Genomic DNA, 70,528 nt, shown 5'->3' with positions numbered 1-70,528 from the left:
CGGTAGAATGAATGTGGGGATGTAAAGACTTAGGAGCCGTTTGATAATTGCTGATTGAGAAAGTGCTGACTGGAAAAGATCTGTATGGGTAAGAAATGCTGACTGAGTAAGAAACTATATTGTTTGATTGTACATCTGACTGAATGTGCTGACTGATAAAAAAATGACCATTTTACCCTGCTGACAGTGATGGAGGAAATTGCTGAAAAATAAATCCAAAAATTATTAAAAAAAAAGTAATTACCAGCATACAAGATATACAGAAACTTAAATAAAAAAACTATAAAACATTTTCTAGTTTATTTATCCATTCACAAACACCTTTTATTTTTTGGTGTTTTTAATAATGAACAATTTTTATATAATATAAATTAGTATTATGGTAGGTTATGTCAACATGAAGAGCTTCAGGGACCAACTTTGCCATTTTCAGAAACATGGATCTGTTTCTTCTCTTCAGCGACACAACAATAATGGAGGATGCGTTGTTTTCTGTTGTTGAACCTGCAATTAAAAGTTACAGGGAAAGTTATTTTATCCTTAACCTAAAATACTCTCATCGATCATTTTAAAGAAAACAACATTCAAAATGGTTGAAACTAGGAGTGAAAGAAAGGGAGAGAAAGAACGGTAAGACAAGGGCAAATTAAGAGAAGATTCACAGTCAGCGATCGATTCTCAGCTTTCTCGCCCAGACTTCTCTTACCGAGTCAGCCAGCCTAATTTGGTTTAACAAACAACCTCAGCTGACCGAGTCAGCCAAATACGTCTGACCCGACTCGGTCAGACGTATATCAAACAGCCCCTTAATATTTACTCAAAAACATAAAAGGGTATAATTGTTTTTTTTACTTTCTTTTCTTTCCTTTAATGAACTCGGGAGCACCTAAAATGAATATTCTCTTTTCCTTTCTTTCGAACTCGGGAGCACTGAATACTTTATTATTATTTCCGTTCCCTCCCTTTTCTTTTCTCTCCTTGTTCTTCCATTCTTTTCTTTTCTTTCCTTTAATGAACTCGGGAGCAGGGTGTAGTCTTTCGGTTCGAAAGAGAGCTCACAGTTTTGTTCGACATATCATTTGTATTTCTAAAGGGCTAACATTTTTACTTTCTATAGAGGACTCACCACCGATCTCGGCCTCAAATCTTCATTTGTAATTCAGGCAAACATTTCTTGTCTATTTAGTATTCCCTAATGCTTCTTGTTTATTCGCACCCTGCTTATGTTACAAATTACGATAGGGCATTGTATAATTAATATATTAGTATGTCCTTTTTGTTTTATTAATTGTTCTGTTTTATCTCAGATACTGCAAACTTTTGTATCAGGAGATGCATAAAAGCAAAACAGTAGATGCGTAAGTATGTCTGTTTAACTTATAAGCACATGCTAAAATTAAATCAAGTTGGTCAATAGGTTCACCATTGCTACCTTTATTTCGTCTACCACATGTTCGATGAAATGTTTAAAAGAAAATTATCTTGATGTAACATCAAAATCCATTGCTTTGTTTCGTTTACTACATGTTTTTGATGAATAGCTTCCGAGAAAATTATTGTATAATCTAACATCAAATCAGTGGCATTCATTATTTCAAACTACAATGGGCTGTTTAGCATTTTCACAAGTATGGTTATTAACTTGAAACAAAGCGCAAGTATGCATCTTCAAAAAGTTTGTCATTTTAGAATTAGTTAAATACGAGGGGTTACTTGGTAATATATGAAAGTATATGTTGCTACTGTGGTTAATATATATAAGTACATTGCTATTATGGTAATGGTAAAAGGAGTAAACAACAATGAATACCATTATATTTGCTTCTTTAGTAAATAAAATTACACACTAGAATGCTTTAACCCATCGAATGAGTTTGCATATATTTTTTTGCTTCAAATTGCAAAGTGAAAGGAAAATAACACAAATACTATAATCCAATGGCGCAAAACAAATGTTGATCTATCACACACTGTAATTGTCCAAGTGATCTTAGCATCGAGGAAGATCGGAAGGAGGAGGCAGTAAAGTTTCAGATTCTCCAATTCCATTTTCAACAATGAAAGCCATGGCAAAACCCCATGCAAGATGAGTATCTATGTGACAATGCATAAACCAAACTCCTGTTACATAATCCCAGTGTGTGTTAGTCATAAACTTATCATCATCAAGAACAGAAAACAGAAAGACAAAGATTTATAAACTGATGGGTGTTTAAATTAAATTAAAGTTTACCTGGATTATCCGCAACAAATCTAATAGCAGCCCACCCCCCAACGGGGACATCGATTGTATTCCTTTGAGGTGGATCAACAAGATTGAAATTAGCAGTATCACTTACAGGATTAAAATTACCAAAACCCTGACCAACAATGTAGAAGTGGTATCCATGGAGATGAACAGGATGATCTTCCGTTGAGAAAATTGAAGTATCTTGCAGCACAATCTGCACATTAGACCCGAATTTGAGATTGTAAAGTCTTGTCCCCTTAACTGGTTGCCACAGCCCACGAGGGACATTGCCAGTGTAATCAAACTGCAAAGGCGGAACACGCGGAAAATTTGTCGTGTAGATATTCGGAATGTTTTGCGTGTAAGCTTGAAGTAAAGACACGCGATTCGGAAGCACAAAGGATACATTGTTCATGCTAGCACCAAAGCGTGTGTTATTAGGCCCTTGGCATCTCGGTCCAGGGGTGCAGTTAAAGAACCCTAACCCCACTGCCATGAACAGATTTTCATCTATTTTAGTAGGAACATTTACTTTATAACCAGGACTCTTTATTTGGTTGGAGAAAGCAGTGACAGTGTTGGTATCATTGTAAGCCGGAAGTTGAGGTAAAATCGGCTGTGAATTAGCAGATTTGTACTCCAAGATGGCAGTGGCTGTTGTATTATCAAACGGAGCGTTTCTAGCACTTGCGTAAGCTCGTGCAGCCATGTAGTAGCGCCCAGGCTGCTGATCTGCGGTCAAAAGGACATCTGTGGTTTGACCAGGGCCAACCATGATTACATTCGTTGTAAACTGTTTGGTGTAAACAGCATCAGTGGCAACCACGGTTAGTTTGTGGTTAGCGACGCTAAAGAAGAGTTGTTGATTGAGTGCAGCATTGATGACCCTTAGAAGAACTGTGTCGCCTTTGTTTACAGTAAGTTTCGTAGTGCTTTGGCTTGAGCATCGGAAAAGATCACCAGGTTGTCCGTTAATGGTGAGAGCATCAGAAACATTGGGAGCTGCACCTGTGAATAAGGCTTGTCGGAGGACACTGATGACCTTTCTATCCCACCATTCGCCTGTTTAATCATCAAAGATAAAATAGTGTAATTAATTAAGTGTTCTTAATTACTTACAAAGTTTCAAAAACTGATTATATAAAATAATTAATGTACCTAGAACAACAGGAAATTCGATTTTGGGGGTTGGGAAGGGGTAGGAAGAACCAGATTTTGGACGAATAACAAGTGCACCATAGACTGTGGCTCGTAGCCATCTGCTATGAGCATGCCACCACAATGTTCCCTCTTGGTCGGTTATGGTGAACCTGTATGTGTAGCTTCCTCCTGGTCGGATTGGACATTGGGTCACAAATTCAGGCCCATCAGCCCATGGGTTTCTAAGTTGGCGTATTCCATGCCTGAAATGGAAAACGAATGGAACCATTAATTAGCCATTGTAATTGCTAAAAGAAAACATCCAGAATGATACATGAAAGTGTAATTAAGTACCAATGGATTGTGACATTGTAAGGGGCAGCATTTGTGACTTTGACAAGAAGAGTATCACCATTTCTTACTTGTAGGGTCGGTCCTGGAAACTGACCGTTGACCGTTACTGCTCTATGGTTTCTGCATAGCCTCCTTACTGCTACCTCTTGAACCTGTAACACCCAAATTATAATTAATACTCAATCAACCACCTCAAAGATAACTAACCCCAATAGATAACTGAAAACTTAAATATAGAGTATATATTTATAGCACATTAATATATAGGACGTACTTTAAACTCATGGTGGTGTGTTTCTGCATATGTGGTAAAAGCAAGGGAAAGCAGTAAGAGAGCCCGAAGGATGGACTTGGATATCATCGTGAGAGAGGTGAAGGTTTGTTGTGTGTTTATATGGTGATCATAGGGGTGGGTATATATATATATATAGGAAGGAATTTGGGTTAGGTTATGAGTCAATAGTGAAGTTGGAACCGAGGAAACATAAACCAACTACAAAGATGATTTTGGTGTAACAACTTGGTTTATTTTTATTTTTTTTCAATCACTTTTGGAGAGTTGCTTTTGTAGTGATGTGAAACAGGTACATTTCTTCTCTTCTCAGTGGTTGAAATTTGTTTACGATAAAACATCATATAATAACTTATGAGTGTGCATGGAAAATTAAACGGTAGAATCAGAAAATCATTGAATTACGGGATGTTATTGACGCTGAAAAAATAATAACTAGATTTGCTGACTCATACATCGAATTATAGAACCTATATATATTAAAAGGCTATGACTTTCAATCGAGTGGAGATACATGAGGTTCCCCAAGCAGGCTAAATCATTGGTCCAAAATCCTTCCAAACTCAAATGTAAAGTTTCTCGAATTTAAGTTATTTCGGTTTTTTATTATATTCTATGTCTAATTGTGTAAATCGAGAGAAATCTAGAACAGTGCAAAAAGAGGAAATCAGTTGACTTTTTTAATCATACTTGAAACAAAGGATGGGTCTTGCACGTTTCTCATCAATTTGTTAAATTAGCTTTATATTCAGGTAAAATATATGCCGTTTTAGTGTTGAGAGAGATTGGTTTGGGCCTAAAGTCGAAGAATAACCTTCATTATTAAACTTGGTTCAACTAACAAAAGAGTTTTGGTGGTACCTACTAACTGTATGTCTCAATTTGTTTTATTACTTTGGCATTGTTAATTACTTATTTACTTGTTCAATGTTATAGCTTTTTGGATTAGATACAAAAAGTAACAATTGTTCATTATAACTTCATACTTTCAATTTTTTTAAATTACTAAGTTTTTTTTCTTATTAAGACGTTATAATTTGAAACTTTTTACCTAATTAATATATATACTATTGTACTTATAATTATATTTTCCCTTATTATATTTTGAAAAATCTATCAAACTATAGCAATATAATTTGATGTATTTTAATGACATTTCTACAATTATGACCATATCTTATGTTCCAAAGGATCTTTTTTTGAATGCTAGAAGATTTTATTAAATAAAAACCGACAAAAAGCTTGTTAACGAATTGCAATGAAGAAATATCTGAAGTTGATTTTGTAACCAACTTATCCAAATTACTTTCTGACTTAGCCTAGGTAACCAAAATAGCAAGTATGTGACTATGTTATCATATAAGACATTCTTTCATGGATTTTTAGATTGAAAAATTCAAGCGTAATGAAACGTCCACAACACCCAAAGTTGTCCACATGTTAAACTTGTCTCTCGGCCATGTCACCCAAGAAATTCGACCTTTCACCGTATGAAAAGAAGGAAAATCAACATTCCACCGACTTCTCATATGCATCCGAATAGATTGAGTATATTACAACTAGTCAATAGATGATTTGTTGTCTCAACATAAGAGTCACAAAGGGATCAAAGAATCAATTGGATATCAACACTTTTTATTCATCAATTCACATACAATTATGTTTTTCCTCCAACTCATGCTATTGGAAACCTTTGATTTTCTCCCTAATTTACTCTCAGTCGTATATAGCATTTCCATACTTATATTCCTTAATTGTTGTTCCTTCCCTATTCGACCCGTTCTCAATTGTATATGTACACTTGCATCATTATAATGAAATTGAGCTTTTTGGTATCAATTTTTATATGGTATCAAAGCATTCGATCTATAAACCAAAGAAAACCCTAATCGACCTCTATGGCCGGCGACGATACAATCAAAACCCAGAATCATAATGGGAAGGAGGTCATCGATCATAACTCACCTCTCTACCTACACGCTTCCGACTACCCAAAATCAATGCACGTGAATGAAGTACTTATTGACAAGAACTACAATGATTAGAAACAAGAGATGATGAATTTCTTGTTTCCCAAGAACAAAACCGGTTTCATTGGTGGGTCGATTAAAAAACCAGATACAGAATATGAGAAATACCTACCATGGATGCATTGTAATGAAATGATCAAAAGTTGGTTGACCACGGAAATGGAGAAGGAGATTTGCAACAATGTGAAATATGTAAAGACGGCTACAGAAATTTGGCAAGATTTGAAGGAGCGCTTCGGAAAGGAGAGCGCTCCCAAGGCATACGAATTAAAACAGGCGATGAACAGCACTCGACAAGATGACACCACAATATCAGCCTACTATACCAGACTCTGCGTCTTGTGGGACGAGATGGAGACATTTCTTCCCACTCCTCGGTGTTCTTGTAATGGTTGTTCATGTGATCTCACAAAGAAGCTAACATAACTGAAAATAATAATAATAATAATAATAATAATAATAATAATAATAATAATAATAATAACTTATGAGTTTCTTATGGGGCTTGATGGCCAATTTAGTGTTATCAAGACACAAATATCGGCCATGAAACCTACACCAAAGCTGAGCATCGTCTACCATCTTGTGGCGGAGGATGAGCAGCAACGAATGATTACCGCTTCCAAGAAATCAGTCCGTGAAGTGGCTGCCTTCCAAGCCAGCTTTCAAGGGAGACAAGAGCAAGCACGTAACCAGATGGGGAAGTAGAAAGATACAAAACGAGACTCGTGGATAAGGGTTTTACACAAATAGAGGGAGTGGACTATCACGACACATTCGCATTGATCGCAAAATTGGTAACATTAAGTGTAACACTCAGTTTCCAAAACGGATCGGTTTAAAGCATCAAGGAGTCAAAGGCATGATTTTTGGGTAAAATCGGGTGTCACGACATGACCATAGAGAGGTCACGACGTGAAGAGTGAATGAATGAAAATATGTGGATTCAACTGAGCTCACAACGTGAGACATAAGGGCTTACCATGTAAGAACTATTGCAGCCCAAGCCCATGATATTTTAGGATTTTCCTTCGTATTTAAGCCCATCTAAGTCATTTTTCGGGTTCATTACCAGCGTCCTTCGTCCTCAAACACAGAAAAACCCTAACCCTAGCCTCTCCTTGTGATTCTTGAGCTTTTGGTGGTGTTTTGGTGGATTAAAGAAGAAGGGATCGCCTTTGGAGCATAGATCCAGCTTAGAAGCTTCATTTACATCTAACAACATCTCTGGACCTTTGTGAGTAACCAAGATTCAAGCTTTATGATTCCTTGTTGATAGATCTAAGGTTTTATGCATGATTATCCATGGGTAGATGAGTTAGAGTGTTCGGACTCCATAAAGTTAGCAACTTTATGGGTCCTTAGAGTCCTTTGGTGATTATATGTGGTGGATATGAAGTTTAGGTGATGGTTGAGCTCATGCTTGAGGTTTTGACCTTCTTTTCTAAGGGGTTTTTAGCATTCTAACACTCCTAAGGTGTACATGCAACCCTAAATACCTTGGATCTATGTTTTCTCTATTATACATGCAAATATCAATTTTCCAAGGTATTGTTCTAACTAGCATAATATGAAGTACGTATAATATAAATTCTAGTAGAATTACATACCTCTTTGTTGTAGCTTGATTCAATGGAGCTTAAGAGCCTAGTGCCTCAAGTGTGACACCTCAAATGGTTCACACAACATCACCAACATCTTCGAATAACTCGAGAGAAAAAGGTTCCTATGCTCAAATCGGCTAGCCCTCATGTGTACACACACTAGTGCCAATTTCTTGAGCCATGGGGCCCTTGTATATGGTGGTTATTAGGGTTACACCATGTAACTCATGTCTTTCCATATTCTTCATGCTCGATGGGTTAAAACCTCCATGGGTTACTCCATGGGTTTAGCCCAACATGAAGAACTATGGATCATAAGCCCACATATATAAGAATGAATACAAACACTTCACACAATTGGTCTTAGTTGGTCTCTATTTATCCAAAACATCATAACTTACCAATTTCAAATGTACAAGAGTAGAAACACAATTTACTCTTACATTTGACAAGTGTTAATAAACCTTCTTTAAGATGTGTCACTCAAGTTACAATCTTGGAGTATGACTCTAAGACTTGTTTTGGAACGAAGTATGACTCATCTTCTTGATTTAACCATTTTAACAATTCATGACTCCTCTTCTTAGCCATAAGAATGCACTAAGATGTCCTTAGAGAACCAATTGTGATATTGTTTTAGAATTATACTTAAACTTGTAAGTATTACCATATTTACTAAACTTTAGTAAATCATGACGAATAGTCTTATCAATCTTTTTATGGTGGACTTGACCAGTGCACAAGAATGTGTACTCGATCCCTTAGTCCTTCACTTGACTCACATATACATGTGAATAAGGAATTAGTCTTAATTTTTCCAAAGCTGAAAGTTCTCATTCATCATACTATACAACTTGCATGATTCCAAGTTTCGATCCAATTGAGAACTTGGGTGATGAGAATCTTTCCTTATTTGGTAAATTTAGACACTACCACAAATGAAAGAATCAAATTCATATTTCCATTATTGCTAGAAATATATAAACATCAATTTTCCATAAATGCCATTACAAGGAGATAAAATAAAATAAAACAAAAAATTTATTTATTTATAAGATGCGGAAAAAACTTTTTCCTACAATGCAACTTAAATGAATATTATGCTATTACATATTTTCTAGCAATTTATCATAACTCCTAAGTAGCAGCTCAAGAATCCGATCTTCGAACCATGCGATTGAAATTCATCTTCACGATCAGATTCAACATACTCTTTCTTTAAGTTTCTTTCCCTTTGCTTAATCCTGCCATACATCAAAATGTATTAAGAATCTCCAAATGAGAACTTAATTGAGTTAGATAGCGGACTTACCTGAAGCAGAGGTCAATCTTTTTTACTAGACCTTCTCTCAGATCTTTCAGGTAGTTAGGGCAGCTTTGCAACCAATGCCCCCTTCCTTTGGCAATAGAACCATATGGACCCTTTGGGAATGGTACACGAGACTATCTCAGACTTAGCCTTTCTCTTTACCATTTGGTCAACCAAGTTGACTATGGCCGATCCCTTTCCATTGGGAAGAGAAAGCTTTTTTGGATATCCAATGTTACCATTGTCAATGTCCATGGTAGTTTGGGAAGTTGATCTTCTAATCAAATTTGCTTTACCAGTGCTCCAAATCATAGCTGATTCAGCAGCACCAAGAAAATAGATAAGATCATTAAGGGTCATGTCATAGTCTGTTACATAGTAGTCCTTAAGGAACCCACTATGTGACTTAGGAAGTGATTAGACAACATCCAACTTCCTCAAGACTTTGACACCTAATTCTCCCAACTTGTCAATATGTGACTTTATCTTTAAGATGTGAACACACACAAACTTTACTTGCCAATAGGGCTTGAGTGACCTTGAACTATTCAAGAACTTATGGGTTAGGGAGAATAATTGGAGGAGGTGGAGGGAGTGAAGAATGATTTCTGGTACATCATCTTCATTAGGAAAGTTTGTTCCAAGAGTTTTGGGAAGATCATAATTGTCTGAGCCAGACATCTTTTAGGAGATGTTCAAGATAGTTGATTTAAAGTCCTTAATATAACACCTAATATGAAATATTAAGGCTAGGACCCAACACAATATTTTATAACTTGGAAGAGGGATGCCGTAATCCAAGCTATAGAATATTTAAAGGTAGGCGAATGGCGATTCACCAATTTCCACCATGAAAAAATGAAATAATTTATTAGGTTTTAATTGGATTTGAAACTCCTAGATCTTTTGAGATTCATTGAACTTTTCAATGGCATGTTTCAATCTCGATTGTGCCCTCTCAAGTTTTGTGACTAGGATGCCGAAACAAGGTGTGAATAACCATGCAAATATACTTGGTACCCTTAATATTTACCCCTCAATTGATGTGTCGGTTAACCACACGCGCTCCACCAATACTATGATAAACATTAAGTTACCCTTTGCCTACCTTGTTAAATCAAGCTAGTATGTCGATTAACCACATGCGTTCCACTAACTGACTTAAGGAAAGTGCAAAGTGTAATTTCATGGGTTAGCGCCAAATTCACATTTTCCTAAAGTAACTAAGATTGGGAATTTATAAAAGTTTTAGTTACTTTATATTTATCATTAATACTTTTAATGAAGGGAGAATTTTAGTCCTTGTCCTACCCGTTCGGCTAACGACCCTCCAACAGTCAAGGAAGCGGTGGTTGAGAGTGGACACCCATTAAACTACCATTTTATAGACAGTAACCTTATACCCCCTTTATAGACCGGCTTCGTGAATGAGGCCTACTAACGGTAAGACTGACTTGCTCTTATACATACATATATATATATATATATATATATATATATATATATATATATATATATATATATTATTAACTTATAATACTATAAAGTATAAGGGTTGAATTTTAACTTTTAAAATTCTAAGGGCTTAACTTGGAATTAAAGTATTCATGAGGAGAAACTTTACAAATTCCAAAACTTGAAGGCAAGTTTTGAACTATTCAAAAACTTTTCAATTCCATAACTTATGTGTTTAAAGTAGTTTTAATGAAAAACTCTTCAAGTTCCATAACTTGAGGACAAGTTATGGAAGACTTTAAAACATTTAAAAATGAGACTCTCCATTTTCATAACTTGTGGAAATCTTATGATTTTTTTTTAAGAATCATAAATGTGACTTTTCATATGACTTGAGGACAAGTTACAAAAACACATTTTATGAATAACTTTTAGATTAATTTGGATTGAAAACATATTATCACATAACTTTTCTATTAATCTAAATCAACTCACAAGAACAAGATAATTCAAATCAAACACTTTTCATGTAATTATCCTAACCATTAAACTAATACAAAACATGAATCTATTGACAATTATCTATGAAATTGGATTAGCATGAACATTACCACATCAAAAACAGATTTACAAGTTCAAAAACAGCTTAGGGTAATGTTCCTAGTCCAATTCCAGCCAAAAACCTCAAAAATATGTTGTCTGGGGGTCCAACTCGTCGAGTGCAAGAACCAACTTGACGAGTTGGATGATTTTATGCATGGACTCGGTGAGTCCATCGGTGGACTCGGCGATTCCACTGTCCAGAACAGCAAAAAATCGAATTTCAGCAATTTGCATCAAGTATAAATGAAAAGAAGCCTAGGCTCTGATACCACTAAAGGGTTTTTAGCATTCTAACACTCCTAAGGTGTACATACAACCCTAAATACCTTGGGTCTATGTTTTCTCTATTATACATGCAAATATCAATTTTCCAATGTATTGTTCTAACTAGCATAATATGAAGTACATATAATATAAATTCTAGTAGAATTACATACCTTTTTGTTGTAGCTTGATTCAATGGAGCTTAAGAACCTAGTGCCTCAAGTGTGACACCTCAAATGGTTCACACAACATCACCAACATCTTGGAATAACTTGAGAGAAAAAGGTTCCTATGCTCAAATCGGCTAGCCCATGTGTACACACACTAGTGCCAATTTCTTGGATCCATGGGGTCCTTATATATGGTGACTATTAGGGTTACACCATGTAACTCATGTCTTTCCAGATTCTTCATGCTCCATGGGTTAAAACCTCCATGGAGTATCCATGGGTTTATTCCAACATGAAGAACTATGGATCATAAGCCCACATATATAAGAATGAATGATTTACACAATCAATACCAATATATTTAATTAGTCTCCTTTTGATCACAAAATTAATTTTAAATTAATTTTTGATCAATACTAATTAAATAATATGATTTCATATTAATATATTAGAACTTATAATATATTAACAAATCATAAATATCATTTTCTCACAAAAGTCTATCCAAATTGTTTCGATGCCATGCAACCCAAATGGACCATACTAATCGGGTCAAGTTCATACCAATTATAGTTATGGACTTAGACACTAATCCAACATTTTCTTCATAAATGCCCTAATTTGAGCTCAAGTCTTGCATTGGACTTGCAAGACCTTAAAGCATCGGTTTTGGTTATCATTTAGTAGAGGGATGTCCTAGGGGTTATATATATATATATATATATATATATATATATATATATATATATATATATCCTTTTGTGTTAGGATGCATCAGTTGTGGTATACTTATTAGAGTACCACTAGGCTAGTTATCGTCTAGTGGAATGCCCTAGGGGTTATATTTAGCCAATTAGGATAGCCTGAGAACTCTTGATTTAGGTTTTCTTGCATGTTCCTTGTTTGGTTGTGGCTCTAGAGTAATCAAAGATGAACTAGTCACTGTTTTGTGTTACAAAGTTCAAAAACTGATTAAAAATGATGTACATAGAATAATAGGAATCCCAATTTTAGGTGTTGGGAAGGGGTAAGAAGAACCCAACATAGGTCGAATAACAAGTGCACCATATAATGTAGCTCGTAGCCATCTGCTATGAGCATGCCACCATAATGTTCCCTATCGGTTAATTATAGTGAACATGTATGTATAGCTTCCTCCTGGCTGGATCAGACATTGGGTCACAAATTTAGGTCCATCTGCCCAAAGGTTTCTCAGTTCACGTATTCCATGCCTAAAAAGGAAAACGAATTGAACCATTAATTAGCCATTGCAATTTCTAAAAGAAGAAATCTCGAATAATGTTAAATGTGTAAGTACAAATGGATTATCTTTTTGAAAAAATGAATAATATAATGTGTTTTCAAGAATGAGTTTTGAATGTTTAATTTGATTTTAAAACGAAAAAAAATTGGTTTCAAATTTGGGACGTTACAACACTCTCCTCAAATTAATGGTGTGGTAGACTTCATTAACTTCACAGGTGATTAGGGTAATTGCCCCCAAAAAGCGGAAAATACTCATTAGTATCTTTTACTTTGGAATACAAGAAATAATAAGGTATTCAACAAAATTGTTTCTTCCACCAAGATTGCAGATAAAATTATCTCACTCTCATATATTTGGTGTAAACACAAAGGCAGGGACAGTTAAATTAATCGATCTTGGATAGATTAAAGTTATTGTCCATTTTGATTTTCTAAATTTGGCATTTGTAAAATGTAATATGTTTCTTGTATGTACTTGTTCCTTATTTAATAATAATAATAATAATAATAATAATAATAATAATAGTGCAAGTTATAAAAATAGAATGTTAAATGAAAGTATATGCTAAAATCAAAAATAAATAAATAAATAAATAAAAATAGACCCGCAATACCTTTTGGCTTATTTATGAATTATTATTGGGTACAACGAATTAAGGGAAATGACACAAATACCCTATAAAGTTTTCTTATAATCTGCATAAAAGAATACATTAGCTTTTCCATTTCCGTTTTAAGCTATCGAAACATCCACAATATTAAAAAAATAAAAAATAAAAAAAAAAAACATTGCAAGTGTAAGAAGGGAAGAAATCCAAACCTCTTCAACAGTGATAATAGTCTTGCTATGCCACCAAAACCAATAAATCACTAGATTTTGATACTTTTATCCTTCTAAGATATCTCTGTCTTTCAATGCAATATTGCAAAACTCATTTAAGAGAACAAAGACCAATACTTCTTACTATTTAAATTCCAAATTATTTGACAAAGGTATATACCAAACAAAAACATTAAAATGAAATGCATTATGTGAAGCAAACATATGATAATTAATAAAGTTGAATTTATTAAGATTTAAACATCCCTTAAAGTATTGGTTATAATAAAATTAGTTAAGAAATAAAGTAGTTTATTTCATTGGAATAAAAATATCAGTATACACCATGTTTCACTGCTTATGAAATGAAACCACTTTCTATTTGTTAATATATATTATTATAGTTTTTACCTTTTAATATTAAGTTAATAATATATTTCTATTACAATATTATTTAAAAATATCAACACACAATTATCAAATATATACAGATCAATATGCTTATGATCAAATTCTTTTACATATAAATCAGGAGTAATTCGGTAAATTGCGTTCTTTACTTTATTATTTCAAGATTCTCATATGCATTGCTATTAACTGTCAAAAACTTTATATTTTATGAAAATCACAAAACAACTTAACAACATATTTTTTTCCTTAGTGAGATGTGTAAGAAAGGCATTTACCAGTGATACCTCTTCATAAGCACAACCTAATAAAGTTTGATAGAGTTTTGAAAACATCATTGTAACGGCCGTAGATCAGGGCTAGTCAATTTAGGGACGATAAGCGTCAAAAATGACTTTTTTATAGAATATTATTTAGAATGAATAATCTTAACTAAGTTGTATTATATGTTACAAAGATTTCGTACATATAAAGAACGCCGAAATCCGAGTTATAACGAAGAAGTTACGACCTGTTGAAGTTTCGCGACAGAACCAGCACGACACAGCGCGACGTAAAAAAAGTGAATTTACGTTAGAGCGATATTTATCCTTAGCAATCTAAATAAAAGTCGTAGAATACGTTAAACCGTGAGCGTGCATAAAAAGAACGTCCAAATCTGACTTCGTATGAGGAAGTTATGATTTTTCTAAGTTTCGACTTAGCAGTATGCAGCCCGAATACCCGATTTGAGACCGAGCGGTTTTTAGCCGAAACAATCTAAACGAGAATCGAAGATCTCGTTAACTGTAGTAAAAAAATAAAAAGATAGGCGAAAACGGACGTCGGATGAAGAAGTAATGATTTTATAACGGAGTTTTCTTGTCCCGGCCTACTAAAAATAAATAATAAAAATAAAGTCAAAATTAGCCAACGGAGTCTAAACGAAAGTTGTAGAGCGTAGTCTCACCTACGCGGGGATATAAAGAACGTCAAAAACGGAGTTCGTATGAGGAAGATATGAATTTTTGAAGTTTATTAAATATTTTCGGTATTTAATTTAAATAAATATTATTTGATATTATCCAGGGGGAGTCAGCGACCCTATCCCCATTACGCCCAGCGTAATTTAGAATTACGCCCAACGTAATTCTGGTTTACAGCCCCCTATAAAAGGGTGTCGAGGGCAGCCGAGTTCTTTGCTCATTTCTTCCCTTTCTCTCGCGTTTTTACCTCGTTTTGCGTGCAACTTATACCCCGAAGCCTCGGTATCATTCCCGAGCCCCAAAGCAAGTCCCGAGGCCCCGAAGATCCCGAGAAGTACGATTCCCGATCCGAAGCTCTGCCCGCGAGAAGCCGATTTTTGTGAAGATCTTCCAGATCTACCGAAGAATACTACTTCTGCAAGTCGTAGTGCTGTCGGATCATCTTCTGATCAAGTGAGTGTGTGGTTACTTTCTTCTAACGCATAAATACGAAGTATTTTATACGAAATACGTGTTATGTGTATATTTTGTTGTTATATGTGTAAATGTATATTCACTTTCTTCTACCGCATAGATATGAAGTATTTGCTATGAAGTACGTGCTAGGTGTTTATACAATGTTTATTTACTTGAGATAGATGTTGAAATAATGTTTTATACATGATTTAAAAGATTTAAATTGTATATGTGTTTGCATCTACAAATATGTTGGGTAGAACATGGGTAGATGAAATAGTTGATGTGAGACGAAATAATAAGTATTTTTGAACTCAATGTGTTCATTATGTATTTTTGAACTCTATGTGTTCACTTGGTGTTTGAACTCAATGTGTTCATTAGGTATTTCCGAACTCTATGTGTTCACTTGGTATTTTTGGACTCAATGTGTTCATTAAGTATTTTTGAACTAGATGTGTTCACTTAGTGTTGTTGAACTGAGTGTGTTCACTAAGTGTTTTAGAACTAAGTATTCACCAGATGTTTTGAATTAATTGTTCACTAGGAGTGTTAGAACTAGGTGTTTGTTAAGTATGTTGAACTAAGTGTTTACCAATCGTAATTTGTGGTCCTTGGCAGTGGTGGACTTTGTGTCAATTCCTTAGGTCAATCCTTAGGAATAAATGGATAAATGATAGTTGATTTTTAGGGTAAATCCTTAAGAAATAAAGGAGATAATGGGAATGAGTATTTGGGTTGATTGTTTGATAATTGAATATAATAAATGTATTATTGTGGGTTGAAAACCCTACATGCTCACCAGGCTCCCAAGCCTGACCTACTCAGTTTTCTTTGCATTACAGGTAATGGCACAAGAGTATAAATTGGTGGACTTGACGAGAGATTTTGGATTATAGATCAGTAGTTATAAATGACTGTTGTAAGGTCTATTTTATATTGTTTATGCTTTTGGTCTGTATCGGAACATGACATCCCGATGTTTTATTATTTAATGAAAATACATTCTCTTTGAGAAACGTTTTGATAAATTTTATCATATTTTGTTTTGGAAACAAATTCCGCAAATCTTTTAATCAAAAGGATTTACTCTGATTTTATAAAACAAAGCATAAACAAATCGGTCTTTTCTGGCCGTGAAATTGGGGATGTCACAATCATCGATGGGGAAAAAAACAAAAACAAAGTTTTTTTTTTCAATTTCTTGTACACATTAAGTTTGTTATTTGTTGATTGTATTTTTGGAACATTTTTTCAATTTCAAACACTTTCAAAGCATGAATGGTCATTTTACCTCTCTACCAATAATTTCAATTGATAGTACAGTTAAAAGCCATGGTAGTGCCCAAAAATAGCAGCCTCTGGAGGTCTTATACATAACAATAGCAACCATAAGTTGCAAGCATGAATAATTAAACAATTTGTACTATATATAAAAAGATAGAAGATCTATTGTTAATTTATTTCTTGAAACTGGAAGATAAAAAAAACATACCTTATCAGCCACCAGATCAAAAAATGCATGAAAGGCAGTATCTAAGTTCATTTACAATAAAAAACAAAACAAAGATTCATTGGTTTGTGAAATGAAAAGATTTAAAACTGCAACAATCAATATATATTTCTCAACGATTTCAGTCGAATTAACACGCAACAACTAGACACATCTTTTAAAGTTGTAGCTGGGAATTCTGTGTTAAGAAGGTATTTCATTCGATTTTCCTTCATGATTTTGAAATTTCATTAGCCTTTACAACTACAATGCGTTTAATGTATTGCACAAATGTGAATTTCTACAAATACCTACATGAAAAAGAACTCACAAAATCCAACAAATTCTAAAAATTCAACTTCATTTTGGTTTTGGTTATAGTTTATCTTTCAGTTCAATTGATAGAGATACCTTGCCCAAGCCCCACCAACATGTAGTCGACCCAGATGATGAGTATTCTTCAATTTAGAAAAATCAAAATTAGTAAAAAGTTAAGTTTCCCTAAAAACTCATAGTTAAACAAAATTACTAAGGATTCTTATGTTTCCAATTGAGCAACAAAGATTAAGTCATTCCTAACAACTAACTTGCAATACCACATATTACCATGGGAGAAAGAATCAATTGTTGGAATTTTCTTGTTCCTGTAGCTAATCTAACCATGAAATAATCATAATACAAGGTCAAATCAACCATCTTTGTATCAAAGAACACATAAATGGATATTCTTCACAACCAATTTATGACGATTTATATTACACATTTTGAAATGCTTCAAATGAGGTATCAAGGAGTGTAGTTATGAAATTAACTCGATTAGTTCCTACTTTCGGATCACACACAAAAGCAGACGAATTTTACCTTATGGTGGTGCGGTATAACGCTACCATTTGTTAGTTCTGATGGTAGTGGTCAGACGACGTGAGAGAGTGAGAGAGAGTTACTTGAGAATTGAGAGCAAAAGATCGAGGGTAATATGACGAATCAAATGCCCTATAAGGATTTGGGGAAGAAGGCGCCGTCAACAATCATGCTCTGTATTGCATTCACCAGGGCCGGTCCATTGGTTTTCTATGCCCCGGGCGAGATGAAAATCATAATGCCCCCATGCTTGTACCATACAATACACCAAATACATACATAGCTAACATGTATAAAACAGAAGTTCAATATATATTTGTATTCAAATATTTGTAAAAATACAACCAAAAACAATATGTACACGCAATCGTTAAAATAGACAACAAAAAAGCAACTAAAGCTAAAAAACTCGTAGTAGAGGTCAATCAAAATTTGTTTAGAAAAAGACAATGAACTTTATGGGGCTAACATCTAAAGACATGTACTTTGCACCAAATGTGCAACAACAACAGAATTTTGAAGCTACTTCAACACTTACGAGACCATAAACAAAGGCTATAAAAACATCCAAATCATACTTAACTTCAAACTTTCATTGAAGCGATCAAAAAACATACCAACTTGGGCAAAAAAATAAACCCCATATCATATTTGAGAGATATCAAGGCCATTTAGAATCTACCATGAGCATATCAAACAACCCCTAACTATTCCTCTTAAAAAGCAAATAATAATCAAAATAATAAATAATAAAAATAAAACAGCTTTTAGGAGAACATTTTTTTAAAGTACAAAGCTAAATTAAATAACAAAAAAGCCAATTGTGGCTGGAAAATAATATGGGTAAAATTAAAGTAATAACTACTACAAGTTACATCACCAAAAATTATTAAATTAATAATGAAAATAGCAACATTCAGCTTTTGAAAATAAGCTAGCCACATAATGTACTTTCGAGATTGATCCAGCCATACCATTGCACTTTCCTGTACTACCAAACAATAACAATGCACTTTTAATTACTAGCTAGCAATAGCATTGCACTTTCCTGAAGCAAACCACAAAAATCATATACAAAGCTAAAAATTTCGAGCCAAAGAGAGGAGGAATAATAGCTCAAACAGAGGTGAAATCAGATACCAAAATCCAATAGGTCTTTAAAAGACTTTGATTTTTTTTGTAATAAAAAAGAGAAGAAATCAAGCAGATTTTTGAAACAAACCTAAATAAGTAGATTTCGAACTCAAAGAGAGAAGAAATCGAGTCTAGTAAAACATGAACAACCACAAAAAACAATCTGATTTCCGAAACAAATAACAAAAACCCTAAACATAAATCACATCAGAAATTAGAATGAGAAGTCGGAATAAGAGAAATTCAACCCACCCAAATTAGAATCGTTGTATCAGAATCACAATATCTCGGACCTAGAAGGCTTGAACCGAGATCTTTTAACCAGATTAGAAATATCAGAAATCACAAACTAGAACTTGAAAACTATAGAAATTGGAGTATTTAGAAACCAAATATCAGAGAAATTGACTGAAAGCGAAAAATACAGATGCCACATCTTACTTTTATTTATCAGAGACGCAACTTCTAGGCATCCAATCGACAACATGTTTCCAAGTGTCGGAAGACGTTTCGATTTTCTATGGGAAATTGAAGACGATTAGTGGTTGTTTGGCGCTAAGTTTTCATTTCCCTGCTCCTCCTCACGTATTATTCTATCAGATAACAAAGACATGGGCTAATTTTTTTGGGCCATAGACTTATTTTATGCCCCTAAAAATGTGCTGCCCTGGGCCACAGCCCAAGTCGCCCAGGTATTGGGCCGGGCCTGGCATTCACCCCTATCTGACACCATCGCTCCTCGTATCTTTTTCTTTTTTGAAGAAAAAGAAACAGACGCTACAACTTGAACATATGCGTTTTCCCTAATCAGTTTTGAATGCTCATGGTTTTCTTCTCCATCCGACTGTTATGTAGAAGAGAGTAGCAATTCAAAGATGTCGATGATAGAATGAAGGTGAGAAGTAAAGTAGAAAGGGAATTAGGGGTGAAGGAGAAACAGTTGGTGGAGCGGTGGATGAAATTTGATTGGAGAGCGAGGCGGTGTGACAGGGGAGGTGATTGAAAACGGTAAAAAAAAAATTACCATAAGCAATGTTCATAAAAACATTGTGCTTTAATAATAATAATAATAATAATAATAATAATAATAATAATAACAACAACATTAGAAAGTTAAATGAAAGTATATGCTAAAATCGAAAATAAATAAATAAAACCACCAATACCTTTTGGATTATTTATGAATTATGATTGGGTATTGAAGAATTGCATAGAAAATTCGTTCGTCACAGCTTTAATTCCACGCTTTTTCCAAACAGATTCCTTGTCTGATTACCCTCATCCAAGCTTCTTTTAAATCCTTTCTAGGCATACATTTTCCGATCAAACGTTTGATCTTTCAAGTATACCTTCAATGGCATCATGTTCAACTTCATCCGTTGACAAGAGCTATAAATATGACGTCTTTTTGAGTTTCAGAGGCGAAGACACTCGAGCGAATTTCGTTGATCATCTTTATACTGCTCTTCAGCAAAAAAACATTCATACTTACAAAGACAACGAGAGAATTAAGAAAGGGAAAAAAATCAGTGATGAGCTCATCGGATCCATTGAAGAATCAAAATTCTACATCGTTGTTTTCTCCAAAAATTATGCCTCTTCATCTTGGTGCTTGGATGAACTTGTAAAAATAATGGATTGTCACAATACAACCGAGCATACTGCCTACCCCGTCTTCTATGATGTCGAACCAACCGAAGTCCGCAAACAAAGCGGGGCAGTTGGAGAAGCCTTCTCTAAACATACTAACCACGAGAAGTCTGACAAATGGAGAGAGGCTTTGCAAGAAGCAGCGGATCTAGCTGGATGGGAGTTGAAAAACACTACTGATGGGTAGGGTAATTTCTTGATCTAAGCATTTAATATTCTTTCATTTGACCCGCGTGAACATTGGGACTGAAACACTTATTTTTCTTCATCGATTTTGGCCAAATTTTTGTTGTTGTCTACTTCTAATGACAAACTCCGACCGACGTCCAATTGCTGGAAAATTCGACTCAACAGTCACCACCGCCTACGGCAGTGGTTGCAAATTCTGTAGCATCATTCTCCCAAAATTTTGGCCAAAATCACGACTACATTATTCAAAAAAAAAGTTATTAGTTTGATTTCTCATATGCACGGTTACATCATCATAATATATCTGCAATATCGTTCCACTCTGTTTCTTGTTTACTCTTGGATGTAAGAGATGTACAGAGTATCTAATTTGTGTTGTCAAATTCTGAAATAAACTTGAGTACGTCTTGCCAACATATGACTATATATGTTACTATTTTATATATGAAATAGATATGTTATAGATTGGGAAACTAATTGTTCATGTGCTATTGTAAGCAACCTAATTGAATTTTGGTTAATATAGGCATGAAGCCAAATTCATCCAAAAAATTGTTGAAGAAATTTCACTAGAGTTACGTTCGATCAGTTTCGGTTTTGATGAAAAGTTAGTAGGCATGGAGACCCGTGTAAAGGATGCTGTGTCATTTTTAGAAATGGGTAGTGATGATGTTCGCATGATCGGGATCAAGGGGATGGGAGGTGGTGGGAAGACAACTTTGGCGAGAGCTGTTTTCGATCAAATATCCTTTCGGTTTGAAGGTAAATGCTTCGTTGAGAATGTCAGGGAAGTTTCAAATGCCTCTTTGTTTGGTTTGAAGTCGTTGCAAAACCAACTTCTTTCGGATGTTTTAAATGATAAAGGCATTAGTGTAAGTGGCGTGTATGAGGGGAAAAGCATGATAAAGAAGATGATGCGTGGTAGAAAGGTTCTTCTTGTTCTAGATGATGTGGATCACACAGACCAGCTTGAGGCCTTAGCTGGTGAGCCTAATTGGTTTAAGGCGGGAAGTAGAATCATCATTACAACAAGAGATGAGCAAGTGCTTGTAGCACACCGAGTGAAGCTGATTCTTGCTGTTAATCTGTTATCATTTGAGGAAGCAGTTTGCCTGTTTAGTAGATATGCATTTGGGAAAGAGATGCCAATTCGAGGGTACGAAGAGAAATCAGTACAAGTTATAAGTTATGCTGCTGGTCTTCCCTTAACAATCAAAGTTTTGGGATCCTTTCTTTGTGGTAAAAGTGAGCTTGAATGGATAGATGCCATAGACAGACTAAAAACAATTCCATTAATGGAAACTCTGAAAAAACTGGAACTAAGCTATATCGGTTTGGAGGAGGATTACAAAGAAATATTCCTGGATATTGCATGCATATTGAAAGGTGAGCGTAAACACTTTGTAATCGAAGCACTTGAAAGTTGTGGATTTCATGCTAGAAATGGTTTAAGAGTTCTTGAGCAAAAATCTCTCATAACTATTCATCATAATTCTAGTTACAACAACAAGTATGTGTTCATGCATGACCATCTTGTAGAAATGGGCAGGAATATTGTCCGTCGTTTGCATCCGTATAAGCCTAATGAACATAGCAGATTGTGGATTGACATGGAAATTGAAGATATATTGGCTAATGACTTGGTAAGGATCAAATCAATCCTTAAGTAGGAGAAAACTAACACATTTACAAATCTCATTGTGGCTACTCTTGCATTACAGGGTACCGAAGCAACAAGATATATACAATTCAGCACACGGGAACTCAATCCGGAAGTTATCATGAAAGGCCTTAGAAAGATGAAGGAACTTAGATATCTTGACATGTCTCTCAAAGATTCTTTCTGGAATTGGAAATGTGATGAACTCAGCCCATACTTTCCTAATGCTTTAAGAATCCTGTTGTGGAGCTATTACCCTTTTAGGTCATTACCCGAAACATTTCAAGCAAATAATCTTGTTTCACTTGAGATGGAATACAGCCGAATTGTACAACTTTGTGAGGGTAGAGAAAGAAAGGTATAATTATTGTTGATTGATTGTTTTGCATAATTCATTCTAATGCTATACATTATCACACCAATATTTATCTTCCTTTTATGCTTATACCAGGTTCTTAACAAGCTCAGATTCCTTGACCTGAGTTATTCAAAGCTAAGGACCCTTGACCTTGGGATTGCTCCAAATCTTGAGACTTTGTCTCTTTCAGGATGTGTTGATTTGGTAGAATTTCATATTCCCAGCATTTGTTTAAAACTCAGATCCCTCGACCTTTGTGATGTAAAGTTAAGGATCCTTAACCTTCAGTCAGCTCCAAATCTCGAGCTGTTAGATCTTCGGAACTCTTTGGATCTGGTACAACTTCACATGCCAGGTAGATGTGTCAAGCTTAGATCAATTATAATCACTAACTCAAAGTTGAGGACCCTTGACATTGGGTTGACTCCAAATCTCGAGAAATTAGATCTTGATAATTCTTATGATTTGGGAGAACTTCACATGGCCGATGTATTTCAAAAGCTTGTAAAACTGTACATCAGTCGTTCAAAGTTGAGGACCCTTGATCTTAGGCTGGCTCCGAATCTCAAGAATTTAGATCTTAGTGAATCTAATGATTTGGTAGAACTTCACGCTCCCACCGGATGTCTAAAAGAGATTGTCTGCTTAGAACTAAGTGCTTGTCTAAGGTTTAGATCTTTTTATGTTGAACCACTTGAGGAGGTTGATTCTTTAGCTGAGTTACATCTGGTTGCAGAGTCCCTTGAAAGATGCCCATTTCACCCTGACAATAGTTTGCCAAAGTTCCAGTTTACATGTTTTTATAAAGACGGTGGTCTACCCTCAAGGAATACAAATATTGAGAAACTTATTTCTCAAGGTCTGTGTGCTTGCACAAACCTTGAGACATTTTCAGAAAGCATTTGTGAGTTATGGGGATTAAGAAAGCTTAAACTCAAAGGCTATCCGGAGGTGCCCAAGGACCTTGACCAGTTAGAATATCTAGAGGTACTAATTTTGTCATCTACAAAGATCAAACATCTTCCGGATAGCATTTGTTACTTAACATATCTACAATCTCTCAAACTTGAATCCTGTTGGCTTCTTGAGGAGTTACCTGAGGATCTTGGCCAGTTAGAAAATTTAAAGAAGCTCACTTTGTCATCCACAATGATTAAACATCTTCCGGATAGCATTTGTATGTTAAAACATCTGGAATCTCTCCAACTTATATCTTGTTGGCTGTTTGAGAATTTACCCGAGGATATTGGCCGATTAGAATGCTTGGAGAATCTAACTTTGTCATCTGCAAAGATTAAACATCTTCCGGATAGCATTTGTATGTTGAAACATCTAAAATCTCTGCAACTTAAATTCTGTTGGCTTCTTGAGAAGTTACCCGAAGATATTGGCCGATTAGAATCATTAGAGAAGCTAACTTTGTCATGTACAAAGATTAAAGATCTTCCGGATAGCATTTCTATGATAAAACATCTGGAATGTCTCCAACTTAATCATTCAGAAGTTGTTACATGCTGATCTTGGTTGATCAGGTAAAGTGATGAACATTCTAATTATCAATGCTTTTGAGAAGCTCCGAGGACATGGAAAAGCCAGAACTATTGTAAAAGGTACTTTCTCCTTGAGATTATCTTACTTTCATTTGAGATTTGAAACTGGTATGACAGTATTATTTACTTGTTCAGACAAAAATCAATAATTAAATTAAAAAGAATATAAGTACTATACATACAAGAAGAATGTTTAATTCCACATAGGCCGGGGCTTATTCGTGGTTTGAGTTAATTTTGGAGTTAAAATCAGACATGACTTGCATATCCCAAATATGACAAGTCATTTTTCATGCATATCCCAAAATCCTTTATTAGCACATGTGGATTTACTGCAAATTGAGTATATAAGTAAAAATGAAAAGAACTAATACATAGCAAATACTCCTATAATATGACTTAGCGATTTATTCAAATCAGCTAAAGACCAAGTCTTTATAGCCATTAAAGACTGACTAACAATTCCCTCCCTAAACTGCACAGCAGTTTACTTTGGCATTTCAACTAAGAAAAGTTTAGGCCTTGGGGAAGTGGAAGACATGTAAGCATAAAATCCTAAGTGTTTTATGTCAACATTTGGGCATTTTTTTGGTCTGTATCAAATGCTAATTCCTGTAACCATATACTATATGTTTGCTATGATTTTTTCAGGTGTGTGAGAGGCACTAAATGTTAAATATGAATGGAATGGAACTTCATCACCAGATTGTTGCCATTATTACAAAGGGCATTTGGGTAATTACAGCTTGGACCGCTGGGGGTGTGTTAAAAAAATATTATATATAGTTTTTTCTATTTAGTTTAATGTATACTAGGGCCTTGATGTAATATGTTGTCTCTGATCAAAAACAAATGTAATAAAAACATTTTCAAAATATTGTGCAAGTTAAATTTCATTGTGGTTTGATCAAAGACAAGAATGCAAATCAATGCAGCTTTAATTAATTGGTGTACAAGAAGACATCAACTTCTGTATATCAACTGATGATGAATCATTAATTCTATCGTTTCCTTTGAGCAAAAGAACTTACACATAAGAATGCATAGAATAAGCAGGTATGATGATGAAAGTGAAACCTATGAACACTGCTATGTATTTTTCTCCAGTAATCAGCAAAGTGGAAAAGAAGAAAACTCAAAAGCCACAGCGGCCAACAAAGACATATTGTGATGATCTTAACATTTAGGCAGATCGGAAGGAGGAGGCAGCAACGTCTCTGATTCCCCAACTCCGTTTTCAACTATGAAAGCCATTGCAAAACCCCAAGCCAAATGAGTATCTATGTGACAGTGCATCAGCCAAACTCCTGTAAATATCCCAGTATTAGCTCCATATATATATATATATATATATATATATATATATATATATATATATATATATATATATATATATATATATATATATATATATATATATGTTTTTAATTAATTCTAAAAATCATAATTAATGATTCAGAAGAGAAATATATATCGTGTTTAATTTTCCAACTAAAGATTCATATATTCATGTGGGTTTCATTTACCTGGGTTATCAGCTACGAATCTGATGACAGCCCATCCTCCAACTGGTACGTCAATTGTATTCCTTTGTGGCGGATCAACAAGATTGAAGTTAGCAGTATCTCTGGAAGGATTAAAATTACCAAAACCCTGACCAACGATGTAGAAATGGTATCCATGGAGATGAACAGGATGATCTTCCGTTGAGAAAATCGAAGTATCTTGCAGCACGATCTGCACATTAGCCCCGAATTTGAGCTTGTAAAGCCTCGTCCCCTTAACCGGTTGCCACAGCCCACGAGGGACATTACCAGTGTAATCAAACTGCAAAGGTGGAACACGCGGAAAGTCTGGTGTGTAGATGTTTGGAATCTTCTGCGTGTAAGCTTGGAGTAAAGACACCCGATTCGGAAGCACAAACGATACGTTATTCATGCTAGCACCAAACCTTGTGTTATTAGGCCCTTGGCATCTAGGTCCAGGAGTACAGTTAAAGAACCCGAACCCCATCGTGAAGAACAAGTTTTCATCTATCTTAGTTGGAACCATTACTTTTCCAGGACTTTTTATTTGGTTAGAGAAAGCAGTGACTGTGTTTGTATCATTGTAAGCCGGAAGTTGAGGTAAAATGGGCTGTGAATTAGCAGATTTGTACTCCAAGATGGCAGTGGCTGTTGTATTATCAAACGGAGCGTTTCTAGCACTTGCGTAAGCTCGCGAAGCCATGTAGTAGCGCCCAGGCTGCTGATCTGCGGTCAAAAGGACATCCGTGGTTTGACCAGGGCCAACCATGATTACATTCGTTGTAAACTGTTTGGTGTAAACAGCATCAGTGGCAACCACGGTTAGTTTGTGGTTAGCGACGCTGAAGAAGAGTTGTTGATTGAGTGCAGCATTGATGACCCTCAGAAGAACTGTGTCGCCTTTGTTTACTGTAAGTTTCGTAGTGCTTTGGCTTGAGCATCGGAAAAGATCACCAGGTTGTCCGTTAATGGTGAGAGCATCAGAAACATTGGGAGCTGCACCTGTGAATAAGGCTTGTCGGAGGACACTGATGACCTTTCTATCCCACCATTCACCTGTTTCATCGTCAACAATGAAGTACAAAACAGTTTGTTGAATCAGAAAAATGTGTAAATCGCAAAGCCAAAAGGACATGAATTTACGTACTGAGAACAACAGGAAACTCGATTGTGGGCTTTGGGAAGGGGTAGGAAGAACCAGATTTTGGACGAATAACAAGTGCACCATAGACTGTGGCTCGTAGCCATCTGCTATGAGCATGCCACCACAATGTTCCCTCTTGATCGGTTATGGTGAACCTGTATGTGTAGCTTCCTCCGGGTCGGATTGGACATTGGGTCACAAATTCAGGCCCATCGGCCCATGGGTTTCTCAGTTGACGCAATCCATGCCTGAAAACAACGAACCATTTGATTAGGGTCTCAAAAGCAAAATAAATAATTAATGATGAAGAATGATTAACATGTAAATGATAAAAGTATAAATACTTACCAATGGATGGTGACATTGTAAGGAGCAGCATTGGTGACTTTGATAGCAAGACTGTCTCCATTTTGTACGTCTATTGTGGGGCCGGGGAATTGTCCGTTGACTGTAACTATTCTATGGTTTCTGCATAGCCTTGTTGCTGCTTGTTCTTGAACCTGTACGTGAAAATCAAAGTAATTTGAAATTAACATGAATATTAGTTACAAAAAAATGTATATGAGGACGATGGATGGTGCACTATATAATAGAAGGGCGTACTTTGAACTCATAGTTATGTGTTTCTGAGAATATTGTAGTAAAAGCAAGAGAAAGCAGAAGGCTCAGAAGGAGGCTGGATCGAGATATGGACATCATGGGGATCTTGTGTTGAGGTTTTGAGCTTGTTTCTGAACACTTCTGAGTGAAGAAGTGTGAAGGTTAATCTGTGTGTGTTAGATGACGATGAGGGGTGGGTTTATATACAGAGTGTCTGATGGGGTCGGGTTGATTTTGGGTCAATTGTGAAGTTGGAATCAAAGGAAACTTAGATGATTTTGGTGCAACCACTTAGCACTAGGCTTATTTTTTTAACATGAAGCAGGACACTATTTTTTGTATAGTAGTGATGCAGACATGGCAAATGGCTATCCTGATCCGGGTTAAACTCGTTGAACCACACCAAGTTGACCATCAACATCTTTTGTTTCATTTTTTCCAAAGTTTCACTTTTTGGGTTTCATAATTTCATCTGGAAATAGATTTTGGTATTTTGACAATTTTCGGTGTTTCTCTTTTTTTGTTGGTTTTCTAGTTGCACAAAGTAATAAAAGCAGCAATCGAATACATAGAATTGTTTAAATCAAAGCAAAGAAGAGATTTGCTGAATTTCACAATGTATAATAGCAAAAAGCATCGATAAACATTGACTAAATCGGAATGCAATGGAGTTTCCATCCTGCATGTGCTTTCGGTTACCAACAAGTAACATGACTGAATAGTTAAAGCTCGTCCTAAAAATAACTTAAAAGATGTGAAGTTCTACTTCAATTTTTCTTTATTGTTTAATACAAGTTATAAGAAAGAGGATAAAAGTTTCCAACTTTCACGTTTTGGTCTATAAAAAAATGGTTTAAACTTTGGGCAGGTCATAGGCGTCCATGGGGTTGGACCCCAGTGACTCTCATTTTTTAGTTATAATTGAGTTATGGTTAGGGTTTGGTGCATTTCCTCATATGGTTGGTTGACTTGCTTCAACTTCTCAACAAAAAAGAAAATCTGCCTCCCCCTTACTATTATTATTAATAAATTTGATTTGATGTTAGGTTCAATAAAATTATAATAATTCCATTAGCATCGTTTGTATCTGATGTCACAAAATCAGAAAGTTTTATTTGACACCTGATTACATTCAGCAACATAACATTTTGTATCATTAAAATTTAAAAGAAATAAATAAAAACATTTTAACGACAGTATGAGCTTCCTACAACAGCCTTTTGGGTTGATATAGTGTTTATGGTACACTTACTGAAAAACATTTGGGGTCCTTTTTTGGCAAAGACAAGAAATTAAATTAAAAATATTCATTAATATAACCAAAAGAAGGTTTTGGTGTAACCACTAACTATTGATACTTTCTAGACATTTATGAGATTAATGATTGAAAATTTTATGCATAATTTGACACCTCCAAACTATATTTTCCCCAACAATTAAAACAAAAAACACAAACACAATTTATATATAAAAAAGTCCAATCTCCAAAAGCAAAACGCCATCAATTTACAAAATATGAAATGTGTATGTACAAATAACCTCATGGACCCACTCACCAAATCTTTTTATATTTGAAGTTTCAGTCCCTGCAAAACCTTTATCATCTTCCTTGCCACAATACTTTCACCAACCTCCAAATCATCAACCGAACGAAACCAATTTTTCAAGAATCCTAACTTTTCCGGGGCCGGGCCCACCATCAACACAACTAATAGACGAAGGGTAAATGTTATTGACATAGACGAAAGTAAAATGTCAATGTCCCCATCAACTGACTTATTGATTTGTTCTTTTAACCATTTAGAAACTTCATCAATCGTGTTATTTAGTGATACAATTGAATTTTCTTCTTCTTTTTACTGGATGGAAGAGCTGATCAGACACATGACTGGATGATGAGACCGTGCCACGTCAGCGGCTCCGTCACTAAATGGACAAGAATGGAAAGGTCGGTTCCCGGGAAAGATACTAACGGTTTTGAGGTTTTTATCTTTGAAGAAACAGATTGTTGTTGTAATGAACATAAATTCATCGGAATTGTGATTCCGTTGGAGTTCAGATTCCAGGCGTTTAAACACACAGCAAAGTTCATCCAGTCAATCAGATTTGGAGAAAAAACATCCAAATGTTTTTGACCGGATGCAACACTGGTAACAAGCTCCACTGCATTGTGGAATGGGAGTTGTAGAAACTTTGCATAGGATTCAAGTAAGGATTTGAGCTCTGAGGAGGCTTTGGGATCAAAACCATTAATGTCGGAATTGGAATTGACTTTTACTCATGATAGATATATCAAACGTGGAAGTAGTGATCTTTTCTCGATTGTTCTTGTCACTTTTGATTCTGTTTGTTCTTCATATCCAATGACTTGTACCTAAAAAGGATAAAATCAAGTGACTAGTACACCAAAACTAGTCATTGCATATATATATATATGTAGTGTTTTTGGCATTTTATGTTAGTTTTGACTTTTGAAAACAAATTTAAAGTGATCAAGTTTGATGGTTTGGAAAGTGAATAGTACGCATATAACTGATGTACATAATTAATAACAGGATTTTTCATTTTTGACATTATTTTCTAGATATCCGAATGAAAACAAACTAACAGTGGTTCCTTTGAGCAAGAACAAGAGTTAGAAGTACTCTTCAGTCTTGATAATTCAACATGGGAAGAACACAAAATGAAAAACAAAATTAAAGATGAATGCATACCAAGATCCAACATAATATAATAGTCACCTGCTTCATTTGTGTTTTGTTGACTTCAAGAAACATCACCTTGTGGAGGCAACCGTTTTCGTTTCTTCTTCTCATAGCTGATCCCTCTTGCTTTTGATTGCGACTCACGAACCTCTCGAAGGTAAAGCCTCACGGCTCCAGCCCCAAAAGGGTTCGTCTTATATGAACCACCGTCCTCCTCATAAGCCGCCCTAAGACGGCCAATCAAAGAATCCACACTACCCCAAGCTTGTCGCACTGGACAAGGACAAGGGTCTGTCGTTGTCGGATGCCCATAAAACGGACATGTCAAGTTATGAACCTTAGTCTTTCCAAACTGGTCAAGGTAAGAAAGGAATCCAAGCACATTTGCACTACTGCATTGTGAAACAGAGAGTGGTGGATGCTGGTTTTTCAGGTACTCGCAGAAGATGTTCCAGTCCCGGCGTTTCTGGTTCTCGTAGCGGCTAGGGGTGATGGTCACTGCTGGAGACGAGGTGGAGGAGCCAGATGCAACAGTGGAGACGTTACCGGAATCTTGGGGACTGTTGCTAGAGCTTTCTGAGCAAGGATCCATTCAGGTTAGGGTTTTTTAGTTCCTGATCCTTAGGGTTTTGGTAAATTTTGATACTTTCGGGAAGACTGATGTATGCCTCTTTCTCTTTCTTCTTTTTCGGTATCTTTTAAATGATAACACACAGTCGGAAGGCGGAAATCAGAAGAATGAAAAAAACAACAAACCTAAAAAAAAAAAAAAAAAAAAAAGAGCAGAATACAACGTCGATTTCAGGTTTGGAGCATAAAATACAACACAGCACCCTAAAATTGATTGCTTGGATTCAACCTGCAAGAAAGTGAATAACTTACGGCGAGGGATCGAGGGAATTTGGGGAAGTTATAGAGAAAGCTTCTGGAAAACAGAAAGAAAAATTGGGTTTTCTTTGTTTAAGAGTTATTGATCTAATTGGAAGCCGTGGGAGGTGGGGGGACTATTGGACGGCTGTGGAAACAAGAGGGGGGACTATTGTAGCCAATTTTGTTAAGTTGATAAAATATAGAACATATTATTCAAATCGTCCATATATTTTATAAAAATTTATGTTTGGTCCCTAACATTTTCTTTTGTTTTCTGAGTTCTTGTATTTTTCCGTCCTTGACATATATGAAAAGATTATAATACATTTATGAACTTATTTTTTAATTATTTTATTGTTTTATATTTGTTTATAATTTAAAGAAAAGAGATCAAATATAAGCCATCTTCTCTCTCCTGAGTATCTTTCATATCTCTGTATCCTATCATAATCTAAATACCAAATCACAAAATTTCAATAGCTATATTGTGTTATGTGTTTTCTATGTGATTTCCTGTTGTGATCAGCAAGGCAATACTTTGAACAAATTTGAGTAGGTGTGAAAGGTAGTAGAGGTCTATACTACTGGAAGCACGGGACTCGTACTTGGATCAGAGAAAGTCACAAGGTTACTAAGTCTCTAAGTAGTTGAGCTATTTGGTTAATTGGTTCATTTCATCGTTATCTTTGTTTCGGTAATGACTACGAAGATAAATATCATTCAGACCTTTGTAGGTCATATCAAATCGAGTCCGACTAATCTATGAAGTAAGTTCGACGTAGTGTCCGACCTTAGTTAAAGATCTATGAAGGAAAGGATCAACGCAATCTACAAGTTGCAAATCATCACTAGAGCTTAGCAACCGGTAGCTAGAGATTGCTACATGCTAAAATATCACATTAAAAAATGAAGGAAGGTACCTTTCGTGTTAGCGTCTAACTCAAAGAGACTTGAGTCTAACTGTTGCATCATACGATGAAAGTTCATTAAAAAATGGTGCAGCGGTATGTTATGGTAATCGAAGTAAAGACCTTAATTTAGGAGGAAAAGTAGGTGCAGCACCATTAACAGTCAATAAGTCTAAGAGTTAGAAACTCAATAGAAATGACATAAGAGTTACGATTACCACCTATGATGGAAAGGTAACATGTGGAGTCATTACACAAGCTTTGTTTTGTTGATGATTCTAGGATGCCATCATCCTAAAGGGGATATAATTGTAACGCCCGCAAGATATGGCTATATGATTAAAGAATAATAGGATAATTAATAGTCTCAGCGATAATTAGACATTATCAAATAAGGATTATTTAAGGAAAATAATCTAAACTAAATTCGTAATGATCGTTAAATCTTGAGCATGCATACAGCGAACGTCCCAAACCTGACTTCATCATAAGAAGTTATGATTTTTCAAAGTTTCGACGCAACAATATACGGCTCAGAAACCGAAGTATAGATCGGTTGATTATTAGGAAAAACAATCTAAATGAGAGTTGAAGATCTCGTCCATATGGTTTCGTCGATATAAAGACGGTCAAGAACGGATATCATATGACAAAGTTATTAACTTTTAAAGGACTTTAACAGTCTAAACCTGCTAAACATATAGTTTTAAAAATAAAGTCAAAATTAATCGATGGAGTCTAAACAAATGTAACACTCGATTCCAGATATGAGATTATTACAATTGTGTATGATTTCTTTTTGGCCACGACATGGTGGTGGCTATTGGAGAAAACCCTAGAGTTTAGGGGTTGAGCCCTTATTTAAACTCCTTAACCTCTCATAGCCTCCCTCCCATCAGCCTCCATCTCTCCAAATCATCCCTTGCAAACCCTAGATCACTTGTGTGAGTTTTTAGCCTTAAAGTGTGTGTGTTTGGTGCTTATAAAGAAAGAAGGTGATGGAATATCATATTAGGAGACCAAAGAAACATAGATCCAAGAGTTTATCTTCCTCAATCTTCTCAAGAAGGTATAAAGTCTTCATCTTGATGAGTTAGTTGATAGATGTTTGGATTTTGTCCACTTTTATCTATGCCTTGTTGCTTTGGATGGTTAAACTTCATAAAGTTTGCAACTTTATGAATTTTCAGGCTATTTGGAGCATTTGACTCTTTGGATATGAATTAAAATTGAGTTTTGAGGCCATGCATAGAATCTTGTCCTTTTTGCCCTATTTTGGCCTAATAAGAGTTCAAGACATGCATTGGGCATGCATGTCTGAAAAGCATTGATTTTTATGATGTGTTTGCTGTTGGAAACTCTTTTGGAGCTTTTAGACAAGTAACCTTATGGATTGAGTGATTATTGCATAACATGTAGTGTTTTGGACCTTAGAGTTTAGATCTATACATTTTGGAGGGTTCTATTGGATAAAGTTGGAAACTTTATCCATCTAGACCCTATTATGGACCATATTTGAGTTGGAGACCCTTTAGAATCGAAGAAAATGGTTGAATGCGTTAAGCTGCTGCAAAAACATGTTACCACGACGTGGCAAGGCCACCACAACGTGGTGGCGGGGCTGATCACGACTATTTTGTCGTTTTCGACACCCGACGTGGTAAAGGGCTACCATGGTGTGACGGTCAGCTAAGTTGACTCTTCTTGACTTTTTGACCCTTTGACCCAGTTTCACCTAAGGAGGGTATTTTGGGATTTTGATTGAGATTCGCCTTGGAATAGGTGTTGGTTAGAGTTGAGATTCATAGTCGATACCTCATCAGCTTTTGTCCAGTTTGTGAGGTGAGTTTTCCTTACTGTACTTACGGTTCGAAGGCACCAAGGCCGACTCATTGGTTTGATTTCTGCCATTCATTGATATGTTGAGTATGGAATAGATATGCATGATTACGTTAGTTTTCGATATGATAGTCTGGTAGATATGTAGGACTACCTGTGCTTTTGTTTGCATGATTATATGTATATGTTATTATCCGTTATATGTCAACATATTGCGTTGGGTAGAGGTCGTACTGCTTCGTGCGGTAGCTAACAAACCCTGGAGCATTCCAGATATGAGTTGAGGGTCGGGTAGGGCATGCCAGACTTATACTGAGGGCTCAGGAGAATTCTAGATATGAGCTGAGGATCGAGCAGTATGCCAGACTCGTATTAAGGACTTAACGATATTTCGGTCCTGTGATGGATTTCTTCAGGGAGCAAGCCTGACATAAGTTATGGGCTCGAGGGCAAGCCAGACTTATGTTGTGGGCTCAGGGGTAATCCAATATTTTAGTTGTGGACCCAGTACATGTTGTTATCGTATAGTTATCTGCTTATGTGTTGGTACTTTGGGGGAAACGACTAAGCTTTGGCTTACGGTTTTTAGTTGTGGTTTTAGGTACTTCGAATGATCGTAGGAGGCGAAGGTGTGATTGTACACTTCCTCTTGTTTATGACTTATGATTTTGGGAGACTCAGATGTTTTGAAAACTATGATTTGTAAACAATTTATGAATTGGGTTGATTTTAAAGTTTAAATTTCTTGTGATTTTTATGGGTATTACAACAAAAGTTGTAGATCTCGTCGAGAGCTTTCTGGGGATATAAAGAACGTCGAAAACGGAGTTCGTATGAAGAATATACGATTTTTTGAAAATTTGGAAATTCACAAGTGCACGCAAGAGGCGCGGCGCGTTTACCTTCTAGATAGTGGGGCGTGGACCACCATATTTGTGACACGTGGCAAAAATCTGGAGGATCGACGTAGCTGGAGTGCGCGGCGCGCAAGGTCGAGATTCAACCCTATAAATAGATGTTGTTGCTCATTCTCTCCCAATATCATTCCAATATTCTCTCTCTCTCTCTCTCTCTCTCTCTCTCTCTCTCTCGATTTTTTGTTGTTTTGGTCTGAAATTCATTCGATTCTAAAAGTTTTAGCCAAGCTATGAGGTCTTTAAAAGCCCGATATCTAGTAGCTAGTAGACCGGAGTTCTGCCAGTGCAAATTCCAGACTTTTGTCTAGAAAATCTATGTAAGTTAAATTACATTCAACCTTATCTTAGTGTAATTTATATTTATAGTCATAAGTCGTTATTATAAACCTATAAATAAGATTTATCAATAATTTCATGTCATTATACTGATTGATCTACTTACGGAATATCAAGGCTGGAGTTAATGCGGTTTTTAAAGTGGGATTTGCAAACAGTATACTCTGTATGCCAAACGGACCCTACATCCGATCTGATCCTACCTAATTGTCCCTTATCAGCTATAGATCAGCACACAATGCGATTACTACAAAAATCTAGACTATAATTATTATAATCGCCAAGATCATGAATCTAGACCAAGACTTAGCATACAATGCAATTACTACAAAAATCTAGACTATAATTATTATAATCGCCAAGATCATGAATATAGACCAAGACTTAGCATTATGTACATCTATGTCTTTTGGAAACTATTTGAGCTTCCTATGTTAAGAGGATGGTAGTTTCTTTTAGTTTAAAAGAATGAAGAAACAACCTTCTTGTTTATGGTACCCTGACTAAAAAAACAGTTGGGGTTCTTTTTTGGCAAAGACAAAGAGAATTTAAATTAAAAATGTTCATTAATCAAAACCAAAAGAGGGTTTTGGTGTAACCATTAATTATTGCTATTTTTCTATTGAAAACTTTGTACATGATTTTGACACCTCCAAAACTATCTTTTCCAAACAATTAAAACAAAAAACAAAAACACCATTTATATAACAAAAAATCCAATCTCCAAAAGCAAAACGCCATCAATTTACAAAAAATAAAATGTGTTTCCAAAATTTATGCTCATACAAAAAGCTGTAAAAAAAAACACTAAAAAACCAAAACAGCTCAACAAATGAAACACTAAGTGTACAAATAACCTCATGGACTCACTCACCAAACTTATTATATTTGAAGTTTTAGTCCCTGCAAAACCTTTATTTTTGAATCACAAACATTAAGGAAGTCGGTCAAAGCAGTTCCCTGAGCCGTCACCATCTTCCTCGCCACATCAGCCGCCTTCCACGGCTTAATCGCATGACAAATCCTTTCACCAACCTCCAAATCATCGACCGAAGAAACCAATTTTTCAAGAATCCTAACAACTTTTCCGGGCCCGGGCCCACCATCAACACAATTAATAGACGAAAGTAAAATGTCAATGTCCCCATCAACTGACTTATTGATTTGTTCTTTTAACCATTTAGAAACTTCATCAATCGTGTTATTTAGTGATACAATTGAATTTTTTATTGAACTCGAGAGTTGGGTGTTTGACTGATCGGAGGTCCCACCGCCACCACCTTTCTTCTTCTTTTTACCGGATGGAAGAGCTGACCGGACACATGACTGGATGATGAGACCGTGCCACGTCAGCGGCTCCATCACTAACTGGACAAGAATGGAAAGATCGGTTCCCGGGAAAGATACTAACGGTTTTGCGGTTTTTATCTTTGAAGAAACGGATTGTTGTAGTAATGAACACAAAAGTTCCCAATTCATCGGAATTGTGATTCCGTTGGAATTCAGATTCCAGGCGTTTAAACACACAGCGAAGTTCATCCAGTCAATCAGATTTGGTGAAAAAACCTCCAAAGGTTTTTGACCGGATGCAACACTCGTAACAAGCTCCACTGCATCATGGAATGGGAGCTGTAGAAATTTTGCATAAGATTCCAGCAAGGATTTGAGCTCTGAGGAGGCTTTGGAATCAAAACCATTAATGTCGGAATTGGAATTGACTTTTACTGATGATGAAGCACATTGTATTGATAGATGGATCATACGTGGAAGTAGTGACCTTTTCTCGATTGTTCTTGTCACCTTTGATTCCATTTCTTTAACATCATTCCGCTGCAAAAGAGGATCAAGGAATTGGAATTTGAAATATTTAATGATTCCAAAACAGAGGTAAAGATCGAATATTATATAAAAAATAAAAAATGAATAATATGTGAGTATACATACCAAGGTTTCTCTAGGATAATTTGACATGCTTTCATAAGGTCCTGTAAGGAGAGAATGAAATGATAAAAAAAAAAAAAGTAATAAACATGATTAGTGGTTACAAATGTGATGCATACCAGAAAAAAATAGGCTCACCTGAAAGGTAATTTTTGTCGTAAGATGGGGTCCACCAAGGACGTAATTGTAAATCTTCATTGAAGGTCAATTTCTTGGACTGGATCTCATTTGAAACATCAAGAAAGTCGCTTCCAAAATTCAAGCTTTCAAGTACAGACTAATAAATAAAAAAAGGAAGAAAAAAATTGACATTTTAACATTGCCACATGAAATATAGATAGACCATGAAAAGTGGGGGTAATTAGGTAAATACCTCTGCTTCTTCAATACTATTTGCATTCCGTTTCAAATTCAGGATTGATCCTTCAATCTTTGCTGTTAAGTACTGACTTGAACGTTGCAATCTCTCTTTAAATTGAACGAATTCAATTACCTATAAAAGATTTTAATCCATAAATAATACGAAGAGATAATATTGAGGGAATATAAAACATATAACATACTTTTGAGTAATTTCGATGCCGATATGCAAGAAAAGTAAGATCTGCAGATTCCTTGAAGTGTTCATCCATGAACCTTGAGTAACCCTTTAAAAGATCACTAGTATCTACCAATAATGGAGATGTCAACATTTGGGGTAAAATGTGATGCGACACTGTTTCCAAAAGGATGTTCTTCACATCCAATGACTTGTACCTAAAAAGGATAAAATCGTCAATTCAAATGTGTATTGAAACACACATATGATTCTAAACTATATTACCGTTCATATGCTAATGGAAGAGCATTCCAATAAGAGTACAGGTGTAGCAACAAAATCTTGTATTGCCAAACATATCTGCCAAAAAAGCATGGATATGTAATAAGAGAAAGAAGAACTGGAAGGGCAAAAGTGGAAGAAAAGAAAAGTAGAAGAAACAAGAACCTGCGGACAGTCAACCCAAGCTCCAACACCATAATAGCTTCCAATAAGTAGCCAATATGTTTTGTACGCCAAAATAACTACAACAAGAAAGCAAGACATTAAAGTTTCAATATAAATAAATAAATAAATTATTATTATATTTCATTAAGCAGTATATTTTATACCTGAACCAGTACATTGCATGTCATAGATAGAAACTCTTCACCAAACATACTCTCTTGTACATCCAAGTCCTTTGAAAGAGGAAGATTCTGACAATACATTTCTGTCATTTGTACTGCAAACCCCACAAGATCTGTGTGGAAAAGGGTAGGAATGTAAATTACTAAACTTTATGAAAGATAAGAAAAAAAATACAAAATTTACAAGAGATTTTACCTCCTTCAGGAAGTGGGAACATGTCACCAATCAGTTCTCTTATTTTGAAAAGTGTTATATGTTGTCCAAGAACATTTTTTGATGACGTGGCGGAAGAAGCAATGCGTTTAGCCAACTTTTCTAGTAACTGGTTTTTTTTATCACCGGGTAGAACTTGAAGGAAGACTGCCACGTCAGCTGAGAAGCAAGCTAAATGTCCAAATCTGTTGAAAGAGAAAAGCTTTAGAAAAATACTGTTTTGCCCTCAAAGACTATATAGTATAACAATACCTGGAGAAGAATAGAATAATGTCCTCCATGAGTTTGTCATAACTACCCTTTCCAAATATTATTTTCCTCCTCTCAATTTCAAGATTTGCCAAGTCCGGGTTTCTTATAGAATCGCTACCTGCTTCTGCTTTTAGCTTTTCTACAAATTCAGAGGCCCTCGATATACGAGAATCAAACTGCACATAATTTTTGAAAGACATAAACTTCAAGGGCTTAAAGGTAAATAGATGTAAGGAAGGAAGGACATAGTCATACCACGTCATCTGACAGGTTGCAGTCGATCGATGTTGACACGTGGATTGAATTTGAAGGGGTAGTATTAGTCCCACTGGGGAAAATACAGTCATCTTCCAGCAAGCAACCAAGATAATGAAGAAAACATTCCCAATCATCAGGGCTTCAAATAAATAAATAAATAAAATTAGTGATAAATAATGAGTCACTGAAAGTGGATGGAAGATGAAGACATACCACAACGTCAAGACTTTTTGGAAAATATCTGCAGCTCCACCATAATCACCTGCCCGAGCAAGAAGCCTCCCCTGTCAACTTGTAAGTTAAAGAGCACAAGTATATAAGATATGCAAACAAACTAAAATACAAATACACAACACTCATAAGAATTTGGAAAATTTCACCATAATCAGGATTTTTGGTTAGTGGCTATCTTTTCAGTTCCAGGGATATGTGTGCAAAGATTAGGTGCGATTTTTGGAGTCTTTGTGGTGCCAAGGTCAAATTGTGAAAGAAACTAACATCTCTATGTCAGATTAGCATTCCAAAATCAAGGTAAGATCTTCTTTTCATCTTCTTGCTGGTTAAATGCAATTAGGGTTTGTGAATTTGGGGTTTTTGAGTCAATGAGCTGGATGATGAGGAAAACCCAAATACATGTTGACATAATTGTTTATTAACCTAGAGAAATTAAGAAAATGCTAAAATCAAGCATTTATTTCCACATATTGAGTATAATTTCGTTTTGAATATCTAAATTAGGAGACTGTAGGTGAATTTGCTTGGGTTAAAGTAATAAAAATATTAAACCCACTAGAGAATAATATTTGACTGTTGAATCTTGAGTAGTTGAGTAGATGATGTTAATATAAACCATCATTTATAGGAAGTAAATGGTATTGGTGCACTAAATTGCTAGTGATGAGCAATTTAGGGTTGAAATTGGGACTTTACCATAAATATGATAAAGAGAAGTCTGAATGGAATAGAGAAAATCGATTTGTGAAATTAAATACTTGTGACCATTCCACATGTAAATGGTCCTTCAAACTTGTTTGAGTTTTTTATAATATCAAAGGGGTCATGGGATATGGAAGTACATTTTTTGGTAACATTTGTGTTGTTTCTAAAAAGAAATTTTTTTGGTGTACTTCATTTGAGATTAGAATGTTACACTTTGCTATAGGAATGAATAGAGAAAAATAAGTACATTTAAATTTTTCTAATCGATTATTCAGGTGAAATTCAACTATCAAAGTATAAGATCATGGTGTTGCAGAATAAATAAAACCATATAGAAACATAGGCCTCATTTTCTATCATTCTGTTTGATGTCTCTCCTTGTTTATGTTTTCAAAAAAGTGTGAAACCATTTATGTCTACAGATTACCTAAATGAGTTATCACTTACCAGAATATTGTTAATGTTGATATAAATAGTAAACTTGAATTTGAAGTTTTAATTGTTTGTGTAACTAGTTTAGGAATGAAAACATGGGACCAGTTGACCTTAATGTCATTGATGTTTAAATCCCAATACAATACAGTTCTTATCCTTCTTTAGTTTTCATCTTGCTATTTAAAAATATGTAATATTTTCAAAAGTGTTTAGATAGTGTAAATTGTTCACTTGAGTTCAATTAACAAATCCAAGTGAATCAATGAAATAAAAAGGTAGCATAAAAAGATAAAGAAGCAGATAGTACCTGTATCCGTAGTTTATCAACTTCAATCATTATAAGTGATCCTAAGTTCCCTGAAAGAACTTCTGTAGCATCCCCATATTTGGCTTGCTGTTCCAATAGAGAAATATATACACTAAGAGCTGCAACCAATACCATTCATTCAGATGATAGAACATTGTGCATGAATAAAACCTGTCCTTTTATATAATTATTAATCAAAAAAAGGAATCAAACCGCACCTTCAGGCTCATGCAAGCTATGAGAAGCAATGTGTTTTTTAAGCAAACCTTCTGCTAATTGCAAAAGTTTCTCTCCTCCATTCCCACAAAAAACCTGTAACTGAATGCTACAGACTGCCCACAGCAAGAACCTCTCTTCACCAGCAATTTTATACATTTTAATGGCTATCTACAAAATAAAACAAAAACATGTCACATAAATGTCACAAGAAACAAATCAAACAATAAATTTGACAAAATATTTCTGGATATCATCAACCTGTTGCTGCTTAACAAAAGAATATTCACGAACATAGCAATTGAAGAGTCCCATCATCAGTTCCAAATTGTTCGGAAACTTTCCGCATGCATACTCATAACAACTAGTAGCCATGTCCACTGATGATGTAAATAGAATATAAGTTTGTAAGTAGAGAAAGATTATAAGAAATTGCATCAATGGAGGGGGCATATTAGAAATACTAACGATGATCTAGCCGTTGAAAAACAATCTGCAATGTGCTTAGTGTGAGGTCATCAATCAAGATCAAATCGTTCTTATATAAAAGCTCTTTAGCATTGATGCAGACAGATAGTGCTTCCTCCAATTTACCCATTCTTTCCAATATGAGAGCCTTAAGTGCCTGCATTGCATTAAAACAAGAAATAGAACAATGAATCACAGTTCTTCTTCGAAAATCAGACCAATGAAGAACACAAATGTATTCGGATGACTATGCTAAGGTATAGAAAATAACACTTCAGAAAAGGACATGAGTTTCAGATCTTTTCTCAATTTCTCTTGCAAGACTCCCCTCATTTTCTTGGTTGAATTAAAAAAGAAGAGTTCTTAAATTTGTGTAGTGGATATCCAAAAAGTTCATCTGAAATTTATATGTATCCAGGGTGGAGTGTGGGGAAAATAAACCCTTAAAGATGGCTAGTTTATACACCTAATTCTTAATCGGTTATATAAGACTGCTGCCCTGCCTTATAAGAGCCAATAGAAGAAGAAATTATGATGATTTATCATGGAGAATCCGCCAATGGAAAGCAGTGAACTATCATGAAGCTGCATTCATTAAACGGAATGTCTGAACTCGTCGTTCTAATAAGAAAAACAATTCCTAAGTCCTGGCGAGAACAACCAAATTGTTGACGGTTTGAGTGCAAGATCAGTCAATTAAATCAGACCAATTCTTTTCTTACAGAAATACTGTAAGGTATTGACGAACTCATCCTTATTGAAACCCACACGAAAAGAAGGGAATCAGACAGCAGACTTACGAGAGCGTAGGAAGAGTTGGGATATTTGGAGAGCAAAGTCGTAGATAGCTTGAGTGCATTTTTAAACTGTCGAGAGTCGATTGCGTCCCAAACAGGCCGGACACGCCGTTCCGGTATGCCGCCGGCCATCCCGAATTTCGACGCCATTATAGAGTTCTTAGGGTTTTTGGCAACGGCGAGAAAACGCGACTGTAAAGGGTAGGGAAGGTAGAAGACGTTTTTTTCTTAAACGAGAGATAACGGAGTTGAAAACGGGAATACACACAAACAGGGAGTTAGGGTTGTTTGGACGTGTACATCATCACAGTAACCAGAATCCAAATCTATAAGAGTTAGGTTTAACTTGGGGTAGGTTTAAGCGGTGTTTATTATTTTGGTTTATTTTTTGAACTTATTTTTTATAACTTATTTTTCAACTTTTAACATTATTACGACTTACATTAAGAAAATAAGCAGAATTCAAAAAATGAGCTTATAAAAAATATGCTTGGAGAATAGAGATGGCAAAAATTGACACGACACGAAACCCGACACGAACCCGACACGAAATAAACGGGTTTGGGTAAAATATTTCAATCCGTTTAAATAAACGGGTTGACACGACACGACACGAAAATTAAATGGGTAAGGTTAGGGTTGAGAATTTCAACTCGAATATGACTCGAAAATGACCTGTTTATTTATATGCAAGTTTTTTGAATTATTTAAATAAACTAGAAAGATACAAAACCAAAAGCATAAGCAAAAGAAAAGCTTCGAATTGAATTGTTTTGTAATGTTTAAATAACTTAGCCGTCTAGATCAAGATTTCATTTCAGTTTTTCCATTCTCTCCCAAACTACCCAGTCTCTTTCACCACTCTCACATCCTCATGACCTTGTCATCCGCCTCCCCAACTCTCACTCTTTTAATTTTGTCATCTAAACTTACTATGACTTCATCTATTTTGCCTCAAAACAATTAGTTTTTCATTTCCGCCTACCAAACTCCTACTCTTTCAACATGCTCAACCTTTTAACCTCACATGACACGACATATTTCAAGGTATAGCCCTAACCCGAAACCCGACACGAACTCGACACGAAAATAAACGGGTTGACACGACACGACACGTTAATTAAAAGGGTCGGGTTAGGGTCAGACACTTTCAACCCGTTTAGTGTTTCGACACGACACGAACCCGACACGACACGACACGATTGCCACCTCTATTGGAGAATAAGCAATAAATAAACTTAGCCAAACACCCCCTTAAATTTACAACGAAAAACTTGGATTATTACCCGCGATAACACATAAAAATATATAAATTCATTATTTTTTCAAGTTTTAGATCTTATTATTTATCGAAAATAAATTCTAAAAATATATAAATTCATAACTTTTTATCTTCTTTCCATTGATATCAAATTTGATAATTTCTTTTTTACTTTTTTTATCTCTTCAAATTAACTATAAATCATTAATTGTGTATAAATTCACTGTATGAATTTACACATATTCACAATATGAATCTGCACAGATTCACAATGTAAATCTGAAACAGATAATTAAAATATGGATTTATTTTGAAAAGGATTTGTGGCGGAGGGGCAGTTAGGTAACTGCTGGAATTAAAATGGAAGGAATTATTAGGAGCAGGGATGTAATGGGTAATTATGGGAGCTATTTTGAAATTAATTCTGGAAGGAGGGACCATAGTTGTTATTATGGGAATGAGTTTGGATGGTGTCGGTATATAACTCCTGAAACCCTAACCCTAGCGGCGATTATCACCCGCCACCCTCTCCTTCTTCGTCACCGGTCGCCGCCAGGTTCATTCTGTCAGTCAGCCGTGGTTGCCAAAGTGGATGTCGTCCCTAGTCGGAGACTTTGCCACCGACGAGACCTGTCAACCCTACAGCGCCGTCGTTGCTCCAATCGCCGGTGAGGATCGCAAACGACTCTCTGTCGATGTTGCTACTGCTTTACTCGGTGGGTTTCGCACCACCATTCTTTTCTCTTTCCTTTCGTTCTGCCATCGATGGTCACCACCATTACAACCTTCTGCCACCGTTGATGTCGCTGCCACCATGTGCCACCGCCAACCACCACAAGGTGGTTGTGTGTGTGTGTGTTATTATGAGATATTGCATTGTATGATGTAATCGGTAAAGGAATAATGGAAAGAAAACCGAAAAGCCAACCACCGTAGGGTAGTGGCTATCGCCTCCTGACGCCACCAGCCGTCGTGTTGGGTGGCAGTGTACTTTAGCTTGTGATTAGTTTGCTTTTGTGATGTCTGGACTTAATCGGACTAGGAATATTTTACAGACAAGTGCTACATAGAGCACAGATGTTAAAGGCTATTCCTTAACCAAAAGACAGAGATGTACTAGACATCATCTAACGGTGACGAGAATTTCTAGGGCGAATCCTCGTATCTGCCAGTTGGCGAACCACTTCTTGAAGGTGTCGTTCGTGAGCTCTTTGGCGAACTCGAAGTTCTGCGATTTCGGTGGTTAATTGCTGTCGCAGTGCGTCATTGGTTCTCCTCGTCCCTTCGAGTGCTTCTTCTAGATGTTGAATACGGACAGTATTAACGCCTGAGTTGGCATCAACTTCCATGACTCGGTCGATGGCTGCTCGACCTTGTTCGACATTTCGAGCAATTCTACGCACCATGACAGGCAGAGCTCTATCCGCAGAACCACCTTCGCTAACATTGTAAAAGGTTCGGTCCCCAAAGTAAGGTAAGGGTTGACCCTGCTCGTCGCTCCAACGATTTAAGTTGTTTACCCACATAGGAGTGGGACCTGGAAATGTTGGTCGGGGGTCATTGTTTGGGGCTTGACCTACTAGCGGTAGGTTGTTGACTTCCGGCTCGGAGTCGGATCCATCAGAAAAGCCTTTTGCGAGGTGATCATCCAAAGGGATTGGATGCTCATCTTTGGGCTCTTCTTCGATCCACCCGGCATTGCCTTCATTTGGAAAGTACGGGTCGCCGTGATGGAATCCAGCCATGATATCTACGCGAGAAAAAAGGATATAAGAATATCGTATATATGTAGCTAGTAGTACAAAATACACCTATAGTATTTTAAGTTTAAGTTCTACTGATCTTCTTGTGGTATTGTTGGTAAGTTTTTAGACTTGTTAACACATCACAACCATTCTAGGGCATATTCTACTCACTCCTCAGACCAACATAGTTGATCAGGCTATGCCATTCCCAGGACTGACCATACATCCCCGAGCTCGCTTGTGATATTTAACAATCGTAATACTTTTGTTCTTGTCATTGTGACACTGATTTTAGTATGAATGCAAACTAGTATACTTAATTAAATATTTTAATATTTAAAGTATAGACTCTTGGTCAGAGTGCGTTAATCCCTAATGGGTTTATAGTTTAGTATATCTTTTATGGGTTGATATACTTGATTCACTATAAACAATTCTCTGATACCAATTTGTCACACCCCAAAACCAAGAACGGCGGAAACGTTCTGGGGCGGAGGACGTCATGTATAGTATCACAACACAGTAAATGCAAATAAGCAAACAACATCATCCATTGCATTATGGTGGTTGTCGAGGCCAACACAAATAATAACCCTAAATATTACACACTAAAATAGTGTATAGTGGTAAAGGGATCGAATCCACGGAGATTGGTTCAATTTATAACTCTATGAAAAATCTCTTTGTAAAAATACTTGTAAAATGACAATAAAAATAAAATGGGGGGGGGGGGTGTTTGGTGTTTTGAAATACTTGAAACAAACTAGAATTAACTATGATTTAAATAGACAAATGCAACAAAAATAAGAGTTTGATGTAAAATCAATAAGGGAGAGATGGTTGACTTAATGTTTCCTCACTTTGACTTTTGATGAACATATCATTAGAATCCAATGGTCCAATACTTTGATTTAAATCCTTAATTTGGCTATAGTAATCCAAGGAGCTTGAGATTACCTAGACTTTTCTTAATTGTTGAAATGGCTAGAGAAGCTCATAACAATTTCCTTAGTCCAAGTCACTAATTCCAAATAACATGTAATTAGTGAAAGTCAACTAGCATTAAGAACCAAAAGGTCACCAAATCCAAGAGGGGTCAAATGCTTTCACCACCATGTTGGAGGAAATGTTTTTATGATTGTGTGAAGCAAAAACAACACAAAAATCATTTGTTGCTTGCTAATTTGAGGATCCTTTACTTAATCAAGAAATTAGCTAACTAATCACCACAAACACATTTAAACTCATGAACTAAAACATACAAGTAGTGATAAGATGTTAAAACACAAAACATTCCCATAAAGATTTAAGAACATGTTCATGGATTCTTCAACATTCAACAAAAGTTCAAAGGATTAACCAAAAGTCAACCAAGATTAGTTTAGCCAAGCATGGCTAAACTCAAAGAAACAAAGTTAGAGAAATTTGTACCAAACATTAAGCAAGAATCAAGAGGTAAAAATATGATGTTCTTCAAGTGTTCTTAGCCTTTCAAAGTCTTCAAAACTCCAGAGAGAATCTCCAAAAATCGGATGTCCAAGAGTCTCCAAAAGATGGGCACCAACCTTCCTCAAATAGCCTTCCAAATGGATTTCCGAAATTACCCCTATAGAGCCTTTCGCGACCCGCGTGCTGCTGCGCGGGTGGGTTGCGCGGGTGGTGCCTGACATGGGCTTCTTTGAGATTTTGGGCCTCCAAAGCATGTCCCACTAGCCCAGATCGAATCCAATCACCTCCTAGCCCATTTTCTTCAAGTTTTTATTCATTTTAAGCCCAACTTGGCCTCTCCAAATCCTCCAAACTCGCCCGGTTAATAATCTACGCACGCTCGAATAAACTCCCGCATTTTGCAAATTTAAAGTTTATTTCTCTCCAAGCCTTCAAATAACCATCAAGCTCGCTCCATGCATCATCTCCACAATCACCAAGCCTAACATCATTTTTGTCTACCAAATCTCATCGCTTCCCATACGTCCCGAACACTCCCGCTCCGCTAGACCCGAAAACCTACAATTATGCTCACAAGATTCCGCATTTTGCAAATTTAAAGTTTATTTCTCTCCAAGCCTTCAAATAACCATCAAGCTCGCTCCATGCATCATCTCCACAATCACCAAGCCTAACATCATTTTTGTCTACCAAATCTCATCGCTTCCCATACGTCCCGAACACTCCCGCTCCGCTAGACCCGAAAACCTACAATTATGCTCACAAGATTCGAAAGTACCCGAAATAGTCATAAAATAACAAAAGGGAAAATATGCATGGAAATTATCTAAATTATGAATGAAATATGCTAAAATAAACTATAAAAAGAAGTAAACAAAACTAACTATCACATTAAATATATAATTTTAATACAAGCGTGTTCTGTACAGTTTTAGACACCAAAAATATAATGTAAATCAAAATAATATGATGAGTCTTGAATACGCTCCATCTTCTCAAAAGCTGGCATCGGTACCTGTCTACTGATGACCTGAGAATACAAGTTATTTTGAAAGAGTTTATCAGCATTAAGCCGGTGAGTTCATAAGTATTTTAGTGTCGATGTTTGTTATTAAAACGTTTGAACGTGTCTCAAGTATAAGTTTGTAACATGTATGTAAGTGTTTGTAAAAGTGTAAATCTCTCAGAAAAACCTATATTTTCTATTAAAGTAGCCTTCTACCAAGGCTTAACTGTTTTGTATGCTCGTTTGTTGTAAAAGTGTGTAATTTCCCAAGTGTAACTATCATTTAACAAATATAGTTTGTACATTAATGTTTAAGTGAGGTTATCACTAAAAATATGTAATGGGTAAATCATTGTAGTACTGTAGTTTTGTAATATAGGAACTACTGCTATACTAACTATCTTAAACCAGATTTATATTAAGGTATAATGTGATAAATTGCACCATACTATCGACTGGTAACAACGACATACGAATGGTCGTAATAACGGAATGACGTTTGGCACCCGCAGACCTGCAGGTCCGGCTGTAGCTAGCAGCAAGGTGTAGGATAGTCAATCCAGTATAGATCTATACGCAAACTCACGCTCTCCCTCCAAGAGAATTCTGGCTACAACTCGAGACATGACATTTAAGGCATGCTCCGATCCAGTGGATCACAATTGTTAACGTATTCTTGTATATGTAATGTAATGTTTCTCGTTCTAGTATAGTTGTATATGTTCTCATCCTAGTATAGTTGTATATGTTCTCATCCTAGTATAGTTGTATATGTTCTCTCTCTAGTATAGTTGTATATGTTGTCTTCCTAGTATAGTTGTATATGTTCTCTTCCTAGTATAGTTGTATATGTTGTCTTCCTAGTATAGTTGTATATGTTCTCTTCCTAGTATAGTTGCATATGTTCTAGTAGTAATGTAATGTATAGACTCATGAATGAACTGACTCATTGATCTAGAAGTTGTAGTGGTATGATCCTGCGTTACCCCGATGGTAACTTACTAATGATGTGTCTAGTACGTATGATTTTGGAAGTACTTTTATGTCTATATATGTATATTTGATATATAATTAATATTGAAACGACCTTCGGATGGTTACCCGGAATCCCACCAGACCACATCCAAATCGAGAAAAAAGAAATAGGGCGGATGGCCTTCCTAAGCCTTTTAAACATTGCTTATATATCTATACATATATGGGCATGCAATTTATAAGAAGTAAAACAAAGTTTTAATAAAAGCATTTGATAAGTAAAAGAGTTGGTAAAACGTTTTGAAGTAAAACAGTTTGATAAACAGTTTGAACAGTGATAAAATCATTGGTTTTCTAATTATTAATCACATGTGATTGATGCAATAACTATAAGTATTTAACTTGTATCCCCCCATAAAGTATTTAAAATATTTAAAAGCATTTCAAAAGGTTAATTAAAGGGGTATGAACTCACCTGAAGTGAGTGGTTCTGATGACAATGTTGGATTTGGTGCTAGGTGTCAAGTGGTGACTTGAGTACACGCGCGAATCCTATTTAGCATATATTGGCATATATATGGATTTAGTTAGTGTTATGAACAACTAATTGATGATTTTGGGACCACCTTAGGGACTAGTAAACACTTATAATGAAGTGTTATAATCACATATGATTGTATAAGGGTTTATAAGGCTACACAAGAGAGTGTATGGCCAAAATACACACTATATGTGTGTGTGCGGCCAGGTGTGCGGCCTAGTGTGCTGCCAACACATGTGTACGGCCCTGTGTGCGGCCATGTGTGCTGCCAGGTGGTGTATGCTGCCATGTGTGCTGCCAGATGAAGATCTTGGTGTTCTTGGTGTTCTTGGTACCTTTTATGAAGATCTTCAAGGAGAATGGATGATACTTGAGAGGATTTTCGTGTTCTATGTTTGAAGAAATGAAGGAAGTGTGTAAAAATGATTCAAGGGTGGTATATATGTGGGGAGTGTGCAGTTGGGAGGGTGTGAGGCCGCAAACAAGAGTGTGTGGCCGCACACTCAAGTGTATGGCCGCACACTCCATGTATTGGAGTGTTTGGCCCGGTTTTGATCCCTACACTTTGAGTTAACCCTTTTTAACACTCCTACCTTAATTATATCATATTTAGAATGCTTTATTAGACTCTAAAGGGTACTACCATATAGTAAAATAAGTCTAATATTGGGAAGAATTGAAGAGTGCACGCGAGAAGTTTTTCGGGTTGTCACAAATCATATGGACTATAATATGTTGTTGAGCTTTAGGGTAAGGCCCATATGAGGGTTTGGGACCAATTTGGAAAATTGAGCCATAAATGGGCCATAGTTTGGGCCTTTATGATTATGAGATATTGGGCCAATATAAATGTCAAATGTTTGGATTGGCTAATGTGACATCCCCAAAATCTCGGCCAGAAAAGACCGATTTCATTTATGCTTTTTAAAATAATTTCAGAGTAAATCCTTTTGATTTAAAAGAGTTGCGGAATTTGTTCCCAAAACAAAACATGATAAAATAATATTTATCAAAGCATTTCATCAAGAGATGCATTTTCATTATATAATCAAAACTCAGGATGTCATGTTCCGATACAGACCATAAAGCATAAACGATAACATTACAAGTCATTCAACAAATATATACATATACAGACTTATAAACAAAACAACTTGATGATTCAACCATCTTATGCCCTCGCGCCACTACCTGTAATACAAATAAAACTAAGTGGGTCAGGCTTGGGAGCCTGGTGAGCATATAGGGTTTTCAACCCACAATAAATAAATTATATTTAATTTCACCAACCAATCACTATCCCGATTACCCATTCCCGTTATCCTCACTTTACGTCCCTAAAACAACATCTATCTCAAGGGACCTAATCTAGGATTTTCATCGGGACGGACATCACTGCTAAGGGGTTTCCTCAACAATAGATATCCTAAAGGCAACCATGAGGGGGATAAAGTACACCGGTGAACACATCGTTCACAACACCTACAGGTTATGAACCTGCTAGCGTTCCACTGGACTGTCTAGAAAGAGTCTGTGGTCGTTATCCATACTCCGCTGAATAACTAGATCAACAACAACAACATCGAGGCCTCTCATCTGTTTATTACACACCAATTATCTACCCATGTTCTACCCAACATATTAGTAGATAAAAATATATATTTTTATACATAGTTTAAAACCTGTATATCATTTTCATTCAATACATATTCCACATAACAGATGAGACACATCCACGTAACACGTATTTCATAGAAAGCAATTCAGATCTATGAGACAGAAGAGAGTGAATATACACTCACACACATAACAACAAAATTATACACATAACACGTATTTCGTATAAAATACTTCATAATCATGCGTTAGAAGAAAGTAACTACACACTCACACATATAAACAACAATATACTTAATACACTCGAACCATGCTTGTATTATTATCGTGTTTATGAAAGGTAGTATACACTCACTTGATCAGAAGATGATCGGACAACACTACGACTTGCAGAAGTAGTAATCCTCAACAGATCTGGAAGATCTCTACAAAAATCGAACTTCTCGCGGGCAGAGCTTCGGCTCGGGAAACGCACTTCTCGGGATCTTCGGGATCTCGGGACTTGCTTCGGGGCTCGAGAATAATACCGGGGCTTCGGGGTATTTCTAGCACGCAAAACAATGCAAAACGGGAGAGAGAAGAGAGAAAAATAGCAAAGGAGCTGGCTGCCCTCGCATCCTATTTATAGGAGGCTGGAGCCTCGGAGTACGCGGGGCGTACATGTCCGAAATCGTCACTGCTTACGTATCCGAAGTCCTCGAGTGCGAGTGTCGACATCCTCGGTGTACGCGGGGCGTAATTCGGATGAGTCCGATGACTCCTCTTCGGATAATACCGGATTTTCCATTTAAAATTAAATACAAAATATTTAATAAACTTCGGAAATTAATATCTTCTTCATACGAACTCCATTTTCGACGTTTTTTATATCCACGCGTAGGTGAGACTACGCTCTACAACTTTCGTTTAGACTCCGTCGGCTAATTTTAAATTTATTTTTATTATTAATTATTAATAGGTCGGGACAGAAACTTTCGTTATAAATTCATAACTTCTTCGTTTGACGTCCGTTCTCGCCTAACTTTTTATCGCTTCGAGACCAACAACGAGACCTTCGATCCTCGTTTAGATTGCTTCGGCTAAAAACCGCTCGATCTCAAATCGAGTATTTCAGGCTGCATACCGCTAAGCCGAAACTTCGATAAATCATAACTTCTTCATACGAAGTCAGATTTGGGCGTTCTATATATATTCGGAAACCTCGTTTCAACTACTACGACATTATCCAAAGATATTAAGTTTATTTTACACTTAAATTTTGACGCTTATTTTTATTCTTAATTAATCAAACCACATAATTAAGCAATTAAGCACAAAACACATAATACTCAATTAATACACTCTTATTATTTCAAAACGGGTTACAAAGGTTAACATAGACTATTATATTGCTAAAAATGGCAAGCCCGGAAACACAGGCGTTACAGCTAAATGGTTGGTCCTTTTAATAAGACCACGTAAAGGTTTGGGCCAATTTGGAAAATTGGGCAATATGTTGGGTTTTGATTCCTAATTTGACTTTTGGGCCTTTAGATTGGGCCTTGGGCTTGAATCAAGCCAAGATAGGGTAATATAGCCTATTACTCCAAGAAATTATGGTTATGTGTTGGGACCCAAATATTAATTGGGTGATGTTTTGACATTAATAGTTCGGGAATCTGTCATCCAGCAGTTGGGGTTGTGTCTGCGGGACTTCAACAATGGGAAGTGAATTACCTTTCAGTAAAAGTGGGTCTAAGGCCACAATGTGGTTCACTAGCAGGAGTTTTTGTTAGATGATTGTCTTTGTGATAATTATCTGGTATGTCATTATCTGTTATATTTTTTGTGTGCTAGGATGGTTTGTGATACATGTTATTAGTAGTAGGGGCGAAATAGTCCCCGGATACTGGTTGAAAGATACCGAAGGGGTCGTTAGAACTCATGCATGCGTAGCAGTACGTTATGTTACGTTATTATGTGGTAGTGGTAGAGGTGAAATAGTCCCCGGTTACCGTTTGAAAGATATCGAATGGGAGGTCAGCTCCCGGATACCGGTTGAAAGATACCAAAAGGGTAGGTCGGGTACCCAAGTATGTCTGTCAGTATATTTATATATGTTATGTTATGTTATTATATGGTAGTGGTAGGGGTGAAATAGTCCCCATTATCCGGTTGAAACAGACCGAAGGGGAGACCAACACCCAAATATGCTAGGTAGTTATCCGGTTGAAAGAGACCGAATGGGAGGCCAACACCCAGTATGCTAGGCAGTTATCCATTTGAAAGAGACAGAAGGGGAGGCCAGCACCCCATATATGCTAGATAGTTATCCGGTTGAAATAGACAGAAGGGGAGGTCGGCACCTAGATATGATTGGCTATGTATGTTACTGTATGGTATGTGGTATGATAGGGGAACTCACTAAGCTTTGTGCTTACGATTTTCATTTTTGGTTTCAGGTACTTTGTTTTCAAAGGAAAGGAGTCGACGATCACAGCGCATCACAATATGATTTTCCGCAAATGAGATCTTTGGGATTACACTCTGATATTATTATATGATAACATGTTTTGATTACTGACACTTTGGTCTTGACATGTGATGTTATTATGAATGTTTTTATACTGTTGGTTTTATATAACTTAATTAAAAACGAAATTTTTGGTCTTAAATTTTAGGATGTTACAAGTTGGTATTAGAGCCTTGGTTTGAGGGATTCGGGCACACTCTCGGGTGCGTCTGAACTCAAACTAAGGAATTGGTATGAAAATTTTCAAAAGTAAAATCATTTTATAAAAAGAAGTTTGAAAAGAATTTGAAAGAGAAAAGAACTTTGAAAAGAACAAGGTGTGTGATGCGTGCAATCAGTCGAACTCAAGTAAGTTTTTCCCAATATACCCATACATGTTATGTTATGATCCGATATGATTATGAGATTTGGATGTTAGATTAGGGCTAAGGATCTAGGAAGGATGCCTTATATGCCTATTGTATGTGCTTGTAGACTTGCATGCTAGTACTGATCGGTAAGTGATAGGATAACCTGTTTAGGTTATGCCTGATTGTATGAGCCTTTGAATTGCATGTACAGATTCTTGATTAGAGGATATAATGGTTTGATTGGAGTATGATGGTTAGATTTTCCATTGTCTGAATGTTGCTTGCTTCGTGCTTTGTGGGACTCTTAGTGATGTGAGTTAGTTACTAAGTGAATAGGTTAAGTCACATGGGACACGGGCCAGACAATCTCATAGTGATGGACTTGACCCTATTGCGCAACTCTTGTCTGAGTCCAACCGTTTTAGGGATGGGTCTCTTACTCGAAGGCAATGTCGTAGAACTCACTACTCGGTACCTGCTCGACCAACTAGGGAGTAGCGAGTACTTGGGAGTACTCGGAGAGTACTCAGATTCGGTAATTCATGTAGAAATATTTTTAGGAAAATTATATATGTCAAAATCATAAGTTAAAATCATAATTTGATTGAAATATATAACAAAATCAAATACATGTCAATACATAAAAACTGAAATACACACAATTATATCACTTCGTGAATAATTATTGAAAATTTAAGATATATATGTAGTAATAATCACATGTGTGTGTTAAATAATAAATCATTAAGTGTATTATACATATTAATCTTGAAATTCTTGATTTTTTCTCATTTTATTACAATTTTGGCCCTTTGACCGAGTTTAACCGATTTTGACCGAGTTGGCCGAGTAGGCCCGCGTTAGAGAGATGTTGACCGATTTTTACCGAGTTTGAATTAATCCGAGTTTTTTTTTGCCAAGTTCATATTACTCACCTTGGTGGAGGGCCGATTCCGAGTAATCAGCCGAGTACTCGAGTTTTGCAACACTGCTCGAAGGATTATATGATCTTTGTTGCATGTGGCTATATTCGTAAGGTAGCTAGTTGACATTGCTGGGAATTTTTCAGTATGTAGCACCTGGTTCTTGGTACGTATTCTTTGTAATTAACTTTTTAAATATTTGCATTTTTGGCCTTGGACTCGGCGAGTTGAAGGACTAACTCGCCGAGTAGAAGCGGGATAAGACGCGGGACTTAAGTGATGGACTCGACGAGTAGGTACTGTTCGGACAAAAACCCTAATCCGCGGGTTTGCACCCTATTTAAGTAATGTTATGACGTCCATATTGTCCCTTATGCTCCTCAAAACACTTCTCATTGAAACCCTAGCCGTTTGTGCTTTTTCGAGGCCGTTTTTGGTGTTCTTGTGTGTTTGTTAAGCTTGGAAGGAAGCAAGGAGCTTGGAACTTGAGTTGGGACCAGTAGATCCAGGGATTTTACTTCATTTTCAGCAGCTTCAAGGTATAATGCCTCTGTCTTGACTCATCCATGTGTTTATTCATCTTTAACTTGGGATCTTTTTGGATTTCTAAGTCATAGTTTGGATTTGGAAGTGTTGAGTGAGTTTTGACTTTCAGATCTGGACCTTAAGAGGGGTCTCATGGCATAAACATGCCAACTTTAGGGCCATGAGAGCCCCATGTACATTGTAGGGCACTTTATATGGATTTTTGAGCTAAAAACCCCATGCATGTGCATCAAGTTTGGAACTTTATGTATAAAGTGAACATTAGGAGGCCAGATCTATGGTTTTGGTGTGTTAGATCTCATTGAAATCGACTGTATGAAATTGGTCAAGATTGGACTCGGCGAGTGCATGAGCGGACTCGGCGAGTCCAAGGCAATCTTCTTGCGGATGAAGATGAACTCGACGAGTTGTTCATATAACTCGACGAGTCAAGACCAAGACCTGTTTATCAGTTGAAGATGAACTCGACGAGTTGTTCATACAACTCGGCGAGTTGGATGAAGATTCAGTCGATGTCCATTAGAAGGAAAACTTGTAGAGTCATCGCCTAACTCGACGAGTAGAGACGAGTGTAAGAGCAAATGGAAGGATAGGGACTCGGCGAGTTGGCAAGCCAACTCGGCGAGTCAGGTCAACTGGTAGTTGACTTTGACTTTGACTTGGTCGGGGGTAAAGTAGTCATTGCAGTGTTTGATGGAATATTTTGTGGGAATTACAGCTGGAGGATTTCCGGAGCCGCAGTAGCAGATAGACAGTTCCCGCGCAGATCAGCAGCTACTTCGAGGTGAGTTACCCTCCAGTAGCGGTGGGTCTACGGCCACAATGTCGGCCCAATAGTAGGAGTTGTATGATTAGATGATTGTCTATGTGATATTCATCTAAGTTTGCTACTACCTGATATGTTCACGTGCTAGTATTATATGATGCTATGTGCTAGTGACAGTAAGGGAGATAGTCCTCAGATTTCCGGTCGATAGGCTCGAATGGGTAGTCATGCCCAACCTTGCTAGATAGATTATGTGATATGTGTTATGCGGTGGTAGTAGGGGTGAAATAGTCCCCAGTATCCGGTCGAGAGGACCGAAGGGGAGACCAGCACCCGGATATGCTAGTCAGCATCCGGTCGAGAGGACCGAAGGGGAGGCCAGCACCCAGATATGCTAGCCAGTATCCGGTCGAGAGGACCGAAAGGGTAGGTCGGGCACCCAGATATGCCTGACAATATATGTATGTTATGTGGTTATATGGTATGTGGTACGATGTGGGAACTCACTAAGCTTCGTGCTTACAGTTTTCAGTTTTGGTTTTAAGTACCTCTTCATCGAAAGGGGAAGGAGCTGGCACGGTAGCGGCACATCATACACACACACACACACTGTTTTCCGTTTTACGAACTTGTTCTGAGATTTGTACTCTGATATTGGGTTGTTTTCATATTTTGTTTTCAGACACGATGTATGTTATGAAATAGCTTGATCAGACAATGTTTTATTTACAAATGTTTTCCAAAGTATTGATTTTAAAAATGAAATTTTTGGGCGTGAAATTTGGTTCGTTACACAGTAGCTGAGGACTGGGTGAGTTCGGGAACCTGGGAAAGCCTATGATATGTTTCAGTTGGCTAGTAGTGAGGTTTAATGAGACTTTGATGTATTAGGTTGAGGAAGTGACTTGGAGGATTCGAGAGGATTGCTGAGGAAAGTATGGATAGGTGTGGAAGGTAGTATTGGGCCCATACTACTGAAAGCACATGATCCATACTCGAATCAGTGAGAGTCTTGGAGAATTTGAGAAGCTTCGGGGAGTAGTTTGTGACCCGGTTTGGGGACATATGATGTTCCAGCTGTTGCAGCTCGGCCATTGGCAAGTGAGCCAGTGGGCGTGACATGGTGTCAGACCCTAAAGGATATGACTTCCAAACGTTTGCAAATGCGAGATCAATTTGGAGCACTTTGAGAATAGAGGGTCGTGTCAGGTGTATATAGTAGGGGTCCCGGGGAGAGATCCAAGACTTCTGATCATCGGGTGAAAGGCCAGCAGGGCCGGAGTTAGTGAAGCGCGTGCAGGAAAGTACACAAGTGATTCATTATCTTTGTTAAGTAGTTAAGGGAAGTGATTCATTTTTCAATATTACACTGGTACAAATTTAAAATCATGCCGTTGTTATTATTATTATTATTATTATTATTATTATTATTTTTGGGAAAATACTAATCTCGTCAGATATACTAATTACCTATCTAAAATTAGCAAAAAAAAAAAAAATACATTAGCCAAAACTAGCCCACGAAATAGTAGATAGGTTAGGGTTGACTACGGTCAACCTTCGAAAACTACTATTTCGTCGCAAGTCCACAATGCACAAAATCATAGCTTTTTAACCCAAAACCATAGGTTTTTTACGAAACTTACAGTGTACAAGTCCACAATGCACAAAATCATAGCTTTTTAACCCAAAACCGTAGACTTTCCAAAACCGTAGTTTTCATTAGAAAAAAAAAACCGTAGATTTAACCCAAAACCGCAAGCTACAGTTTGGGAAACCGTATTTTATAGAGAGAAAACCGTAGGTTTTAAAAAAACCTATGGTTTTATATCTTCAAAGTGATTTTTTTTTAAAATTTTTATACTAAACACGAAACAGTAGACGAATTAACGAAACAATAGATGATTCTAAAAACCTACGGTTTTATGGGCTATTTTGGGACAATTCCTAATTTTTGGCTAAAAATGGTTAATTATTTTCTTAAGTTGGCTAGATTAGTAATTAATTTTTTTTAAGAAAAATTGATATAAAAGAGACAAGAATAATATGAAAAGGACAATAATTATATAGTTTTAATCATTGAAATATTTGATAATTATAAAAAACGAATTCACAATGCAACATATTTTGATTAAAGAATTTGTCAATTGGGCGAGTGACTGAGTGAGTGGTCTTCTTCCTCCCCTCTTCCCCTTTCAAACCCTCATCGCCTTTGTTTACTATTTTATTTCTTTCACAGAATCCGCGTATTCCATGAGCTTTCTCGTGATCCCATCCATCTCTCTTCAATTCTGCAACCACAAAAGCATCTTAATCTCCCACTTGCGCACTCGCAAACCCTAGATTTTATAACCATCCAGGATTTTGATTCCTATTTTTCATAACCAACTCCAATAATGGCTGAAAATGGCGAAGAGAAGCTCATTGCCGTTGCCCGTCACATTGCTAAAACTCTAGGCCACACAGACAATGCCATGACTGATGACATACTCCAAATCTTCTCTAACTTCGATGGAAGATTACGCGAGAAGCTCAATGAAAACTTAAACGACGGAGACGATTCACGAAACGGTGTAGCTGCGCTTGATCAAACCCTTAAATCTCTCGATCGTCAGATCTCTAGATACGTCACGGTTGACCACCCGATTTGGTCAGATTCCGCCGACGCGTCTACCTTTCTTGACGCTGTCGATGAACTCGTTGCCGCGATCCGGGAGTGGACGCCGATGGCAGCTGATAAAGCAGTCACGGCGTGCCTTGACCGAGCCGAGGATCTACTCCAACAGTGTATGTTTCGGCTTGAGGAGGAGTTTAAGCTGCTAATGGAACGCGGCGGCGCTGATCCCTTCGAGAATACAGACGGAGGTGGCGGTGCTTATGTAGATTCTGATGATGAAGAAGACAATGATGAGTACGATGAAGCAGAGATTCCGGTAGCGCATCCGGTGTCGGACTACAACATCATAATTGACGCTCTCCCATCCGGTACGATCAACGATTTACACGAGATCTCGAAAAGAATGGTCGGTGCGGGGTATGGAAAGGAGTGCTCACTCGCTTACAGCTCATGCCGGAGGGATTTTTTAGAAGAAAGCCTCTCGAGATTAGGTTTTTCAGGGTTGCAAAAATCAAATGCAGCTCTTGAAGATGATGATAACGAAGTCGAAATCGACAAGTGGATCAAAGCAATCAACATGGCTGTTCGAGTGTTTTACCCTAGCGAACGCCGCCTCTGCGACCGTGTTTTTGGGTACTCCTCCTCCACCGCTGCTGCAGCTGATCTATCTTTCATGGAGGCGTGTAGAATTTCCTCTATGGAGCTCCTTAATTTTGCCAATGGAATCGCAATGGGTAGCAGAGCACCAGATAGACTGTTCAAAATTCTTGACGTTTATGAAGCTGTGAAGGATTTAATGCCTGAATTCGAGGTACTATTTGCTGATCAATACTGTCTGTTCATTAGAAACGAAGCTATAAGAGTTTGGAAAAGATTAGGGGAGTCGATCAGAGGAATTTTCATGGAATTAGAGAATTTAATCCGCCGTGATCCAGCCAAAGCTGCTGTTCCTGGTGGAGGTCTTCACCCCATAACCCGTTATGTCATGAATTACCTCCGAGCTGCATGTTCTAGACCAACCCTAGAACAAGTTTTTGATGAAAACGTTGTTCCTCCAGTGGGTGTCGATAGATCATTCTCACCATCTTCTCCATTAGCAGTACAAATCGCCTGGATAATGGAAGTTCTAGAAAGCAATATAGAGTCAAAGTCTAAAATCTACAGAGACCCTGCTTTATCATCTGTTTTCATGATGAACAATGGAAGGTATATTGTCAAAAAGGTCAAAGATGATGAACTGGGTTCACTTCTAGGAGATGATTGGATCCGAAAACACGTAGGAAAAGTGCGACAATATCATGTGAATTACCAAAGAAATTCATGGAATAAGATACTCAACACTTTGAAACTGGACAACAATAACTTATCTCCCAATGTTGCCTCCAAGTCCTTCAAAGAGAAACTTAAGCTATTTAACTCTCATTTCGAGGAGATTTGTAGAAATCAATCAACATGGGCTATATTTGATGAGCAGTTAAAAGAGGAATTGAAGCTTTCGGTGAATGGAGCTTTGCTCCCTGCTTATAAAACTTTTCTTGCCAGGTTTCTTAATATTCAAGATATTGCAAAATATGCAGAGAAACATGTTAAGTTCAATGTTGAAGACGTTGAAGAACGAATCAATGGCTTGTTTCAAGGAACTGCTGTTTCTGGAAGTGGTCGGAAATGATAATCCCACAAGTAAGCCAAGCCACTCTTGTTTTTTATTTTATTTTTTTGTTTCAGTTTTGTATCATACTGTCTTATGTATGCATAATGCTCTAGCATAGTGTATGTTTTATGCCATGTAACATTTGTTAAATTTTGGCCATTTGTATGCGGTTAATCTCAGATCCATCGATGCCCAAATATTTTAACTGTTTATGGAAGCTAAAATAGAATTGTTTCTGTGTATTTTCATTCTACAACTTGTCAAGGATTTGTTTCTTGATGCATTCAGTAACATAGCCATAAGCCTTTTCACTAGGATGAATACTATCAAAAAACAAATATTCAGAAGAGTTTTGACATAGTGGAGTCACTGGGGTGCATATAGGCCCCGCTTCCACCAACCCTGTCCCACAGCATCCAATCATCGTTTCACGAAAACCTAAAACATATAACAGCTATTAGTAATGAATCTAAGCTAAGCGACACATGGTTGAATCTCAGTGGATCATGGCAACAAAGCCACTCTGCCAAAAAAAAAAGTGTTAAGAATTATAAACATACCGTATTTTTCTGGATTATTAATAATATCCATCAGTGGGTTGTATACATCTGCATATACGATCCTACTTCCTTTAAGAGACGTTTGTATACGAGGCAAGAATTGTAGAAGCTTCTTGTTATAGGCTTGAGCTTCCACATTTTGTTCCTCAACACATGTTCTTCCAAATCGTCTGTGAAACTTGGATGTAATTTGAATCGGTAGACAACCAATAGGAGGAAGCCCGGTTATTACCAGTGTACGACTACCGAGTTTGTAAAGCTCCTGCAAAAAGTTGATTCAAATTATCAAACATATTCATACATACATGAACATATTCATATACATAGACTATAGGATGACCTTAATGAAGTTATGGAGCATTTGTATGATGAATTCTTGGTAATTATTGATGTCGAATACGGTTCTTCTTGTTGGAATGTCATAGAAGTTGAAAATAAAGTCATTAGTGCCTGCGCTAACACTAACCAAAGCATGGTTTATGATTCTCTCTGCCTCTTCTTTTCCGAATATCTTGTTGAGCATCTGGGTGTAGTTCTTGAAATAAATAAGCTGTTGAGACAGTGGTAAAACTCGAGTGATGTCAGCGGTGAGGTTATCGTATCCGGTTCCAGCGGAAGCAAAACAGACACCTGTACGCAGTTCATTGGCGGGGATATCTGGCTGTAGGAAGGGTGGAATCGTCTGTTTTACCCCTAGGACTAGGAGAGACGCCAACAAGTCGACGGCTAGCTTCCCGTTTGAAAATCTGCCTGTGGGAATACGACCCGGGAAGTCTTTTCCATAAGGGTGATGGTTGGCTTTGATAGGGGTAGTTATGTAATTGTTGTTGCCTGTGTCGACAGTTGAATCACCAAATATGAGAATAGCGGGAAACTTTTTGTGGGGTGAGATTGATGGGACGTGCAATAGTAATATCTGGAAGAAGAAAAAACGGAGATGAAGAAGCATTGTGACACATTTGATTTGATTTGATTTCTTAAAATGAAACAGGAGAAGGTTATTTATATATAATATATATTGATTATGACGGTATAAAAGTTTTGTTGGAGTAGAAGTAAAACAGTTAAGAACCTAAAAGTAAAGATTATTGACTTGTACCATGAGCAGTAGAAGCTGTACCTTGCTTTGCTTTGATTTGGGTTTTCTCCCAAGAAAAGAAAAGGCTGGTCTTTAGGAAGGAACACTGTTGAATGATATTGTGAAACCTTAAAGAAAGAAAGAAAGAGGAAAGTAGGTATAGCTTTAATGGCTTGTAACCTCATGCAATGGGACTTGTACCACATGGACATGGGCTCTGCAACATATCTTATCTGACCTGACCTAATCTGCTCTTGTGAACGCTGCAAAGTCGCAACTGCCTGCCATGTGATTGATTGCCTCTCATTTGAGCCATCGCTCACGATTAACATTTAATTTGTCACAGAGTGGTGGTGTGCTTGCTTACTGCAATTTTTTTGTTGGTCTAAAATAGAACCAATAAAAAATCTTCACGTTTATGGAGGTGATCAATGCCATTCATTATGCGGATGTATCCATTAACCTATGTATAATGTATATGGAATATAGTATATTTTACCATTTATTTTTTTTATTTTGGGGTTAATCTAATACTAACAGGGAAGGGAACCGGTTCAAATGGAGACCACAAAAATATGTGAAAACTAATCATTCACAATTAAGTGATGTGAATATGATAATAGCTGATATTCATCATTTACATAAAAATCATCATAAATAAACAAACAAATATCAAATGATTTCTTGTTGTATATCATTTGAATCATACATTAATCCAATATTTGGTTTGGTTTAATCATTAATGGTTGTGTACTAATTTTTGGAAAGTTTTGTATGTTGGTTGTCATTTCCCAGCATCATTAGTTTACTTTACATGTTAGGTGTCTACACACATGCAGCTTTATATAAAATAAGAATGACATCACGTAAATACGGAAAACTAACTCATGCGGGTGTACAGAATCTAATACAAATAGAGAGAATGACAAAGTGAATTAAATATAAGATAATATGAATTCAAGGGATGTATCAGACAATATCCTAAAATAAATAGTAAATCATAAAATGTAGAATTCTATCATCATATCATGAATTCATCATGAAAGCGTTACCTGACAGACTCGTTATATCTGGTCAGGTGGCCATATGGAAAAGTTGAAGGCCAGACTATAAAGACCAATAAGTAATGACTAATGACACAGGCTGGTAGCATTATAAAGTATAAATCCACATACATGAGAATCGATGCAATGAACTCATATAAAATTGGAAACATAATTTAAATCAACTTTTGACGGATTTTTAAAAACATTTTTTTTTTGTCAAACCCCTTCCAATCCGGTTTCATGAAGAATATCTCTGATTAAACCGGATCAGTTGTGGCAAAATTGGGCTTTTTACCCATAAATATGAATGATCAGCCCAATTATAATTCTTTCCTATGCCTCCTTCAATTCTTTTACAATCTATTGGTATTATAGGCACAAATACAATCCGGCATTAGAGATGCCATCAAAACAACACGACTATATGACACTTAACACCCCGTTTAACCTCTTGATTGATTTTTAAGCAAAATTTCCCATTAATCAACAAAACCCAAAACCACCCGATTATATGCGATATGTAGCGGAGGCGATTAAACATCATAGTCATGCTGTATGTTGTACTTACAACATATTAAACTTCCCAAATACTATAAACACTAGCCCAATACTGGAATCGAATTGCATTGCATTGATTACCCATTGTGATTTGTGAGTTGTGAGTGTGAGACCAAATTCAACTAAAAAATACAAATTGGACATAAAATATCGAGATATGTCGATTAAATTGCAAGTTTGTTTCATGGTAGGTAGTAGGTACAGTAGAAGCAAAGTTATTAATAGAGTTTAAGTTCCACTTCTTTAAATTTTAAATATTACAAACGGGCGGAACCCGACCCAAATAATATTGATGAATCAATTTCGTATCAATCAGATTTAGTTGATTTAGATCTTCTATTCCATATTTCCATTTCCATATAAAAATGGCTTTCTTACCGATGTGTATGATGCCTCTTTTTCTGTTGCATTGTACTAATTAGTATATTTGCTAGAATTGGAGTAAAAAAATTAAATTACTTAGGGTGCGTGTGGTTGACAGGAAATGAATGAAATTCGAGGGAAAATTATTCTAATTCCCTCGAATTCATGTGTTTGGTTGGATTTAGAGGGAGGAAAATAATTCCTAAATGAAATACACTTTCCACCATATGGAGGAAAGTGAGTTCCTTTCAAAGTTGAACTCATCCGTGATTGGAGCAACATTCTTAGTTTTGATCTATAAAATAAAACAAATGTTTCAGAATTGTTTAATTCATACTGAGTTGAGTTATTGTACAAGGTGGGGTGTGAACTGATGAAACTCGATAGGTATTAATTTCCAAAAAGAACGTAACTAACTAATACTCATATGGATTGGATGCAATGCAAATGATCCAATAAACCAAAGATACACAAAAAAGAAAAGAAAAGAAAAGAAAATGTATACGTATCTGAGATCATGACACAAAAACCAAAAAATAGAATGTGCATGCATGCATGCTGCTTTTTTTTGTCCCTTGTTCTAGCTATTTACTTTCATATATCACTGCAGCTGCAAGGAAAGGAATGGAAGGTTCTGAAGCTAAGCAATCCTTAATTATCTTGATACCAACTGCCTGCCATGCTCAAATTTCTTTTATTTAAAACGTACATAATTATGGAAGTTCTAATGATGAGTTCCAAATGTTTAGAGGTCTTCGTCAAAGAGATTATCTATCTCCTTTTCTCTCCATCCTTGTTATGGAAGGTCTTCATGTTGCTATGGAAGATGGAAATGATGCTAACCTTTTTTTGCATTGTACATGTTGGAGTTGGGTGTTTTCGATTATTACATTTGTTTTATGCTGCTCATGTTATTTTTCTTGGAGATTGGGTGAGAAGCAATATCTGTAATATTGTTATAATTTTACAGTGCTTTTATCTAGCGTCACGGTTGAAGATAAATATGAAAAAATTGAACCTTTATGGGGTAAGTGTTCCTTTTCAAGAAGTCGAAGATTTGGCTTTAGTGGATGGGTGCAAAGCGGATAGATTTCCATTCACTTATTTTAGGCTTCCAGTGGGACAAAATATGTCTATAGTTGTTGGGTGGAGTTCGATAAAGAAGAAATTTAAGAAAAAGATTTCCAATTGGAAGGTGTATAGTCTTTCTATCGGGGGTAGGTCTTTACTTCTGAAGTCGGTATCGGGATCTCTGGGTATTATTTATGTCTATGTTCTTAATGCGTGTGCAAGTTGCTAAGGATTTGGAATCTTTACGAAGTCAATTTTTTTTGGGGAAGTGCTAAGGATAAACAGAAAATACATTGGATTACTTGGGATCAAGTTTTGGCGGACAAGAAACAAGAGGGTTTGGATATTGGTAGTTTGGTTTGTTTTAACTTTTCTTTACTGCAGAAATGACGATGACGGTTCCATATTGAAGGCAATGTTCTTTGGGTTCAAGTTATAAACACTTACATGGAGAAAATGGCGGTTTTGATTAGAGAAGGGGAAACCGAATAGGCGCTGGGCCGTGGGTTAGAATTGTTGCATCTAATGTTCTGTTACATAATAAAGGTGTTAGGTTGGATAAAATAATCTTAGCTAATTGTTTTCCTAGATTGTTCCAACTTGAACTTGATAAAAATTGTACTATTGCTAGTCATAGAAGACCTGAGGGCTGAAATTGGAATTAGAGGCGTCCAATTAGAAGTGGTGTTGAAACTTCTCAATACATGGGGCTGCTTAATTGCTTAATAAAAGTTACTATGAATGATTGTAGTGATAAATGAATTTGGACGATTAGAGATGACGACAATTTTACGGTTAATGCAACTAGAAGATGGATCGACGAGATTATCCTCCCACACTCAGGTATGAAAACAAGATGGAATTCTTTTATTCCCAAGAAGGTTAACATTTTAATTTGGAGAGTGTTGAGAAACAAAATTCCAACTTCTTTTAACCTTTCCAAATCGGGGTTGGATGTCATTGGCGAATCTAGAAAAATAAGTTACGCGGTTCCTCATACAGAATTAGATAGACCCTTTATATTTTTCAATACTAGAAGGTAGGTCCTAGTATAATTTCTATAAAATATTAAAACTTAGGTAGGTCCTAGGACCCACCTAGAGTATATGTGGCTACGCCACTGTTGGATGTTTAATCTATTATGTGCCCGTTATGCGAGCTAGAGGTTGAACAATTAGATCATATTTTTCTTAAATGTGAGGTTGCTGCAAGAACTTGGAATGCAATGTTTAAGTGGTCATATATTTCTCAACCTCACTTCCCATCGGTTATTGATTTGTTTGTGTGGATTGATCAAGTGTCTATCTTTGCGAAAAAGAAAGTTTTGGTGGATATGGTTGCGTGTACGATTATTTGGTATATCTGGAGATTCTTGAATGATAAAGTTTTTGCGGGTGCTAAGACTAGTCAAAGTGATATAGTAGACTATATTCATCAATATTCTTTTATTTGGTTTGCTAAATGAAATACAGAGTGTAATGTAGACAGGTTTACTTGGTTTAAAAATCCTTTGAACTCATTGTAATTTTCCTGTTCTAGCTTCTTGCTAGCTTGTGGTTTTTTGTTTTCTTTTTATATATGGTTGGCTACTTCTAAAAAAATAACAATTCCTCCACTCCATATATACTATGCAACTAACTCATGCCAAGTTTCATGACATTAGAAGTAATAGTGCATAAGTAACTGGTGTTTTAATCCTAGGTAGTAGTAAAAGCTCCTACTTTATTCAATAAAACTTTTCTATTCATATAAAAATAGGGATCAATATTACTCAAGACCTTTTACAACTCGATTGTGGATTTCGCGTCCCAAATTCAAGTTTGCTAAGCTTGCACATGCACTTACCAAGCTTGCTAGAGTAACCTCATATGGTTCAATGCTGAAATTCATCATCCATGTGAAGACATGAAGAGCTTCAAAAGTTGGACCATTTTGCTCGTAACATTTGATAAAGCTATTCAAAGACACTACACATGAACTCATGGCATCAAACACTTTTTGAGTAGAATCCACACTTCCACACTTGGAATACGTCTCTATAAGAGTACCACCCATATAAACATTTCGTTCATATGAAGATTTCCAAATAGAAGCACATATCTTAAGTACCCAATCTCATATTCCTCAAACCCGCACAAGAAATAAGCACTACCGTATGAATATTGGTTAAGTACACAATCTTGAGAATTCATACATACAAAGAACTTAACTGACTCATGGAATCTATCGTGTTGAGCAAACCTAAAACCATAGAGTTCCAACAATATCGCCTTATCATCAGACTACCTCAAGGTTTCTTATTCTTCAACAAACCACTTCATATCAACTGATTTCTTATCCACCCCCTTTCAATCTATATAAGCTCAACTCTAGTATTCTTTCTCTTCCTTCCAAAAGAGACAACCAAGAAAATATTTAAATGTGAGTTTCAATTGAGACCCATTTGTAGTTATCTTGTCAAATTTCGTTTACCGCCATTTTATTTTTGGTTTGGCTGTCCAATTTGGGGGTAATTTTGATTATCATTTTTAGGGGTTTGTGTTAAATTTTTTTGATTTCGATGGGTTTTCAAATTTGTTAATCATTAAGATTATTTCTCGATTATTTCTGATGAAGGGTTTCACTTTTCTTGAAGTTTAATGTATCATTGTAGTGTCTAATTTTCATGTGAACTGTTATCAAAGGCTAGTAAGTTATAACTAATATTCAGTGTAGTTACTACAGTTAAAGTACCAATATCTTTCATCTACTGCTTGCTCCATTAGTTTTCTATCGATTACAACTTATATGCATGTTTTCTTGGTCACTTACTAGCTTCTTCTATTTTATACAAATATGTAAAGTATTGTTCTATATATTGTATAAAACCTTAATGTAAATTTTGTTTTTTTATTGGTAAAAACCAGTTTCTTAGTAGTGATAAAGTGTCATATTAAGAACCGAGTGTTTCACTTGATATGCAAAAGTGCCCCATAGGAAAAAAAACCGAAACCAGGGAATTTGGTCTGGTTCTTGGTTCTCAATTTCCCACTAATCGAATCTCGGCTCTTCGTTTCTCGGTTTGATTCTTGATGGGTCTGGAACCGAACACATTCCTAAAGAGCACACTTACTTGTAGAACCAAACTGGAACTGACATATTCAGTCTAGTTCCCAACTCTCCCTTTCCTACTAAATCGGTTCCTTGCTTCTAGGTCCGGTTCAGACCTAGTCAAGACCAATACTCATCCCTACATTAGCCCAATAATGACCATTAACTACTAGTAATCATCTTTTTTTTTGTTTTAACATGATCAGTGTTTACTTTTAGACACATAAAACTTAAATAGTCACCATAAAACACTTATAGTCCAAGGTTTTTTTCCCTTAAACTATGACCATAAAATACTTTTAATCATTTGTTTTATTTCTTAAACCATGACCATAAATTTCTTATAGTCACATGTTTTTTATTTTATCATTAATATTGTTTATTTTTTGACACACATAAACAATTAAAGTGTGACTGTCAACTACTAACAAACATATGTTTTTTGTTTTGACATAACCATCGTTTATAGCTAGACACACATAAAAACTTAAAGTGTCACTATAAGATACTTATAGTTCAAAGTTTTTTCTCTTAAACCGCGACCTTAAGTTAGTTATAGTCATATGTTTTCTTTATCATTAGTATTGTTTATTGACACACATAAACAATTTAATTGTAACCATAAACTACTTATTAGACGATAATAATAATATAGGGTCTAAAGTGTAAACGTGTCTACTATATATACATATCATGTATACACATGTGAATAATGATATACAATATCTTTTACCAAGTTTATCTTGGTATCAGAGCTCCCAAATACAACCCTAATTCTGCCGCAGCCTAGGAGTCAAACAAAGACTTTTTTTAAGACGTCGGCACGTCGCTGATCAAGAGACAGAAGATGACGTGAACAGTGGGCGCATGAACAGTACATTTGAAACAGTAACCACGTGAACAGCGCATTCGTGAACAATGTTTTTTTTGGTCCCTGCTTCTGCCAATCACTTCTTTCTCCATGGAACCACTCAAAGCTTTCTCTACAACAGAAAAGACTGCACATAACTCTCACAAATTTGGTTTTACATTATCACCAACCAACTATGATTACTGGAAAACCATGATCCAACATTTCTTGACCACAAATAATCTGTTCGGCTATGTTGATGGCACCATTTTATGTCCAAAAGCAACTACAACTTATGAGAAAGCAACTTCTTCTGCTGTTGCAAACCCTAGCTATGCAATCTGGATAGCTAACGATGCTTATGTACGTATGCTTTTACTATATACAATTTCTGAATCTTCTTTCCAGCATGTACGGGGGACTACCTCACGTGAACTTTGGCTGTCCCTTGAACGAGCCTATGCACCACATACTTCTTCCAGGGAGTATACCCTCAAAACCCAACTTCTCAAACTAGAGATAAAAGGTGATGAGACCTCCCCTGCCTACCTAAACAGAGCTCAAGGATATGCCGATGCTTTAGCTAATATTGGTGAACCTATGAAAGAAAAAGACCCAGTTATGCTTGTGATCTCTGGTCTTAGGGAAGAATACAATGGTTTAAAATAAACCATCCTTGCTCGCCAAATTCCCACAGCCTTCTCTGAATTGAATGACCTTCTCTCAGATCATGACTACATGATATGTAAATCGGTGCCTGGAATCTCACATGTCCAAGCTCTCACGACTGCTACTACAAGCCATAACACCACCACTGCACCCTCCTCAATAGTCGTCACAAATCAGTTGCAAAACCTAAAACATTTGTTATCACAACTTGGTCTACAATTTCAGCCAACAAAGACTTCATATCCTCAAACCTTTTTACACAAACAAGGTTGGAAACAATCGTGGTTGAGGGCAATTCAATCAACGTGGACGGGGAAACTACAACCTTACCCAAAGAGACTTCAACAACACGAATGAGGGTGGAGGTAATCGTGGTTAGTTTTCTTGGGCTTCTAATCAAAACATTGTTTATGGTCCATATAACAGGTGTGGAATAGGACATGTTCCTTCTCAATATCCAAACGGTGACCCCGCTACTTTTCGAAGACCACCACCATTGACTAACTATGCAGATCACCGCTCACAAGCATCCACCTCCTGGCTAACTAACACAGGATCCAGTCATCATGTCACACGTGATCTGCATGGCCTCGACATAACTGAGCCTTACTATGGCGAAGATAATCTCTACGTTGGAAATGGTAAGGGTTTACCCATTCTTCACATTGGCTCTTCCAAACTTTACTCACCAACTAAATCATTTGCTCTAAATCATACTTCATGTCCCTGATATTAAACGCAACCTTGTTTCTATCCAAAAATTATGCCTTGATAATCATGTTTATTTTGAGTTTCACTCTTTTTTTTTTGCTATTAAGGACTCAGCTACTCACAATACCCTCCTCACGGGTCTAGGTAATGGTGGGCTTTACTCCATTTGTCTACCTCAACTCTAATCTCTTCCAAAAGTTGCGTTTTCTGCTGTTCGTGCTTCGTCCCAGATTTGACATCAACGACTAGGACACCCACATATTCAACTTTTACAATCTATGTTATCTAGATACAATTTACCTTTGTCAAATAAATGTTCTTCTTTTGTTTGTGACTCGTGCTCAATTAGAAAATCATCTAAATTACATTTATCACCGTCTTTTTACAAGAGTTCTCATATTTTAGATCTTGTATTTTGTGATGTATGAGGACCAGCACCTACCGTTTCTAGTGATGGTCATTGTTTATGTAACG

The 70,528-nt window shown here is 36.4% G+C and overlaps 8 protein-coding genes and 1 long non-coding RNA gene across 11 annotated transcripts; 3 read left to right on the top strand and 6 right to left on the bottom strand.

Moving 5' to 3' along the window:
• Positions 1-1,793: 1,793 nt before the first annotated feature.
• Positions 1,794-4,135, bottom strand: LOC145074269 (laccase-3-like). Its single transcript, XM_079020677.1, has 5 exons — positions 3,999-4,135; positions 3,725-3,876; positions 3,389-3,633; positions 2,234-3,292; positions 1,794-2,121 (listed from the first exon to the last, which is right to left on the bottom strand). The coding sequence occupies exons 1-5, from the start codon at positions 4,083-4,085 to the stop codon at positions 1,991-1,993; spliced, it is 1,674 nt and encodes a 557-aa protein (XP_078876803.1). The 5' UTR covers positions 4,086-4,135; the 3' UTR covers positions 1,794-1,990.
• Positions 4,136-6,070: 1,935 nt separating this feature from the next.
• On the top strand, positions 6,071-6,472 carry LOC145075418 (uncharacterized). The gene has a single exon (XM_079021673.1). The coding sequence runs from the start codon at positions 6,071-6,073 to the stop codon at positions 6,470-6,472; it is 402 nt and encodes a 133-aa protein (XP_078877799.1).
• Positions 6,473-18,466: 11,994 nt separating this feature from the next.
• On the bottom strand, positions 18,467-19,848 carry LOC145072603 (uncharacterized). The gene is made up of 2 exons (XR_013691075.1): positions 19,295-19,848; positions 18,467-18,705 (listed from the first exon to the last, which is right to left on the bottom strand). It is a non-coding gene; the product is annotated as an uncharacterized LOC145072603 (long non-coding RNA).
• A 212-nt stretch (positions 19,849-20,060) lies between these two features.
• On the top strand, positions 20,061-25,156 carry LOC145072597 (TMV resistance protein N-like). 2 transcript variants are annotated; one of them, XM_079019043.1, is made up of 6 exons: positions 20,062-20,686; positions 21,219-22,078; positions 22,232-22,335; positions 22,414-22,710; positions 22,804-24,320; positions 24,912-25,156. In XM_079019043.1, the coding sequence occupies exons 1-5, from the start codon at positions 20,208-20,210 to the stop codon at positions 24,226-24,228; spliced, it is 3,165 nt and encodes a 1,054-aa protein (XP_078875169.1). In that variant the 5' UTR covers positions 20,062-20,207; the 3' UTR covers positions 24,229-24,320; positions 24,912-25,156. The 2 variants fall into 2 exon arrangements, with proteins under 2 accessions (XP_078875168.1, XP_078875169.1); XM_079019042.1 differs by having other exon boundaries at positions 20,061-20,686; positions 21,219-22,335.
• Positions 25,157-25,228: 72 nt separating this feature from the next.
• Positions 25,229-27,715, bottom strand: LOC145072600 (laccase-12-like). The gene is made up of 5 exons (XM_079019047.1): positions 27,534-27,715; positions 27,279-27,430; positions 26,934-27,178; positions 25,787-26,842; positions 25,229-25,567 (listed from the first exon to the last, which is right to left on the bottom strand). Exons 1-5 carry the CDS (start codon positions 27,627-27,629, stop codon positions 25,437-25,439), a joined length of 1,680 nt encoding a protein of 559 aa, XP_078875173.1. The 5' UTR covers positions 27,630-27,715; the 3' UTR covers positions 25,229-25,436.
• Positions 27,716-28,966: 1,251 nt separating this feature from the next.
• LOC145072602 (protein LIGHT-DEPENDENT SHORT HYPOCOTYLS 3-like) lies at positions 28,967-31,255 on the bottom strand. 2 transcript variants are annotated; one of them, XM_079019049.1, is made up of 2 exons: positions 31,118-31,255; positions 28,967-30,991 (listed from the first exon to the last, which is right to left on the bottom strand). In XM_079019049.1, exon 2 carries the CDS (start codon positions 30,825-30,827, stop codon positions 30,297-30,299), a length of 531 nt encoding a protein of 176 aa, XP_078875175.1. In that variant the 5' UTR covers positions 30,828-30,991; positions 31,118-31,255; the 3' UTR covers positions 28,967-30,296. The 2 variants fall into 2 exon arrangements, with proteins under 2 accessions (XP_078875175.1, XP_078875176.1); XM_079019050.1 differs by having other exon boundaries at positions 28,967-29,904; positions 30,272-31,253.
• Positions 31,256-35,780: 4,525 nt separating this feature from the next.
• On the bottom strand, positions 35,781-42,379 carry LOC145072429 (Tetratricopeptide repeat (TPR)-like superfamily protein). The gene is made up of 17 exons (XM_079018847.1): positions 42,103-42,379; positions 41,303-41,459; positions 41,096-41,214; positions 40,837-41,005; positions 40,619-40,737; positions 39,151-39,221; positions 38,935-39,076; positions 38,680-38,855; positions 38,410-38,612; positions 38,196-38,326; positions 38,032-38,108; positions 37,870-37,944; positions 37,610-37,802; positions 37,420-37,539; positions 37,185-37,323; positions 37,050-37,090; positions 35,781-36,935 (listed from the first exon to the last, which is right to left on the bottom strand). The coding sequence occupies exons 1-17, from the start codon at positions 42,247-42,249 to the stop codon at positions 35,988-35,990; spliced, it is 3,027 nt and encodes a 1,008-aa protein (XP_078874973.1). The 5' UTR covers positions 42,250-42,379; the 3' UTR covers positions 35,781-35,987.
• Positions 42,380-57,922: 15,543 nt separating this feature from the next.
• On the top strand, positions 57,923-60,300 carry LOC145072599 (exocyst complex component EXO70B1-like). The gene has a single exon (XM_079019046.1). It carries the CDS (start codon positions 58,187-58,189, stop codon positions 60,074-60,076), a length of 1,890 nt encoding a protein of 629 aa, XP_078875172.1. The 5' UTR covers positions 57,923-58,186; the 3' UTR covers positions 60,077-60,300.
• LOC145072601 (GDSL esterase/lipase At2g30310-like) lies at positions 60,278-61,610 on the bottom strand. The gene is made up of 3 exons (XM_079019048.1): positions 60,959-61,610; positions 60,619-60,880; positions 60,278-60,496 (listed from the first exon to the last, which is right to left on the bottom strand). The coding sequence occupies exons 1-3, from the start codon at positions 61,565-61,567 to the stop codon at positions 60,309-60,311; spliced, it is 1,059 nt and encodes a 352-aa protein (XP_078875174.1). The 5' UTR covers positions 61,568-61,610; the 3' UTR covers positions 60,278-60,308.
• Positions 61,611-70,528: the final 8,918 nt, after the last annotated feature.

Source organism: Lactuca serriola, chromosome 9 (genome assembly GCF_051521515.1).
Source record: "Lactuca serriola cultivar US96UC23 chromosome 9, Lser_US96UC23_V15, whole genome shotgun sequence".
In the NCBI taxonomy this organism is placed as follows: Eukaryota; Viridiplantae; Streptophyta; class Magnoliopsida; order Asterales; family Asteraceae; genus Lactuca; species Lactuca serriola.
Note: the sequence above shows the minus strand (reverse complement) of the source record. Positions and strands in the feature narration are given on the sequence as shown.

What these genes read in the sequence shown, in the direction of transcription:
- LOC145072602 (XM_079019049.1), bottom strand. Translation starts at nt 30,827, where the DNA reads ATGGATCCTTGCTCAGAAAGCTCTAGCAACAGTCCCCAAGATTCCGGT.
- LOC145072429 (XM_079018847.1), bottom strand. Translation starts at nt 42,249, where the DNA reads ATGGCGTCGAAATTCGGGATGGCCGGCGGCATACCGGAACGGCGTGTC. An exon ending in CTTGGGTTGACTGTCCGCAG is followed by an intron (nt 37,945 to 38,031) that starts GTTCTTGTTTCT and finishes CTTTTTTGGCAG; the next exon opens with ATATGTTTGGCAATACAAGA. An exon ending in GGCATCGAAATTACTCAAAA is followed by an intron (nt 37,540 to 37,609) that starts GTATGTTATATG and finishes AATCTTTTATAG; the next exon opens with GTAATTGAATTCGTTCAATT.
- LOC145072597 (XM_079019042.1), top strand. Translation starts at nt 20,208, where the DNA reads ATGGCATCATGTTCAACTTCATCCGTTGACAAGAGCTATAAATATGAC. An exon ending in ATATATTGGCTAATGACTTG is followed by an intron (nt 22,336 to 22,413) that starts GTAAGGATCAAA and finishes CTTGCATTACAG; the next exon opens with GGTACCGAAGCAACAAGATA. An exon ending in GTGAGGGTAGAGAAAGAAAG is followed by an intron (nt 22,711 to 22,803) that starts GTATAATTATTG and finishes TGCTTATACCAG; the next exon opens with GTTCTTAACAAGCTCAGATT.
- LOC145072600 (XM_079019047.1), bottom strand. Translation starts at nt 27,629, where the DNA reads ATGATGTCCATATCTCGATCCAGCCTCCTTCTGAGCCTTCTGCTTTCT. An exon ending in CACATAACTATGAGTTCAAA is followed by an intron (nt 27,431 to 27,533) that starts GTACGCCCTTCT and finishes TTTCACGTACAG; the next exon opens with GTTCAAGAACAAGCAGCAAC. An exon ending in TACAATGTCACCATCCATTG is followed by an intron (nt 27,179 to 27,278) that starts GTAAGTATTTAT and finishes CGTTGTTTTCAG; the next exon opens with GCATGGATTGCGTCAACTGA.
- LOC145075418 (XM_079021673.1), top strand. Translation starts at nt 6,071, where the DNA reads ATGATGAATTTCTTGTTTCCCAAGAACAAAACCGGTTTCATTGGTGGG.
- LOC145072601 (XM_079019048.1), bottom strand. Translation starts at nt 61,567, where the DNA reads ATGCTTCTTCATCTCCGTTTTTTCTTCTTCCAGATATTACTATTGCAC. An exon ending in TGCTCCATAACTTCATTAAG is followed by an intron (nt 60,881 to 60,958) that starts GTCATCCTATAG and finishes AACTTTTTGCAG; the next exon opens with GAGCTTTACAAACTCGGTAG. An exon ending in TAATAATCCAGAAAAATACG is followed by an intron (nt 60,497 to 60,618) that starts GTATGTTTATAA and finishes TATATGTTTTAG; the next exon opens with GTTTTCGTGAAACGATGATT.
- LOC145074269 (XM_079020677.1), bottom strand. Translation starts at nt 4,085, where the DNA reads ATGATATCCAAGTCCATCCTTCGGGCTCTCTTACTGCTTTCCCTTGCT. An exon ending in CACACCACCATGAGTTTAAA is followed by an intron (nt 3,877 to 3,998) that starts GTACGTCCTATA and finishes TGGGTGTTACAG; the next exon opens with GTTCAAGAGGTAGCAGTAAG. An exon ending in CGAATTTCCTGTTGTTCTAG is followed by an intron (nt 3,293 to 3,388) that starts GTACATTAATTA and finishes ATGATTAAACAG; the next exon opens with GCGAATGGTGGGATAGAAAG.
- LOC145072599 (XM_079019046.1), top strand. Translation starts at nt 58,187, where the DNA reads ATGGCTGAAAATGGCGAAGAGAAGCTCATTGCCGTTGCCCGTCACATT.